This window comes from Nuphar pumila, unplaced genomic scaffold (genome assembly GCF_984573655.1).
Source record: "Nuphar pumila unplaced genomic scaffold, dmNupPumi1.hap1.1 HAP1_SCAFFOLD_157, whole genome shotgun sequence".
Taxonomy (NCBI): Eukaryota; Viridiplantae; Streptophyta; class Magnoliopsida; order Nymphaeales; family Nymphaeaceae; genus Nuphar; species Nuphar pumila.
The window spans coordinates 41,164-103,003 of NW_028323192.1; the positions used below are offsets into that span (position 1 = coordinate 41,164).

The 61,840-nt window shown below is 53.4% G+C and overlaps 4 protein-coding genes across 4 annotated transcripts; 2 read left to right on the top strand and 2 right to left on the bottom strand.

Moving 5' to 3' along the window:
• Positions 1–2,508: 2,508 nt before the first annotated feature.
• On the bottom strand, positions 2,509–9,570 carry LOC149810983 (arginine biosynthesis bifunctional protein ArgJ, chloroplastic-like). Its single transcript, XM_089994044.1, has 9 exons — positions 9,384–9,570; positions 8,521–8,630; positions 7,801–8,083; positions 6,658–6,821; positions 5,896–6,145; positions 5,128–5,324; positions 4,331–4,468; positions 3,296–3,488; positions 2,509–2,747 (listed from the first exon to the last, which is right to left on the bottom strand). The coding sequence occupies exons 1-9, from the start codon at positions 9,568–9,570 to the stop codon at positions 2,509–2,511; spliced, it is 1,761 nt and encodes a 586-aa protein (XP_089850170.1).
• Positions 9,571–14,971: 5,401 nt separating this feature from the next.
• On the top strand, positions 14,972–21,163 carry LOC149810984 (UDP-sulfoquinovose synthase, chloroplastic-like). The gene is made up of 9 exons (XM_089994045.1): positions 14,972–15,176; positions 15,667–15,748; positions 15,796–15,853; positions 15,965–16,088; positions 17,942–18,171; positions 18,544–18,822; positions 19,362–19,568; positions 20,073–20,291; positions 20,924–21,163. The coding sequence occupies exons 1-9, from the start codon at positions 14,972–14,974 to the stop codon at positions 21,161–21,163; spliced, it is 1,644 nt and encodes a 547-aa protein (XP_089850171.1).
• Positions 21,164–33,180: 12,017 nt separating this feature from the next.
• LOC149810985 (cleavage and polyadenylation specificity factor subunit 2-like) lies at positions 33,181–35,582 on the bottom strand. Its single transcript, XM_089994046.1, has 4 exons — positions 35,343–35,582; positions 34,893–35,145; positions 34,126–34,417; positions 33,181–33,556 (listed from the first exon to the last, which is right to left on the bottom strand). The coding sequence occupies exons 1-4, from the start codon at positions 35,580–35,582 to the stop codon at positions 33,181–33,183; spliced, it is 1,161 nt and encodes a 386-aa protein (XP_089850172.1).
• Positions 35,583–36,207: 625 nt separating this feature from the next.
• On the top strand, positions 36,208–41,651 carry LOC149810986 (uncharacterized). Its single transcript, XM_089994047.1, has 7 exons — positions 36,208–36,549; positions 36,908–37,173; positions 37,655–37,827; positions 38,783–39,084; positions 39,504–39,653; positions 40,379–40,591; positions 41,415–41,651. Exons 1-7 carry the CDS (start codon positions 36,208–36,210, stop codon positions 41,649–41,651), a joined length of 1,683 nt encoding a protein of 560 aa, XP_089850173.1.
• Positions 41,652–61,840: the final 20,189 nt, after the last annotated feature.

Here is a 61,840-nt window from a genome sequence, read left to right on the forward strand (position 1 = left end):
CGTCCTTGTCAAAGCGCAGAGACAGAGCGTCGTTGAGGAAGGAAAAACTCCCAGGCGGGAGGGAGTTTTGGCCTAAACCCTTTGAAAAAGTCGTGGGGTTGGTATCCGCGGTAAGCCTTACACCGATTGCTGAGCGATTCTGTCAAAGTTCAGGACTTTCGTTGGTCTCCTCAGATGGCGGGACAATAGCCACCCTCCAGCACTGCTGCCATCTGACGTCGAACCATCGATCCAAAGGGCTCGATGCGATGCGCGGCAAGCAAGCATACCATTGTCGCCTGCCATGTAAATATGTAGCTGTGAATGCGGTTCTGAGGCCACATAGCCAAGGTGGTTGTTGTTAGATTGACTTCATCCCTTTGCAAGATGCGCGTGTCATCTTCTTTGCCTCGATGCATTTCAGGTCGGCGGTGATGATAGTGTTGTTTTCCATGTATACTTTGAGTCGCCAATGTCTGTGTGATTCGGTTATGTTGTAAGAAGGTACATCGCCGTCATCAGATTCGTCTCTGCGAATGTGAGTGAGCATCATATGCTGTTCGTAGATGAGAGCGCAAGCGGCATGGCCTATGCCATGACTCGAACTACTGTCGTCCGGTGACTCAGGCATGAGTACCGCCGGCTCACTGCATTTGGCTCATCGCAACAGTCCAACGGATCGCACATTTGGAAAGCGCTTCACCAGACCGCGTTATTTATGGGACAAAATGCATGGATTTTAGGGATACTCTGGGGTCAAAACCCAATCTGGCGGAGCACTGCACGTGGGCGTGGCATGAGCTCTTTTCTGCTTTGGTTGGGAGTGTCCCTTGCACGAGGGCCATGAACAGTGATTGTGTGGTATTCAGGATAAGTTGCCGACGATTCGGAGCACGTACGAGCTCTCTGGTTGTGGAAGTCTTCAAGACGCCTTTGTTGACACACTCCGGTGACGGACATGACGAATGCGCTCACTGCTGCACTGAGACAAGCCAAATGCCATGCATATACAGCCATGTGCAAGAACTGGCAATTGCGTGATGGCTTCTCGGGTGAAATGAAAATTTTGCAAACCGGTTGGATGCTGGATCCCTTGCAGCGGGTAGCAAGCAGCGATGCTGACAAATGAGGCGACCATGCATCTCAGAGCTCATTTCAGACATTCTCAGACACATGCTGTGTCCATTGCCGTTCAGTGGCATGAATACGCAGTGGCAAAGAAACACCAAGAGCTCACAAACAAAGCGGTGCGCGTGCATCAAGGCAGTTGAATCTCGCTCAGCCATCGGTGGAATCTTAAACAATTCTCAGTGACGCCAAGTGTGACGTTATGCACAGTGCAACTTGACATCCGCAGCGGAGAGTCCGGTCTCAGGAAAGCTGTGCTTGTCCTCCACTAGATGCTAGGGCTCAGAAATGGGTGGCCTTTGTGAGGACCGACCAGGAAATTGCAGGGGGGGGTATCTTTGCAGTTCTATGGCATCTGACACGGCTGGTTCCAACGGCAGTGCATCGTTCCGCAAGTTTCTCAATGCACTGTGGCACGTTTGCTTTGTTACACATTGATGTACACATCAACAGCACTTGTCAGGAGGTGAAGTTCCAATGTCATCTGGCTGTTATTGCCAATGCTCCTGCGTATCTTTCTTGCATGACATGCGCATTGTGCTTAGTACAGCGTGACGGCAAAATACTGATACACACGAGCGGCACGATATCTGGCAGAGAGTCTGAAACAGGCATTAAAACAGGCATTAACACATCAGACCAACCCCGACAAGCACACCTGTAGGGCTACAGCGTGCTGCGGCACAGGCAGGTCCAGTCCGGACACAAGAAAAGCGGATCAACTCCGTACGCAGCTCAAATGTGTCCAAAATAGCCAAATCGCAATGTATTCATCGTCGTTTGCCTTGCACGCGCGTCCATCACAGGCAATCAGGAGTTAAAAGAGCCGTATGTGAGACGCACAAAGGAGCAGCAATGCATGTACAGTAGTCCGATAGTGTAAAGCAAATAAATGTCATGTGGAAGCAACCATGTAGCAACGTGTTGCTACCAGTGTCTGGTTTGACACCGTCGAGTGTAAACACCGCTCATGGCAATATCTTTCCCGTTATGGGAATCCCGTTATTGGCACGACTGTTATGCTGCTCTGTCGTGTAGGACAGAGAAGCACACCAGTCGTGCTAATAACGGGATCCCGTAACGGGAAAATTATTGCCGTGAGCGGTGGTGCGTACACTCGACGGTGTCGAACCAGACACCGGTGTTGTTGCCACAAGCGTTGTATGCACTGAAAAGGGTTATCAGAATGGATCATATGAGAACAGCGTGTAGCCATAAGCGTACGTCCCGCAGTTGACTCGTAGAGGTCTCAACGAGATCTGATACTATCGGCGATGGACAGGCTTGTACATGCGGGTCCGTGACTACGCACTCATGTGAGGCACGTTGTGGCACATGACCTATCTCGAGATACCTATCCAGGGACGTTTCAGAACTCTGCACAGTGGTGCGTCCGGCAGCTCAAGTGCTGTACTCAGCGTTAATCTTGACATAGTCATACGATAGGTCGCATCCCCATGCAACGCCGGAGGCTTGGCCCGCCCCAATGTCAACTTCGACCTCCACAGTCCCATGCACAGCACACGTATCTTTCAAGTACTTGGACGCAGCAGCCGCGTCAAATTCCAGGGGCTGCCCGTTCTTCATCAACACGTATGGGCCAAGCTTGACGCCCAAATTTTCTTGCTTGAATGCGGCCCCTGCACCACAAAATCATACGTTCGCACGTATCCCATGAATCGCTAAATAAACATGATACATATCTCATGAAACATGTAGTTCTGTGAGGGGTTCGCCTTGCTCGGATGCGTTGACTGCAGGAAAATCATTCAACAATTGTTCGGGCGCCACGTTTACACACGCAGATCAGAATGTTAACTCTGGTGGCCGGAACGCGACTTGGTGTTCTGCTGGGCGTTCAGAGGCTGAGGTAGAGCGATCCGCATGCAAGTTGCTGGATGTTTTCTGTCAGGTTTGTGACTGCTCTTTGCTGCTCACACAAATCATCGAGGATGTCTCGAAGCAACAGCAAGCACTGAACACAGCATCCTCCTCAGAGGCACGAGGACAAACGCCGTGATGGCTGTCACATGAAGCTATTTGGGATGGTGTGTGGATGTTATGGTATGAGGTTCATTGTCAGTCGCTCTCCGGGGAAGATGACCCCGTGCTCCTTGATAGGAGAAACCTTGCTCCGGTTGTTAGGAAACCAACTCTATCATTCATGAGGGCACGGACTAGAGCGCACCTGAGTATCCGGCAGCGCAGGCGATCCGGCCCCAGTTGGGGTCATGCCCGAAGAACGCCGCCTTGGCGAGTGACGATGCCGCCACTGACTTGGCAACGGTGCGGGCGTCCGCCTCGCTTGCCGCTCCCACGCACGTCACCTCCAACAGGCAGGTGGCACCTTCTCCGTCCCAAGCGATTGCCTTGGCCATGCCCTGCATATCACTGCCGCATACGTCAGTGCTTCGCCAGAATAGTTTTCGACCCGCATTTTGGTCCCAAATTTAACGCATTTTCGAGCTTCTGGATCCGGCAACCCAGGAGGGCCGGAAAAAACACTGGTGGAAGTGGCCTAAAGCAGGCCCAACCACGTACCTGCAGCATGAGTAATTGAGCCCCCCCCCCTCCATGAATACGACTTCGACATCGGACAACATCGTCTGACCTCGAGAACAGATAGATACGGTTGCCGCATGGTTCTTAGAGTCTGAGTCGCACAAGAGAATGGGACATGTTCAAGTGTGACTCTGAGTCTCAGAGACTGAGCCACACACGAGAAGGGGACATGTCCTAACGGAAAGACACTGACTCTTGGCCATGCCCTGTATGCACTTTTGCCAATTCTGCAACATCAAAGCACTTCATATAATAACCACAAGTAGTCCTTGGAGTTGCCAACGTCCATGTGGATGCAGAAGTTTTGCCAAAAAATATATACCATCATTACATCACATAGGTAATGGCAGGAAATGGTCAAGCAACAAAGACAGCACATTCAAAGCAATACAGCTCATTGAACGTCAGCGGTCGGAACAAGCAAGGCTGTCATAATTTTAAATGCGCGGCCGCTCGCACGAGCTAAAAACTTGAAGAGAACCCCGGTAGATAATAGCGTTGCCCCTACATAGGCCGATGCTGTGTTCCCGTAGCGCATTGGTGACAAATTTATCCTTGATAACATCGCAGCACCCAGCACTCGCGACTCAGATCTCATCATCATCATAATCTGTCTAGAAAGAGGACTTGCCAGGTGCAAATGAGATCGGCGTGAGCGTACCTGCAGCGTGGCAGTGAGGGCTGCCTCCAGCTTGAGAGCGGCAGGAGAAGCAGCATCGGTGATGAGCGCGTTTCCGGCAGCTCCGGAGGCCAGCGCCAGCACCGTGTCGTTCGTTGACGTGTCTCCATCAACAGTGATCTGCGCACGGCAACATTTGTTCATGTGTCGCCATCGATGGCGATCTGCACAGCATCAGAAACGACCTACCCATACAACAATGTCATTGCTGTCGCTACATGCTTTGTCTTTCCCTTTGGTGCCGTTCTGTGAGACAGAGGAGCATGCGTGGGTGTGCCTGATAGCTCTCAATGCTGGGCAACCCCTCGCACAATCCGCGTCGCATTCTGACATCACACGAGCACACAGGAAGCCTTGAAAGAAGCGCTGCTGGCGAATCTTCGCAGGTCGTAGGGTATACTAAACACTCGGTCTAAATTACATCGAAACCCAACCTTTGACGGTGGCACCGATCATGGTGGATGCCATACACCTACTAGAGTTTCTAGATCGGCATTTGCCACGATTTCCCATTTTCGGCAGACTAGTTACCACGGTTTGAGCAAACAGCTCTGGACGTGATGCACACAATGGTGCGATTCTCGCCACAAACCATCGCATCAGCCGTCGACAGGCATCTGACGGTGAGGTCTTGAGGGAAGTTGTAAGGGACCCGTAGGGGGCAGTTAAATGACGGTGATGGCGCGTGAGAGCATGGCGCGCAGAAGCCGCAACGGCAGAACTCAACGAGTCTAAAGCCAGCAGAACAGGGACGAAACAAGGGAGGAAAGAAAGCGCACGGCGTTGAAGGAGCGGTCAACGGCGCGCGAGAGCATGGCGGACCAGACGTCTTGCGCTACGGCAGCATCGCAGGTGAGCAGCGCGAGCATGGTGGCCATGTTGGGGTGAATCATGCCCGACCCCTTGCTGATGCCCCCCAGCGTCACCTTGGTGCCGTCCAGATCAAACTGCAGCGCGCAGCTCTTGGACACCAGATCTGCATGCATCACCGATACATCCTGTCACTCCGCATGTAAGTCAGCCCAGGCGGGGCGCGGGGCGGGGGCAGCATCGCTGCACATGTAAGTCAGCCCAGGCGGGGCAAGGGGGGGGGGGTCGCTGCACTACCCTACGACCTTGAAAGGTTCGCCAATCTTTCCATCTTTCAAGGCCTCTTGCGTGCTCATGTGATGTCAGAACGCGGCGCGGATTGTGCGACGGGGTGCCCAGCATCGAGAGCTATCAGGCACACCCGCTCATGCCCTCGTCTCACGCAAGCACGACACCGAAGGGCAAAACAAAGCTATCAGTGATGACGAAAACATACCGGTCGGATGGTATGATGTGTGTGAGCACATAATGGTGATATCACGCACATGACTGGGTCCAGTCCGGTGTGAATTGATCTGAATAGTCGACAGGCAACACAGACAACACATTCGATGTGATACAGCTCATTGAATGTCAGCGGTCGGAACAAGCAAGCCTGTCATTACATCATTACATCATTACATCATTACATCACATAGATCATCATCAACGGTGCCCGTCCGGGGGGGAGAGCGAACCGGTGGTGGTAATAGCAACGGCGGCACGATTTGCATCAGCGGTAGAAGTGCCAAGGCTGGAGATGAGAGCGGGGAGGGCGGCCTTGAGCGGTTCGAGCTTGATGCGGCGGCCGATGACTCCGGTGGACATGATGAGGATCTCAGAGGGGTCACAGCCCATGCTCTCGGCGAGCGCGGCGAGCGTTTCACGCGCGTCTTGCATGCCTACGTCCCCCGTTGCGGCGTTCGCTTGTCCCGCGTTTGTTAGCACCTGCGCTTTGCATCGGCGAGATCAATAAATAAATAAATAAGTAGATCAATCGGGGATCACGCGTTGCCCCCGTCTTGTGAGATGCCGTCGCAGTGAACTTCAGAGTGGCATTCGCCTTCTCAAGATGTCTGTTAAAACGGAATAAAAACTTTATGCTGTAGTTGTAGCATCTGAAATCTATCGTCAAATGACTCGAGGCACGGCGCCATGTGCGCGCTTGCATACCCACGTACCCTGTTGCGGCGTTCGCTAGCCCCGCGTGTGTTAGCACTGCGCTTTGAACCGTCTTGGATCTGGTCGTAATAGAACTGTAACTTGGCTGAGGAATCATGGAAGGATCGTTGGTTCCTGGTTTAGCTGGCTGATTTCCAAGTGGTTCTTGCAGTTGCCAATGTCCATGTGGATGCGGCAGTGTTTTAAAACATACATCATCATGCCAAGAAGCGGTAAAGAGGACAGAACATCAAAGAAAAAAGGAAAGAGTGTGTGTGCTCTTGGCGTTTGGAACACACAGCTTTGATCGGCTTTTTCCCTGCCAGCACCTCCTTGCACACCGTTACGGGAGCGGCACACATCACATTGAGGGTGAATGCCCCTGCGGCCGTTGCGCCCTTGTCGCATGCCACCAAGCATAGATCTGCCTTCTCACCCCTGGCTCGCAGTCCGGCGTACATGCCTGCATACGCTCAGCCCGCCTTGCAGAAGCTCGAACGCCTCACACAGTCGTTGCACGCATGGGTTTTGCTCCTTTCGCGAGGACGACATGGCTTTCGTCAGAATCAGAACCAATACAAAAGCTCGTTATTGACAAAACCAAGAAATATGCCTGTTTGCTATCAAAAACAGGCGACGAGGTTTGTTATCGGATTGTATGGGCGCTGATCCAACAGAATGGGCAGCTAGGGTAGCTTTGGTATAGCACTACCAAGGGAAGCTGGGTCCGCTGCTTGCCGATTTCAGAGCCCCCATTTCGAGACCCGAATACGCTGGCATGGCGTGGTGAGGTCCTCATCAACTTTCGCTTGTGCGCATGCAGTGTTTCGCCAGACAGAGGGATTCTTTGGTTCAGACGGCTGCTTATACATGAATCTGGGGGACAGAAAGGGGGGTCAAACCCCATTCTGGTGAACCACTGTGTGCATGTCATGCCAATGTTTGTGATGTGTGCGCAACCATCACACACATACGCATGGCTATGGAGAATGTTATGGAGAACGCAGAATGCGCTAGCGGACAGCGTTATGCCAGACCCTGTAATTTGCGGGTCATGATGCCTGACACAGTAGTGGCCTTTCCAATGGCGTCTCCGGGCGACGCTTGCGGTGGGTGTCTTGTTCTCTACAAAAGCTGTTGATGACGTTGACAGGACGGCAGTTGGTGTGGCAAGGGTTTCTCAAGGGCTGGCAAGAGATCGCGTGGGTCATGGGATCGTCGCTGTGTATAGATATCTGGACAGCCATGTAGATCATGACCTTATTGCGCCTCTCCTTCAGTCGCTAACAGTACTCACTCCAGTGCTTCGCCAGAATGGCCAACCCAACCCTCGTTTCTGCCCCATATAACCATGCATTTTCAGGGACACAGACCCAGAAAGCAAACAGCCTGGCGAAGCAGTGACCACTCAGCATGCAGCAGCGTGAATGGTTGAATCGCACCACCGGCTTTGAACCCCTTTGGTGCGCAGACACTCCCCTCCACTTCAACCCAGTCACCAGAGGGAATCAGCAACGGCGCGGCTCCAAGCTCAAAGCTGGCAGCGTCAAACCCTATGGCCTGCACCCTCGCAGGCACGCGCCCACGTCGTCCTGGACATACCCTCTGCGTTTTTCCTGCAAGCTTGCCCAGCAGATCGGCGTCAAGACAGCAAGGTAACAGCGGCTGTAACCACGGTTTAGTGGCTAGATTCGGCCGTGGAAGCGTCGCAAACACCACGTTGCTCTGTGTGTTACACACGGAGCAACGTGGTGTTTCAACGCCTGCAAGCGCACGGTTTATGGACGAGCTGCAGCACGTGTGGCATGAGCATGCGAAGACAGCAAAGTTATGCAATCAAACTCGAAGGGTAAACCTATTTGATATCGACGCTCTTCGTCCCACAAAAATGCGTGGCCCTGAAGGGGCCCTCACGTGGGTTGCTGTGTGCGCGACAAGGCGACACCGGCTCGTGTTGTCGCTGCGTGGGCCCGCGTCAGCGCCAAAGACGTCCTGTAGTGGCACCTTCGAATCCCTGGTGTGCATCCACACGAGAAAAGCACATCAGTCACCGAGTATTATTCCAGGAGACCAAAGTGCTTGCGAGCAACGACCGAAACCCTAGGAGGCCGAGGGAATGCATTCCCTGTGTACCACAAGGAAAAAAGGAAACGATCGCATACGATGTGGTTTTCATTCTGAATCTGGTCGACCCCATGCCCGTGCTGGGCTACTTGCACTCCAATGTGCTCGAGCCAGAGCGCGAACCCTACGCAGCCCTGCAGCATATTGCCTGGAAGCAGCAAGCACCACCGAAACGACAAAATAAGCGAGGTAGGACATTGATATATGCATGAAATATCCGTCCGACAAGCCAAGTGCTTGGATCATGAGTCTCCATGGCATCTTCGGACGTTCATGACGACATTGGCAATTCGTGAGCTGACGACCATAGGTCACATGCCAAAATATACGTGAGAGTTCCATGACGTTAATACATCTTCAAAATTCGGTGCTCTAGATCATAGGCGATTGATCTGGCGAGCAGGCAGTGAGCCAGGCGCAGACTACCAAACGATCACGTACCTTGCTGGCGGACTCCAGCGCTCGATGATGCAAAGGAAAACTGTGCTATCATATTGTTGGCGTGCAGGTAAACGCTAGAGGTTTTGAACAGTCAGAGCTCAGGGACGGCGTTTGGTTTCGACAGGGAAAACTTTTCATGAAGCGAACGAAACAGGAAATTAGCTGGACTGTTCACGCATGTAGTACGGTATTTCTATATGCGCCCATCCAGGTGTTAAGATTGGACATATTTACAAATTGTCGATGTTCATTCATTGTCGGTTGCCGGCCCTGTGTTGCCGGGAACTATCTACAGTTGCGGGCCTGCACGCAACCAACTCCATATCGTAACACCGCAAACCTGCGCGCGTGTGCGGACAAATCCTTAAATCCTTGCATGGACATGAATTTGATCGGGAATGCGTCTATCAAGTCAAAGATGCTACTGCACAAGCGGCCCCGAGATGCGTTCGGGAATTGCCTGTTTCGATTGTTGGCCCCACGATGGAGACGCAAAGGATGCCTGCAGCTGAGGGCTCGGCTGCGGCCAAAGGACTGCATGAGCACCCTGAGTGCTTCGGAGAATACGGTTCGATACCAAAATTCATGCATTTGCAGGTAACTGCACCAGCGAACTGCGCTGCCTGGCGATGTGCTGAGCCCCCCATGTTGGTCACTCTTCCGTCAATGAACAGATCTGTTCTATAAATGGTTTGCAGCCCACGCAAACTCTACACAGACCAGACAACCCACATGATCAAACTGTAATGTAACGTGGGATACTGCACTTCTGTAGTGCTCTATGGTGTATCACTGATGTGCATGTACTGCATCTTTTGAAAGCTTCACTTCTGTACTGGTACATTTCTACGCGAACACCGTGGCCTCTATGGGAATGGTGCAGTTGTACGACGTTGATGCTTGCAGCTGTGCAACTTCAAAGTTTGCGTGAACAAACATATCGATTACACGCCTACCTGTAACAATTCTGGCTCGCGCATCGTGCCCAATTGCAGGTGCAGGAACACCATGAAAGTGCTTGCAATCTAGGATTTCGACTGGCAGCCAACCTCTAGGCAAGACACATGCAGCTTGACTCCATGTGTGTTTAATTTTCACAGCACTATCCGACCTGCCGCGTAGCAAGCTACATCTGCGCAAGACGCCAAATTCACGCAGCACCAAAAGACATGCAAAAGGGCAATCACACAGAAGCAACCAGAAATCCTTAACAGGCAGGCGTGTCAATCTTAGCATGCCTAATCTGAACAGTGTGCCTGGTTCTGTAGACCTCTGACCAGCAGCAAAGCACTCACTTTCTGCCGAACAGCTTTGTATAACTTCGGTAATGGTTTGACATGCCAGTTGTGACCGTGAAACACGGTCGAGTGCACCAACGGCACACGTTATATGGGCGTGCAGCCCTCACCGTCTATGCTAAGTCATGTTGCGCACGCCATCTGTGACATCATCGGAGAGATGCTCCCTCTGCTGTGCCATGGCGCCCAGATAGCTGCCCGCCCACATACCCAATTGTACCTTTCATGGAGTTATCTTCACTGCATTGGGACATGCTCCCAGGCGCATGAGTCAGCAGCAATCGCTGCATCACACTATTTGACTCTGGTCATCTTCCCGGAAGCGCCTCGCACTGCAGCAGGGCCACACCGCACCAGATAATATTCACCAAGCCAAGTGAACAAAAGCGTATGCCTGGTACCAGAACTGATGACTTTCCTTTTCTAATCCTGTACATGCTGATCAATTATATGGACACATTTTTAGCCCTAGTAGTCATTCGATCGTACCGAATGCAACTTGCATCAATAACCACAATATGGTGGGCAGCTTGGAAAGGAAGGGCTTGCCAATAGAGCAAGCAGGGCATGCATAAATCGCTGCTGCCCGTGTTTCAAGTGTGGAGGTAGACAACAGTGATATGATTTGGCAACATGCGATGAGGGGAGTCCTCGGTGACAAGGCAGCAGAGGAAGTGCTCAGTGGGTACTCGAGGGCCGAGCCTAAATGTGCTTGATGAGGATCTTGGAATCCTCAACAGATATGAAAACGTGGCTTCTGCATATCGCAGGAGAGAGAGCGTACACGGCTGGGCTTCTGACTCACAAAAGACTTCAGCCAGCACACAACTTCTATCATCACGCAGGAGGGTCTTCGCTTCTGCCATCTTAACACTTCTGACGCGCGCAACACTTGCTACGACCGCAACACAACCATCAAGTAGATCCGCTCTCAAAAGCTTCTATCATCAAGACATCATTCATCACGATTGAATTCATCTCTGCTCCCATCGGCAAGCTTCTGCCCTGCACGCATAAGAGGCTGCACACGTTCGCAGTCATCACCCTTACCAATGTGCAAGCCACGTCACAGAGCACATGCCAGAAGCAGTTGCAACCCTTTCAAATTTGACCGGACACCGGATGCCAGATGCTCACTGGAGGCACGTCTTGCAAGCATGTGGGATTGGTATCCATCAGCCATGGTATCAGCAAAGGAACGCTGACAAAAACAGAACTGAAAACGCTTCGATGCGGTCTGGATGTGCATCAAACCACCTGAATCACCGGCTGATGGCTGGCGCAGGAGAAGACACCACATGCCCACGTGGTTGAATCGCTACACCCTGTGTGCACACATCAGCTATTGGCAACCAGGAGGGGAGCGTGTGGTCCAGTTGTTGGAGGATGCTGGGCGATCACGGCGAAACGATTCAATGCCCCCCCACATTTCCGAGCCGCAGTCAAAGTATAGTCTTTGAGAGGCCAGAGGAGCGCCCACAGCACTGCTGTTGTGACATCAATACTCATCATTGTAGGTGGGGGCGTCGCCCGCAGGTGAGTATTCACGCTTCAACGACACAGACTCGCGCTTTGGAGACACATCCCGCTTGTCGTGCAGGCGGTCCTCGTTGTCGCACTTGACATCACGGGGGGGTGAGTCATCGGCGCGGCGGTCGCGGCGAGGAGGCGGTGAGTCATCGCGTGGGGGAGTCCTGCACCATGTGCACATGCTGTGTGGACCCAGACAAGACAACGGGTTGAAGAGTGATAGCGTCGTGGCTATGCCAAACACTCAAACACCACTATCGCTGCAAACTGTTGGAAACCAGCTATCCTGAGATAGACGGTTTCATTGTGTGTGTGCCGAACCTTGTGTGCTTGGGGTCGTTAGTGACACATATATGTGGACAACTCAGGCTAGAAACAATCCCAGAGTCGATTTTAACGACTATCTTGCTAATCATGTCGCTAGCTCAATTAGTAAGCGCCAACACAACGGCAAGTCCCACAAACTCAAGCACATGACGTCAAGTGTCGCCTGCAGTCCTTGTGCAACGCAGGCCTCTGCTGGCCCTAACCGCTCCTACCAACTAGGCACCATCGGAAGCGAACAAAAAAAACCCAGCCATAATGCACTTGCGCCGCGAACAGCTACCCCATGCTGCATTGGACTTTGAGTCATCTAACTATGAGGCGACCGCTTTTGGACGAATGGAAATCGAACCGAGTGGGCAAGAGCAAACACTACTTGCGTCTGCGGTGTAGATAAAAGCAACGAGAAGAGACCTGCTTAGATGTCGTTTGCAATGCTGTGAAGGTATTGACGGGCGATTGTCACGCTTCCTTGCAGAGGTGGACCGGGTGGCAAGGACGCCATGTCGACTGGGCAGCGGCCTCTGCCGAGCAACGGGCCCGGCCATTGCTGGCTGTATTTCACCAGACCGTGTGATTGTTCGGGTTCAAATACTCGAAAGTACATGAATTGTCGGGACGAAATGGGGATCGAAACCCGTTCTAGCAAAGCACTGAATCTTGGGTCGAGCCAGGTCTCTACTCCATGTACGCCAATACACTGTCCCAACCACTTAGTACTTCACATTATGATTGGTCCCGATGTGTTCCAATACACGATCCCAGCCACTTGGAGGCTAGCACCATGGCGACTCAACACTCGCAGTGTGGCGATTCCCACCCTTGTTCATGCGGAAGGTCCAATGGCCATGGAGGTGATGTGTGTCGCTGAAGCCGGCTGCATGCCTGCCTGCATGCCTGTGGCACACGCACCTGTCGTCTTGCAGAGGGGAGCGGTACGGTGATGGGCTACGAGAGTAGCTACCGCTTGGGCTACGGGAGTAGCTGCGTCGGCGATCGTAGTCGCGATCATACGACCGGTCATACCCACGAGTGTTCTCACGGTCTGAATACCGGTCATAGGAGCGTCTGTAATCGCGGTCATACGAGCGATCATAGTCGCAATCATAGCGCCGATCATAGTCCCGGTCATAACACCGGTCATAATCGCGATCATAATAGCGCCCGTCATAACCATACCGGTCGTATCGACCCCTGCGTTCACCGTTACGGTCACTGGCACATGACTGCAAAGACTAAGACACCCTCCTTGAAGACCATTCAGTTCCAAGGCGTTTGCTGTTCTTGTTCGCAGATATCGCATGAATGAAGCCATCAACTATGCCAGTTATTCAGTGATCTCTTAGGTCTGCATGATACTTTGAGATGTGAAAAAAAAGCCTTGTTCAGCTTCAACAGCGCGACAATCGGCTGGCAGGCTCCGGTCGTCCTCTCCACCAAGACCATTGTGTCGGAGATAAATATACAAAAAACATCTGCGAATCCGTGCACCGATGCACAAAATATATTGTCAGATAGAATCTGACGGTCTGAGTAACAATATAAACAGCCATGTGTGCACGGGGGGTTGCGTAGCGAAAAAAAGGGGCTTGAAAAAGGCTGCCCTTGATTGAATGGGGGTTCCTTGTCAAATGGGGAGCTGGTGCAGGAAATTTGTTAGTTACCTCCAGAAGAGGGGACCTTGTAAATGCTGAAGTGTGAGACCAATCAGGACTGCAGAGCAACATGCGAAAAAGGCGTGGAAGTGAGAATCTGCGCAGCCAACAGCAACATGATGCATCAAGCCATCACTCTCCAAGCCTTGCGACAGCCCAAAGGACACAAAATGCACCAGCGATTCGCCATAGCAGACGCATGGCTCGTTCTGATTGCTCATGAGACAAAGTCAGCAGATTGTCAAGTACTCACCTGCCACGTGGAGATGCATCCCTGGGCGATGGGGAGCGGTGGACTGGGCTGCGCGAATAGCTACGGCGGTCGCGACGATCGCGATCATAGCCACCATAGCCACGATCGTCGCGGCGGTCGAAACCACCTCGGCGGTCATCACGGTAGTCATAGCCTCGGTCGTAGCCACGGCTGCCTCCGTCGCGGTCGTAGCCGCCGCGGTCGCGGTCGCGATGGCTATCTCTTCGGATCTCTTCCGCACGCTTCCTGTTCTCTTGAGCGATGTTCACAGAGATCTGCGCAGCCATAATCGTTACAATGCTAATCTACGTTGACCAGCAACAACATCGCGGTTGTGTCGAATCGTGACCCGGGACGCAGTCATGTTTCAGGTCGCAGAACGGCAGCTGCTCATAGCTTCCACGTTACACCTTGTTATATAAGAAAATCGCTTTTGTTCAAGGAACGGCACATTCGCATATGATCGCGTGACGTCGTTTGTATGAAAGACGCGTTTCACACCGTTACTCGGGTGACGACAATTCTGGCAATGGCACATACTGTGGTCTCAAGTTACGTTGCAGCTTGCATGTGCAAACATGAAATGCGCGAAATGAGGGGCTGATGCGATAACGCGCACTCCGCAGACTAGGTGCACTGCCACAGTCAGAACGCACCGGTCTTCCGCAGATCTCCAGCCCGTCCATGCCGTCGCAAGCATCCTCACAGTCCCGTGGATCGACAAACTCAACGAACGCAAGACCTCGTGGGCGTCCCGTGTGAAAATCCTTGATGATGTACACGTCTCGGACCTTGCCATATTTCTCTGCTTCATAGCGCAAGTCTCCCTCCCTGTATTGGCAGAGACACTGAATGATGATCAGGAAACTTCATTGCAGTGCAAGTCATGTACCATGTGGCCGCTTCAGATGGGCTGCAACCTTGACATGATGCGAAGCTTCGTGAAGCTCGACTCCAGAAAGCCACTCGCAAGGGCTGACATCGCTACATGCAAACGTACACTGAGCTGAGAGCCTACTTCAAAAAACATTTTGCACGCAGGCAAGTGCAGGTCGCGGACACTGCACCTGGCATAGGTGGACAGCTTGCGAACCATGAGGCTGCAGCCATCAGCACGGTCACGAGGCATGGTGCTCCAACCAACGAGAAACCCAGGGTGAAAAACGCAATTCTCTTACAAAGCGCGTGGTTCGGTAAGCATGCAGTATCACAACACGCGTGCAGCGATGCACCTGTGGAAACCTTGCTATCGGAAAGTGGTTCCCAGTGCAGAATGTGAATCTCTACAATGTGCAATTAGCCTTCATGATGGTTCATGAAGGAACCTGCAAGCGGGGCCTCTTCTCTCCTATCGCGAACCTTGCTGCCAATCAATATGACCGATATCTCCGACAAAACCAAGGGATTAGTAATTGCTTAATTGCACCCTGGTGGTTCGCACCCTGATGAATGTGTCATCAGCAAACAACAAGAAGGAAAGAGCTATACAGAATGATGAAAATATAATATCGCAGGACCGCATATATCTCAACTGCGTGCTTCTTTGGCCATCCTGTCAACATACCATCGTTGTCTGCCATTTTGCGACCAGCGACCATGCAGAGTGCGTGCGCTCTGGCAGTTTTGAATTTATGACGACGGATTATGCCTCGTGAGATTTAAATCAAGCTTGTGCGTCTGCAGGTACTCGCGTGAACGCAAATGTGGGTGTACTCCCGAAAGCCATCACGGGTAAGATCTACATCACGTTCACTGGTGGGGTGCAGTCAGTAGGTTTCAAGTAACAGGAATAATCCCTTCTCATGCTTGCAGGTGCCATCAGACCGTCGACATCCATCAAGGCGTGCGCACAGGTATGGCGAATGTCACGGTACTGGCTCAGTAGGTTTCTGTACTGCCTTTAGCTGTGGAAGCGACATCATTCGTGATGGCGCGCCGGTCAGACGATCAAAAGTATGTTCCGATATTGTCGTGTCTGCAGGTGTTCAAAGGAATCACGCGCAATGCACGCCTTAGCAACGTGGCAAGTGCCGCTGTGGCAGTGGATGCTCCCCCAAACTTGACCATGTCAGCAGCTGGCGGTGGAAAGCGCGTCATGATCGTAGGTGAGATACATGCATGAAGCTTGCCTGTACAAAAGATTCCTTTCTTCGAGGTGACAGCGTCCAGTCACCCACTCACACCCTAGGCCACAACATCGACAATGACGTTGACATCCTGCTAATTCACTTGATTTGGGGATTGTGCAACTCACAATGCGCATGATCATCATCATTATTTGCACGGGAGAGGCCGTAAAATGGGAGTATTGGGTCCACTACAAAGAATATTCTCTTTGACGCACCACTTTCCGCACACTGCAACTTAGGGGTGCGCTCGGGGGGGTACCAGTTGACTAAGGCAACGCCAGCGTCAATCATCATTCTGCGCTTACTATGGATGCGCTCATTCTTTTGTCATAGGGACGTACCAAGTAACGGATGCATGGAGCCGCAAGCGCGACGGAGTGCAACCCCTTGTTCATGTCTTCGCGAGCTGCAGCCGCGATCCCGACACTTCTCGTTTTGAGGAGAGGGGCTAGATTGTGGGGTTGTAGCGATGACTCCTCACGCCAATGAGTTCGCACACGACGCACGGGCGCTGTGCAGTGCACCATTAATCCTACTTAGCAAGAAAACAAACCGTGTCGCTCGATAATGAGGTCAGCTCGCACAAGAATTGAAGATGCTGGATGAGCAGCACTACTGACAGCGTTTCCCATCATCACTGATCAGCAGCAGTGAGAGCAGCTTGCAGACAGCATTCCCAGTGGACAGGGCATATGTTGGTGAGATGGCTCACACTCAGAGCCGAATTCGGGATTTCAGAGCAGAATTTGAGGAGCCACAGTTGGCATCAAGATATGAGGTGTCCACTGACCCTCAAGGCTAGGCTCTTGAAAGCAGATCCACACGACATCAGGGCTGTATGAAAGCGAAAGTATGCTGGCTGCACATTTTGGGCTCAGCACCTCGAGCACAATTACATACAGAAAGCTAGAATGATTGTACCAGACATATGCTTCATAGGCACGCGAATTGTGTTTCAGGGGGGCTTGGACAGTGCTTCGCCAGACCTTCTGCACCCGAGATCGCATGAATTTTGGGACTAACATGGCGGTCGAAACCCATTCTGGCGAAGCACTGGGCTTGGACAGCATTCTGTGCCGCCCACAGCGTTGCTGGGCGAGGTAGCAAACAAGGGAAGTCAGACAAGTTGTCAACCCAGCAACCGCACAATTACATCCCTGCATACCTGATTGGCCTGCATTTCCAATACATGTCAAAAGCGGCTTGTGTGGCCGCTGTGATGCCACCGCTTCGCCAGACCGCGTGAGTTGCGGGTCTAGATGCTCAAACATGCATGGATTTAAAGGACACAAATGGTGGTTGAAAGCCAATCTGGCGAAGCACTGTGTGACGCTCTGCACCTGCACGCATGGCCACGATCGTCCGTGCACAGGCGGGTTCCTACAGCTCTATGCACTTCTTAATCTCTATCGAGCAGCCGTGTGCACTTCAAATAGCCTATGGTCTCGAGACAAGTTTCCAGTAGAGATGGGACATGTGTTGCAAGGACATGGGCGCAGTTGGCACACGTACAACCATCACAAACTCACCCCCCCTTGCACGCCACTGCCTATAGGTCTATCTAGCAGGCGGATGCAATACAGACGAATCCAATATGTTGAGCATACAAAAGTTGCGATCATTGTTGCGCAGGCGGGGATGGATACTACGAGTGGTCTCCTTCACGCACAATGCAATTCAACTATCGCCAAGTTTCCCATCGCACAGTATTTTCACTTAGGAAAAAGGTACTTTGATTCACTTCTTTACTACCTTCTAGCCAGTTTCGGATGAATTATAGAGAAGCGACCATATGTCGAGCATACAACGTGACGATTGTCGGTACACAGGGGGGGATGGATACTGCGGGTGGGCTCAGGCACTGCATCTGAGTGCGCGAGGCTACGATGTGTGTATCGTAGACAACTTGGCGCGTCGGGGCTATGATGCGCAGCTAGGCATGGACACCCTCACGCCCATCGCATCAATTCATGACCGGGTGCGGAAATGGCAGGAGGTTTCCGGCAAGGTCCTCCGCCTCGAGATTGGCGACGTGTGCGACTGGGAGTTCTTGTCGCAAGTGCGCTCCCCTCACCCACGGTGCTCCTCCGGAATGGGTTGTGTTCCGGCCCTCCGTTTTTGTTCCCAGTATTCATGTATCTCGGGTTTATGGACCAAAAATCAGAGGGTCTGGGGAATAATTTGTCACCCAACGGCCCTGTTCTGAAACGAGCTACGTTCATTATTGCATGACATAGATGAGAGCAAGAAGCACGGCTCAGGCCGAAAGCAACCAGGTATCTACGTTGGAAAACATTACAGCAGACGACACCGCTCATGGTACATAGACAAGTGTGTGCGTTCAGGATTTCAAAGACTTTGAGCGAGAGGTGCTCGTGCACGTTGACTCGTCTCCATGACTCAGGCGTCACAAGCGCTGGTGTGAGTTCAGGTGTTTAAGGACTTTGAGCCAGAGGCGCTCGTACACTTTGGCGAGCAGCGGTCAGCTCCCTACTCAATGATTGACCGCCAGCGGTCTATCTACACACAGACAAACAACGTCATGGGCTCCATCAACTTGCTCTATGCAATTAAAGAGTTCGCCCCTGACTGCCACATGGTCAAGCTCGGCACAATGGGAGAATACGGCACCCCTAACATCGATATTGAAGAGGGTTACATCACCATCAACCACAATGGCCGCACGGACACGCTGCCGTACCCTAAGCAGGTGCGATCACCGACCACTCTTCACATAAAGCTGTCTAGGAAGGTACAAGTCGAAGGAGTCTGCCTCAGCGTTTTGCCAGAACGCGGTTCGACACCTAGTTTGCTTTCCATATGCATGCATATCTGGGCTCGTGAATTCAATGCAAACCATATTGCCTGGCTAAGTGCTGGTTTCCCGAGTTCATCGATTCCCTAGTAGAACTGGGAGTTGCCAATGTCCATGTGTATGCGGGAGTGATGCCAAAAGGTACATCATCATCAGTACAGCATTATGATGGCCCTATACCTGGCATGCTGCGGCAGTGTTAATTGATCACTGGGCATGGATAACCTGATGGCCGCCCGGAGTAGGAGGCAATCTGCTGAGCTGTGGTATCCAAGAGCTCACAAGATTCGACCTGTTGCGCTTTTCAATTGCGACCAAAGTCGTCAAAGGCTGTAGGAGTGCGTTCGCCCTGCCATGTGCACTGATTCTTAGCAATTTTGGTGCGTTCGCACTGCCATGTGCATTGATTCTTAGCAACTTTGGTTGCTGTGCAGGGTGGCTCGTTCTACCATCTAAGCAAGATCCATGACTCCACCAACATGCTCTTCTGCACCAAGGCGTGGAACATCGCGGCCACGGACTTGAATCAGGGAGTCGTGTACGGAGTCAAGACCGAGGAAACGATGGCGGACCCCATGCTCATCAACCGCTACGACTACGACGGTATCTTTGGAACCGCGCTCAACCGCTTCGTCGTGCAGGTGTGACTTTGCCACCCTTGCCGTGCACAATCAGTCGAATTGAGATCAGCTAGGTCCTCAGCTGTTGTCTGTTGCGTTTCAGCACCCATTGCGATGATGATGCTGATTTTTCTGGTGGGTTTGAAATCAAGGAGGGCATCGACATATATGCGCTTCGGGAACTTGGCATAGGCCTATGCAGCGCAATGCTGTGTTGTATCGGCGTGCTCTTGACGTTCATGGCTTGGCAAGCGGCAGCGCGTTCAAAGCAGGCTTGCCAGTTCCGACCGCTGGAGTCCAATTAGCTGTACCGTCTCGAACTTGAATGGTTGTTGCTTTTGGCCTGACTTGTTTCTTTTTAATGGGATGTAATGAGTAATGGGTTACAGCACGTCCAGACGGACATTGGCGTGTCCAAGGAGGGTGACAATCCTGGGTTGTATTTTATAACTCGATTCAATAAATGACAAACGGATCAAAACACTCTAGTTTATCAATGCACTAATACAAGATCTGCGCGTACAGGCGGCTGTTGGCCACCCCCTCACTATCTACGGAAAGGGCGGGCAGACGCGAGGATTCCTGGATATTCGCGACACTGTTCGCTGCATTCAGCTAGCCATCGACAACCCCGCCAAGAAGGGCGAGATGCGCGTTTTCAACCAGATTACCGAGATGTGGAGCGTCAACCAGCTCGCGGAGCTCGTGACCACAGAGGGGAACAAGCTGGGCCTCAACGTGCAGGTTCGCTGATGCCTAATTCACCCTGAATTTCACCATGTTGCTCCTAAATCCAAACCCACCGAGGGGAACAAGCTGCGCCTCAGCGTCGAGCTGCGCTGCTGCTCCTAGTGTCAGCGATTGCATACCGGCGTTTACGGCCTAACCCCAACGCACCGAGGGGAACAAACCCTCAGCGCTGCGACCTAATTCAACCTGAGTGTTCCCATGACTTGCCCCAATGTGCCGAGAGCAACAAGCTGGGCTCAATGTCCAGGCCGTTGCTGGTTGTGCTTTATAAACGTTTTCCAAATGTTACCAAGCTTGCTATGGTCTGCGAGGCCAGCTCGCCATCTGCAAGCTGCTCCACCAGTACACCAACTTGAACAGGTAGGCGCCGCTTTGATCCTAGACTCATAGCATAGCACTCATAGACTTATAGCACTTAAACACTGGACACACATTCCATGTAGCATTTGATAGCCGTCCGAAGAGCCCCTTGAGCAAGGGCGAAACCGCTCACGGTAGCTCAGTGTAGTCACACTCTTTCCCACCCTTTTACGTGGTCAGAGTGGGCTCTATGTTCCTATATCCCAACCTCCACACCATCTGAACGTAACCACTCTTAACTGGCTAATCTTTGCTGCGTGTTGCAGCTGATCAACGTTCCCAACCCTCGAGTGGAGCTTGAGGAGCATTATTACAACGTCAAGTGCTCCAAGTTGCAAGACCTCGGCCTCGAGCCACATCTGCTCGGCAACAGCATGGTAGACTCCCTCCTCACTTTTGCGATGCGCTACAAGGACCGGTGTCGCATGGAGCTCATCAAGCCCGCCGTCGACTGGAGGAAAGCAGGCTCGGCTGTAGCGACGAAGAATGCCGCTGTTGCGTTGTGATGCACAACACTTCAACACTACCGCATCCACATGCATTTAGATGTAAGCTTTTAGATCAGTGTGTCATGCTGGGTTCTGATTTGGGGTTTGAATATAGCGCTGATGCGTGCGAACTGGTCATTTGGATGGCCACGTACCTGTGGACATCGCTGTGTTATCCATTGAAGTGGTCTTGCAGTGATGTGTCGTTTTCCAACATTACCGCATCCATATGGACCTTGCAGTGGCTTAGAGGGCAGTGGAACAAGCTTGTTTCGCTTTCTTTGTCTTTTGTGTGACTGTCGATATCGTGCCCGAAGTTGGGGCATGTGGCCGCTGTATGGGAGGACATAAATGGACCTGCCACGCCATACAGAAGAAAGGAACAAGCATCTGAAAGCCATGCGGAAGAAAGCAACAACCCTCATATAACATGGCACAATTTCTGTGAACTTTTCCGCTAGCCACATGAACAATTCAGTCAAAGGAACGCATCGAAGGCGGAAGCTTCAGCATGGAGATGTGTATCGTTACGTTCGTCCCAGTGTTATCCCAGGCAGACTAATGTATGGGTTCAGACGCGTCTAATTACAAGAAGTTTGGGACAAAAGTGGGGGTCGGACCCCATTCTCGCGAAACACTGGCTAATCTATGCACATGACATGAATGTACACGGCGATAACTACAGACTCCGTAAGGTAGTCAAGTCCTTGGCATGACCTACAATTCACATAAACATAGTGCACTTGTCCATGGATGAAGCCGTGTTCGACCTGAGCGGTCTTCCACATCATGTCAACTCCGGTGCGACTGCTGGCGCCTTGCGCACGAGGTCGCTCACGTACTTTGTTATGATCGACCCGCAGCTAGCTCCCCCAGCCCGCACTCAATGAGCTGTACCCAAGGGAAATCAATTGCCGTCCGAAGAGCTCCTTGGGCAAGAGCGAAACTGCTCACGGGTGCCCGGTGCAAAGGCACTTTCCCACCCTCTTACCAGGCATCCAATCAAGCTATGCGCTGAGGTGCGTGCCAGGGTCTGGAGCACTCATGCGACCAATCGGTAGTGATCGTACACGATGTCTCTCACTTGGTAGTACAGCGGCGTGAGATTGCCTTCGATCACAAGCTGACTTCTAGCTTGGGCATCGGCCTGCCGTACTGTCACCTGCCCGCCCTCAACTAGAGCGCACATGTCCTGCGCAACAACAACACATCACACAACTTGTGCTGCAGTAGCCACGTGCAACGTGATTGACCCAGTCATCCGGTAGCACCGATTCCCAAGTAGTTTTTGAACTTGCCAATGTCCACGTGGATGCAGTAGCGTTGCAAAAAGTTACATCATCATCAGGTTGCTGCTCATTCCCACATTTCAGCAAACTTGACGTTCATCATTATCACATTACATAGATATTGGCAGGAAACAGTCAACAAGCAACAAAGACAGCACATTCAAAGTGATATGCCGTTCATCATTCTATCATGCGCTTCACAGTGATGTCTGTAAAAGTTGAAGTTGCACTGGAAGAAGTTTTACTGTGCAGACAGTAAAGCTCAGTGCGTGGAAGAAAAGAAAAGAAAAAAGAAAAAAAGAGATTTAACAAAAGAATAAAAAAGAGGCAAAGGTCCACAGCGGGAATGGCAAACCTAGGTGTCCCTCCTCTCGTGAGCAACGCCATCGTGCTTTTAGTGCTCGGCAGCCAACGATAGGTGGACTACGCATGTTGGGTGTGCCTCTTGGACAGGACCCTTGGCCTTTGCACGAGAAACCTTGCCTCTCCGAGAACACATTTTACACACTCACATTCTCAGAAGGGACACATTGCTCTGCAAGAAAACACTCTGCCCATGTCAGCGGCCCTTGCCGAGCGCTGCCGACAGTGTCCACGTTCGCCAGGCAGTTTATTTTGTAGGCCTGTAACCCTGACATTACATGATTATCTGTGACAGGAATGGGGGTCGAATCCTATGCTGGCAAAGCACTGGCTGCCAGTCGTGTGGTAGCTGTGCAAACGCACCTGCAACTTGACGTCAAGACCTGCAAGCCTGAGCTTGCGGGTCACATCACTGACCATCATTTCGCCGAGCAACACACCGGAGGGTGTGTGGAGGTCTGGATGGTCCGGGGGGGACACGTCGAGGACGGGAAAGTGTGAGAGCGGGTCAACGGAGGAAACCATGGAGTCAAACCACTGCAGTGTATAGCCGTTCTGCTCCCTCTTGGTACCCTCCTCGATCGCTCTGTTCAGCGCTGGCGACAGCTGCAAAAACACTTCTAGATAAAACTCAATCTAGTGAACCCGAATCCTGAGGAGCACACATTGTATTGTACAGAGACGAAGATAGTAAGTAGAAGAACACATGAAGGGCTTATTTAACCAAGCTAGTTGGCCAGTTCCCAAGTAGTACTTGGAGTTGCCAATGTCCAACTGAATGCGGTAGTGATGTGAAAGGCTACATCATCAACATAGCTTACAAGCTTATCAGCGCTACCATTGCGACCAGCTCCACATCCATCTACCGCTTCATAAACGCAAGTAGCAGTGCTTCGCCAGCAAGGCGTGTGCGACCCCATTACCTTCCCAAAAATTCGCGCATTTTTCAGGCATCTAGGCCCGCAGATCACACTGTCTGGCGAGGCAATGCCACGCAGAGCACCAGGGCAGTGTATGTAGCCGGGGATGGTGATGGTGTGTCCGACCCGCGTCCCTGTTCCCAAACTTCACACATTCTTCAGGCCCTTTCTGGACCTGCAGATCGCTCTCACTGGCAAGGCTTGCAACCACCCTTTCCAAAGATCTCAACATACCTCTGTTCCACCCTTGGCATGCATCGGCATCCAAGGTGCGCATGGCCGAAGCTCCAATGAGTATGGCTTAGTACCCGATAGGGCTCTTTACTTAGTTAAGGCGCTAGGCAGGGCACCAGTGCAGTGAAATCCTCCGTTGCCGGGAAGGTGGTGGTGTGTCCGACCTCGATTTCATCCCCCAAAACTCACGCACAGTTCAGGCATCTGGACCCTCAGATCGTGCTCTATCTGGCAATATCTATCTATGGGCAGCGCACCAAGGCAGTGTAGCACTCCGTCGCGGGGAGCGTGATGGCGTGCATCGTGGAAGGCTCGTGGACGTGCGTCTGCAACGAGGAGAGCACTTCTGAGATCTTTGGTAGCAGGGAGCCCTTGAGCATCGGGGGCCTCTGGATGAGGAGGAGGTTCCGGGGCGCCACAGCACGGACCATCGACACGAAGGAGCTCTCGCTGATGAGCCCCTCAAAATCAAAGATCTTGAGTTGCGCTTTCACCTGCAGGCAAGCACACGGCCTTTTCAAGAGCGCCTCAAAGTCTAAGATCGCGAACCACGCGTTCACCTCAGTGCTTCATCAGCCCCTCTGATTTTAGGGTCCAGATACCCAAAAATACATGAATTATTGGGACAGACATGGGGGTCAAAACCCATTCTGGCAAAGCACTGGTTCGCCTGCTGCGAGGACGCACGAAGGCCTCGAAACCGGGGCATTGGCAACTCCAAATGCTGCTTGGGAATCAGTGCTACCGTGACCATCACCTGAGGCAAGTGTGCCTGGACCAGCCTGACTTACCATAGCCTGACCTGACACGTCGCCTCAGGCTTTATATTTCGAGATACTGTTCAGCTCGCCAGAACAGAGCAACTCATGGAACGTCGACGGTTGGGGCAGGCCATCCTGCCATCATTACATCATACAGATAACAGCAAGAACTTGTTGGCACAGGCCAAAAGCAACCAAGTATACACATTCGAAACTGTACAGCTCCTTGACCTTCAGCGATGCGGACAAGCCATCTCTACATCACATAGATAAACAAGAATAGATCAGCACAGACCTGCCATCATTACATCACATAAAGAATGTATCACCATAACATCACATAGACAAGGAAAGGTGCAGAAAATTTCAGCGGACATTTGCCACGACCTGAATATCTCTGACATCTTCAAAGCCCCTACAAAACAGCAGGTCGCTAGGCGAATCTCCTCAAGATCTCAAGGGGGAGTGCGTGTAGTGAATGTGCCAGTGCTGGAAGCAGAGGCGATGCCTACTAATGAGGTTGATAGGCAACACCTCCTTGACAATATCTGGAGTTGGTACTCGATTCAAGGGGAAGCCAGATATGTTGCATCGCCGCATTCTGCGGTGCCATGGAAGTGGGCGTGCACCGGTGAACAACCACGCAGGCTTGCACCATATCTGTCAAGTTTGTCCTCTGTTCGGGCTCGTACTATCATGAGCGCTAGGAGTGGTAAGCTGTTTGCCCTACGAAGCCGACTTCAAAATCAGACTTACGAGTTTGTGGATCCCGTACAGTATCACTGCAAGGACTGCGATGAGCATTTGGGGGATGCTCACACAGGCTGTGTTCACTGTACCGTGGATTGTCCCATCTTGTGGCCAAAAATAGACCAATTTCTTGAAACGGTTGGAGGTCTTGGATTACAAGGTGGGAATTTGGCAACTAAATTGGAATCTCTGTTGGGAGTTGATCTCCTAACAAAGATTTTGAGTGTGGGTTGCGACGATCTCCCAAAGGAATTGACGGGTCGTTTTTGGTCAGCCGTGGCTGACCTCCTTTCTTGCAGGGTACAGGACGAAGAGGATGAAGACATGTCAGGTCAGGTTATGGTAAGTCAGGCTGGTCCAGGTACGCTTGCCTCAGGTGATGGTAATGATAACTCTGATTCCCAAGTAGTTCTTGGAGTTGCCAATGTCCATGTGGATGCGGTAGTGTTGTAAAAAGATACATCATCATCAGATAATGGCAGGAAATAGTCAACAAGCAACAAAGACAGCACATTCAAAGTGATACAGCTCATTGAACGTCAGCGGTCGGACCTGCCATCACGATCATCCGCATTGACATCAGCACAGCAAATGAACCCAATGCGTACCTCGAGCTTGACAGCATGGTAAACCACCTTGCTGGGAGCCTGCTGTGTAATGGCCACAACAGCGTCCGGGGCAGCAGCAGCATCAGCAGCCATGTCATCGTCGTCGTCGTAATGAGTGCGGCCAAACAGCTCGTGCAGATCGGCGACCATGCCAAACTCGTCCCACTTCTCGCCGTCAGCATCGTCATCGCACGCGAACATCGGCGCGACCGCAGCTTGCGGCACAACAAAGCCGTCCACGAGGACGCCCGCAAAAGCAGCACCCCTGTGCGCTGGCTCGTCCTCGTCCATGAGCGCGTGGACGATGCTGCTTCGCCCCTGTTGTGCAACGCTTGCCGTGTGGTTCCGGGTTGTGGCAAACCCTTCGTCAGCGGCTTCGCTGACCTCCGTCTCCACCCGCTCCGCCTTCTGCAGCGCGAGAACATGCTCAGTGTTTCGCCAGAACTTCTGCTTTTTGGGGTCCCGAGAACCGGTATTACATGAGTTGTTGGCACAAAAATGGCAGTCGAAAGCCATTCTGGTGAAGCACTGTACATACTGATGATGTGTCTCGATACAACGCTATCGCATCTACATGCACATTGGCAACCCCATTGGCGACTCCAAGTGCTACCTTGGTCCGGATAATTGGTCATTTGCCATGCTTTGCGCTGCATCGCATTCTCTAAAGATTCATCCAGGGAATGAATAGAAACAACCATAACGCTGGTACCTATACATCCCCTGAAAGCCGCGTTGCGTTAGGTCTGGCCAATCGTTGTCCAGACTACGGTACTTGGGAATCAAACACATCAGGGTCAAATTCACTAGAAGGCAGAGCTTGTTGACTCACAATCTTCCTGGCTGACCTCGGCATGCATCTGATCTACTCTCTGAAGTGCATGTTCAAAGACATCAAATTCGCTGCAAGCCTTCCTCTCAATGAAATTGACTTCTGTGTACATGCATTGCAGAAACAGATCACTGTCAATGGTCGAGTTGATGCAGCACAGCTTCTCAAGTTCGATTTCCAAGTGCAGGGCGTACCGGTTGCAGTGCACATCTTTCTGAAGTTGGCGTTGGCTTAGAGGGCGTACCGGTTGCAGTGCTCCAGCCTTGGCAGCAGCGGCTGCCTCCTCCTCCTCCTTCGCCTTGATTTCGGCGGGCGTTAGCGGGACGCGGCGGCCGATGCTGATGTTATCGATGGACAGAGGTATGGAAGAGCGGGAGCGGGCGTGGTGCTGCAGGGCGTACGCAAGCGAGGAGGGGGGGGCTGTGCGATTGAAGACGATGAGGTTCTCCGGCTTCGCGGCCCAGTGGAGGAGCAATTCCTGGGAGAGCCCGATGTCGAGGGTTGCTGACGATGCGAGTACGACCATGTTGTGCTGCTGCGGTAGGCGCATCAGGTCCTCAATCGAATTACACAGCTTGAGGTGCCTGCGGACGACGAGGTTTGGGCGTCGTGAGCGGGTAGGATGAAGATGGGGCGCTGCTGAGAGCGTGGGGCGTATGCGGCACAGCATTCAGTGCTACAGGGCGTGGGCTAAAGGTAGAAAGGCGATTCAGTGAGCTTTAAGGCTGAATTAAGCTTGGCTCCGCTCTCTTGACCATTTCTCTTGCACTCGGCGCTATCTCAAATGACGGCTATGCAGCCGGGACACGACCACTCATGAGCTCGGAAGCTGACTCGAGCTTGGCTCCACTTCATGGCCGTGCGAGGCGGCTGTACCAGCAACTGCTTTACCAGGTCTACGACGCAGGATCCCGTTGGTAGAAAAGAACTCAGAGTTGGAGGCCCAGGTGTGAAGGTCATGTATGATCTTCACACCAAAAGATTGCATACGATCTTCACACCTAGCCACCAACTCAGCGCTCGTTTCTACATGCGGGATCTTTTGGTTGTGCACCTCTGTCAACTCCTTTCTGCGCAAAGCAGCTGTTGGTACAGGCGCCTCTTTTTGCGAACAAGTGGAGCCAAGCTCGAGTCAGCTTCAGAGCTCATGAGTGTTCTGTTCTAACTGCAAAGCCGTTGTTCTAGATGGCACTGAGTGCAAGAGAAATGGCGTTGAAGTGCAGAGGACAGACACGGAATGGCAACACAATTCCGCATTGGCTCAAGCGTGAGTGGGAGGCACGTTCTTTCTTCGAGAGTGGTGGCAAAGCCGCAGAATGTCAGAGGGCTACGTGGTTGGCAGGCCCAGCTGCACAAAACACACGTGAACTTTGGGCACAAAATGGGGCCGCAAGCCAACTCTGCGCAGCACTAGGCGGCAACTCAAAACTCCTTTGTGCCAGTTGTTCTTACCAACTCTAGGTATGCACATAGCACACAGGGTTGGGCCATCTTTTTTGGCCGAGCGCCGCAGGCGAATGTTTTTTTTTAATATGGAGGCCCACAACGTTTTGTTACCAGCAGGCATTCACTCGAGCACCACGAACCAATCTTGGGACACAAGCAGCAAGGTACATTGCACACAACGCAGTGGCGGCGTGCGGTGCCTGTTGCGTTCTGTTTTGGTAACTAGCGCCACGTCGCGGCCGCGGTCCCTCCATGCCGTTCGTGTGTCCGGTCAGCGGGTGCGGCTGCACGCGGTCACAGAGGCAGGCCATCCTCCTCCACCTCCGCCAGCGCCACGTCAACACAGCCCTCACCGACGCCGAATTGCGCGATGGGCAAGTACGGTATTGCGCTGACTGCGGCCAGTTGCGATCCGCACTGTCGACCAAGCACACGTGCGTCCCAAGGCAACAGCGTGCACCTCCCATCGCACCCGCAGCAGCCCCGCCACCGCCACCGCCACCTCGCAGGTATCGGGCGCAAAGGCAACCTCAGCTGCCACCGCCATTGCAATCAGAGGACGAGCAGCCGGCCAACGGCCAGTTACCAGCGCCGCAGTCCCCACCCCCACCGCACCCACCACCAATGCCGCCCCCGCCGTTGCCAGCGGGATTGCCGCCACCACAGCCCACACCTCGTGCTGACCGAGTGCTGCGACCCAGGCCGCCGCCTCAACTGCCGCCGCCCCTTATGCCTCAGCCGCCACCTCCGCTGCCTCCCCTCCAGCAGCACGAGCATGCACTGCCACCACCTCTTCCCCCCCTGCCCCCCCCCGAGGCGGGTCACGTGCCACAGCCCCAGCGACTGCCTGCGCAGTATCCACAGCGTTACAAGCCCCTCCCCAACCGAACGGTGCCGTTTGATGCAAGGGAGCAATGGGGAAACACGGTCAGGCGCGCTCTCGAGGAAGTTTCAGCAGCAAGCGAGCGAGGTGGTGAAGACGGCGTCCGTCGAGCATTTTCAGCACTTCTACGGCTCCCGTCGCAAGTGCTTACAGACTCGGGCAGAGGACGAAGTCACCGCGCGCGCGCACGCCTGCAACGTGTTGACGACGGGTTGGAGGTGGACACCGACGAGCGCGCAGGCACCCGCCGCCTGAGACGCCAGCAGAACGCCGCGCACGCGGCTGCTGCACGGGCCCACCGCCAGCTCACGCTTGGTAGCATCACGCGTGCTGTCAAGTGCTTGGCAGCCACCCCAATCGCAGAGCCCACAGACGCCACTGTCGAGACGCTTCGCACTCTACACCCCACTGCCCCACCACCAGCAGTCCCAGCGTCCCCACAACGGCAGCAGTGACGGTGACGCTTGACATCCTCTCCGACGTGCTGCAAGCACTGCCGAAAGGATCGGCGCCGGGTCCAAGCGGTTGGACGTACGAGCACATTAAAGCGGCGACGCAGGCAGGCAACTGCTGCGCACTGCTGGGAGTGATCAACGTCATGATCCGCGGCGACCTTCCGCACGTGCCGGAACTGCTCGACAGCAGGCTCATTGGCTTGGAGAAGCCTGGCGGCCGGGGCCTGCGGCCAATCGCCATTGGCAAAGTTTTCTTCCGTTTGGCAGGGCTGTGCGCCATGGCTGCGAGGCCGGGCGCTGGTCGCGCACTCGCACCGCTACAGCTGGGCGTCGGCGTCAAAGGCGGCAGTCAAATCATCGGTCACGCTCTCAGTTCTGGCATCGCAGCCGACCCCGACTGCGTGACGCTGCAGCTGGACTTCCGCAATGCGTTCAACAGCCTCTCGCGCGACGCCATGCTTGCCGCCGTCGCAAAGCGCCAGCCAGCCCTGCTGCCGTCTGCCGCGTGGGCGTATCGACAGCCCAGCCGCCTCATCATGACTGGAGAGCCGGAGCACGCAGCGCCGATTACGTCTGAGTGCGGCGTACGCCAAGGCGATCCATGTGGCGGCCTGTTCTTCTCGCTCACCATACAGGATCAGCTCGAGACGATCGGCCTCACGCACCCAGACGCTGCCCCCCTAGCGTACATGGACGACACGTTCCTCCAAGGCAGCGCGGCAGCCGTCACCGCTGCTTTCCCAGCCCTTTGCCGTCTCAGTGCTGCGGTAGGCTTGGACGTGCGGCACGACAAGTGCGGAGTCTACTTGCCCAACGTTCAAGCTGCTCGGGACACAGCGGCGGCTCTCGGCATCCCGCATTGCGTTGACGGCCTCACGGCGGCGGGGACACCGGTAGGCACGGACGCCTTCATCACAGCGCACGCGGCGTCCTCGGCCGAGTCCATCTGCAAAAGCATCGACGATCTGCTGGACAGCCCGCTGCCGACGCAAGACAAGTTCCTCATCTTGCGCTCGTCGGCTCAGATGCGCCTCGCACACCTCCCACGCACTGCTCCATGGCACCTCATCAGCGAGGCTGTGAAGCAAGTCGAAGACAAGGCTGTCAAAGCCATGTTCAGCATCTTGCAACGCCCAGAGCAAGATGACGTGCGCTCTGGCCAGCTGACGCTGCCGCTCCGCTTCGGGGGCATGGGCATCCGCACCACCAGCATGTTGGAGGCGCAAGCTGCCTACTTGTCAGCTGCCGCCATGACAGAGACGGCCATGCGTGAGGGTCGACAGCAATATCGACCCTTCGCCAGCCCCAACGCCGCGTTCCTTAAACTCGACTGGCAAGCCCTCCACGAGGCAGGCGCGGAGAAGGTATTGTGGCCGCCCGAGTCCCTGGCGATAGGCGTGCAGTGCATCGATGAGGTGTTGCCAGGAGCTCAGCGCGCCTTCTCGCACTTCGTGGCCCAGCGCAGATTTGACGACCTGCTCGCGTCGTTCGACACCAACACCGAAGCTGGCGCGCGTGACCTGGCGCGCATGCACAGCTGCGCCTGCCGCCCAGCCTCGATTTGGCTAGACACGCTTCCGACGTCACCGTTTCTGCAGCTATCGAACGGAGACTTCGTGGCCGCGATGCGCCACCGACTCGGTATGACGCACCTGCCCGCCAACGCACCCGGTGTACGGTGTTCCTGCGGACGTTTCATGCAGCCGAACGACACCGACCACGCCATGACATGCAAGTCCCTTTGCGGAGAGATGACGATGCGCCACAACATGATCGCAAGATCTTGGCGCCGCATCATAAGCCGCTCGGGAACCGCATCGTCATTGGAACCAGCGATCCGCGCGCTGCCTGGCGCGAGAGGAGCTGCCGTGTCAGCGAGGCACACAGACTCGCGTGGTGACATCCTGCTCATCCTACCGGACGGGCTCACTGTCGTCGACATCTCGGTGGTGCACCCGTGTGCGTCGACCTACGTGCGCGCGGCGCGTGTGGCAGGCGGAGCAGCATTGGTGCGGGACGACGCGATGCGGGCAAAGTATGAGACGGCAGACCCTACTGGCTACGCATTCGTCCCGCTATCCCACGAGCCTTTCGGACGAATGGGCACGCCGGCGATGGAGCTGTTGAACTCCCTGGCGGTGTTGGCGAACGCTGGTGGCCGTGTGGTGAAGGCTGGCTTCGTCGGCAACGCGCTGAAAGAGCTGAGCATCAGCTTGTGCCGCGGCAACGCGCTCATGTACCGTCGCGGCCTCGGCGCTTTGGCGCGCGCGACGGGCAGTTGTTTCACAGCAGGCTTGACTGTTCCAACTGCTGACGTTCAATGAGCGCAGCTCTCGTTTGAGTGTGTTGTGTTTGTTGTTTGCGGCTTGTGCTGTCGTTGTTCTGTCTCTCGATGTAATTACACACAGGGTTGATGATTAATCATTGCATTAACATCTGTGTTCATAAGGTCTTTCGGACGGCTACAGTCCGTCTGACTACCTATGGCCAAGTGCTTAATCCTGTACACCTTGGAATCGAGGGGTCATGTGTTCGATTATAGGTTCGACACAAGCGGGTTTCCCAAGTCACCGAATGATTAGGGGAATCGCTGTTGAACAAAATCCTGCCATAGATTACGCCGGACAAATGCAGCTGTGTTCAAGTTTTTATTCCACGACCCTGGCCAGAATGAACAGCCCTACCCGCGAGGGCAGCTAGACGACGAAGGCCCCAACTTGTGGAACGGCGGAGTTCGCGGGAACAGAGGCTGATAAGAGTCTTTGCAAGAAAGACTCAAAGAGCCTTTCTTGTCATGAGTGGAATACTTGGATCGGACTGTACGCGATCTGATCCAGAAGGAAACCTGCGCATGGTCTCCATCCACCCCTATGTAGTTGATTGAGATTGGTGCAAGTTTGGGCGTCTTGTACAGTGTCCCCGGTGATATCCATTTTGAAAGTGTTGCTCTTCCAAACAACAGAAACTGATAAGTGAACAGCAAAATTGTTCACTTATCAGTTTCTAAAATCGCTCACACAGCCGGTCGAGTACATGCCTGAAAAATGTCCATAGCATCCAACTGGAGTTGCTGTACAGCACTAGAGCTAGGAACTCCAGGGCTCGGTATTGCCATGGTCCTTCAGAGACCTTCAAGGTGCTCTAGCACCATGCACGGGTCGCAAAAGGTGACTCCCTCCCTGAGGCACTCAGGAAACGGATGTGCTGCGCTCAGCCTGTACTCCCTCAGGACAGCCCTGAAAGCTGATCTAACGACCACATACAGGTCGAAAGAGGCCCTTTCCACAGCCAAAAGGAGAGCCTCTGAACCAGTCAATCGTTCAATCATCTCTACGGGCAGCTCTTGAAGCAGCCCTAAGAGCCTCAAAGACAGCGGCAGGCAAAAGGAAGGGGGGGCAGGCGGGCGCCGAAGAAAAGCCTAGCTGCTAGAGAAACTCAAAAGCCAGAAGCTGTGCTTCTGGTAACAAGCTAATGCTTTTGCACTTTTGCCTGTACTAGCTAAGGTTAGCTAGTACATGAGCACTGTCGCGATGCAAGTATAGTGTTGACAGGCCAAGCTTTTGTTCCAAGTAAAATACGAGGACAGGCGCACTCCCAGGCATTCCTAGCCCGAGGAATGACGGAGCGGGGAGGTGATCGCACTTGGTGTTGAAGGGGTTGTCGCTAGTGCCGGCCGTGAAGGCCTTCTGAAGCGACTCGGAGAGGAACTCAAGCTGGGACTTGGCAAAGTCGAGCACGGTGGTGGACGTCCGAGATAGGAACACCAGAGGGTAGGAGAGTCGACGCTTCGCCCAGTGGCTCTCTAGAAGGAAGATCAGCTCAAAGACCCGGCCCGCGGTGTCCACAGGAATCAGCACATTGCCCTGACCGCTGCACGTTCATCGCTGAAATTCATTGGATCGGTGAAGCTTGACAAGTGCTGATATAGCACAAGTCGGGTTGTCTAGTGCGGCGACGTGCTCAACGTCGCCGTCGTCATGCATACATGCTGCAACAGCACCAATGTTGCCGATGTCCATGTGGATGCGGTTGTGTAAGAAACAGACACGTCATCGTTACATCACATGGATTATGGCAGGAAAAAGTCAACAAGCAACCAAGACAGCACATTCACAGTGATGCAGCTCATTGAACGTCAGCTGACGTAACAAGCAAGCCTGTCATACACGCGCGCAAAGAGCGTGTTACTACTACCTGAAAGAGTGACACCAGCAAGTGGGAAAGCACCCTTACAATCCGCAATGCAGTCAAAAAAAATAAAAATCTGACATTTAAAAACAATCATTTTGATGTTGAAACACGAGCTCACTGGCCATACTCCAATAAAAACAAACAAAGCTGCACTGCGAGAGCAGTGAGAGCGCCTTGTTTCGGCTGGGCGTCAAGGACGGCAATTGACGCCATTGGTTGTGAGACAAGGACAGCGGGCTCGAGCGCACCCTCGCAGCGTGTCCACGATGCAGTCGAGGAAGGTGCGGTTCTGATAGCCGGGGGGGTCGGCGCGTCCGGCGCAGGAGGCGTCGGTGATGAGGAGGGCCGGCCGGTGGAAGAGCGACTGGATGGTGCAGGCTTCGAGGTGGCTGTCGCTCTTGAGGTTCATGGACACCGCGTACACAAAGTCCTGCTGCTGCGCACAAATGTGCCAGACCGCTCCTCCTAGCGAGTGCCCCGCTGGATGCGCTGTGATGCGAACGTCTCTGGCGCGTCCGGGCACGCTAGCGCTCTTGGACTCTGCACGGTGTGATAAGAAGTAAGTGAATAAATCGGAAGAAATAAGTAAGTGAATAAAAAGGGAGCCGGTTAGCTTGCCATACCTCCCCCATCGTTGGCGAGGGGAGCGTACCCAAGGGGCTTCGGCCTCGTGCCCAGGGGTAACCTGGGGGACAGGTGGCAAGTGCCGCTCAGGCGAATCCCAAACTGATGGCTGTCACGATTGCTTGCCAAAAGGCAAAACGGCTGCTTGGCATAACGTACGCCCGGTCGTACGGTATGTTTTCGTTGTCTCTAAATGCCTCGTTTCTCCCTATCCGGCCGGTTCAGTGCGACAGAGGGGCATGGGCGGGTTTGCCTGATAGCTCTCATGCTGGGCACCCCGTCGCACAATCCGCGCCACATTCTGGCATCACATGCGCACAAGAGGCCGTGAAAGACAGGGCTGTCGGCGAGATGTTAAAGGTCGTAGGGTAGCCAACAAAGGCTTGCTCACCTTCATTCGCAGACAGGACGATTTGCTGGCTGTAGCGCACGCCGATGATTCGCTCAAATGCAGCGTCCACATCATCCAGATCAAATGCGTTGAACTCCGACACCTCCTCCTTTGAGACCAGCAGGTCGTAGATGTACATCTGGCCCATCTTCTGCACTGGCAGCGTGGCATAGATGGGCGCTGTCAGGCCCAGCTTGGCCACAGCATACGGCAATGCCCCGAGATGCTTGATGTCCGCATGGCTGAGAAGCACCTGGACGTCCGAACAGCATTGAGCAGGACACATAGGCATATGAGGTTGAGCTCTTCACCAGCGCCCAGTTGAATGATGCTCCTGATTGTCGTTCAGAGATGTCGGAACATGGATTGCTCTTGCAACATGTCAAGCTGCCCAGGCGACAGATTGAAAGGTCAAGCGACGAGGAGAAGTTGGCGTTATCAAGAACGTACCACGTCTACATGCGGGGCTATCACTGCCAGTGGCTTGATGAGGGACAAGTCGCAGGATTCGCTCCATCCGCAATCCAGCAGGCAAGTGAGGCCTTCCACCCTCAGCACGAAGCACAGAGGCTCAGACTGTGCCTCACCATACAGAGGTAAGAACAGGACAGCTTTTGGCGACGCTGACAGCACGCGCTGAATGGATTGGTCGTTTTCGAACTCGTTGTCAGGGTGGGATATAGCAGGCATGGTGCCTCGGGCCTGAACCAGGCACCTCTCTATCTTCAAAACATTTCAGTCACATCAAAAGGCTACTGCGACGGTGGGTGTACCATCATGGCCATAGCATGCAAGAATATGTCAAACGGCGAGCTAGGCAGCTCACCAACAGGAGCGCTCACTAATCCGCACAAACAAGAAAGCAGCATTTACGGCACATGCATCTGCCACAAAATCTGACGAGAAAATCACGTAATCAGAGCCTGCAAATCGACAGGGTGATCAGTAGTCTAGGAACCCCCAGCCAGCACCAGCCAACTGGCAAACGGCACTAGAATAGAGTTACTTTTACTGATACACATTCAAAGGAAATTGATGAGGACATCGTTGCTTCGTCGTGGCTCGTTTTCCCGCAGGTCCATGTACGTGCCATGGGGAGAGTCACGATGGCGGGAAACAATAGCGCACGAGTTGTACGTAACGATCGCAGTCTCCGTGGGTGTTCTGGCGCAAGGACAACAACATTGTCCAGAAGGCATTATGAATTTGTTTGCGCGAGCTATCCTTTCACAAGAACAGCACCTCTCCTCTGTGCCGACGGTACAAGCGGGCACCAATTTGTGATCTGGGCGGTGATTGCTGGATCTTTCGCATCATGAGCTCCGAGGACGTGCCCATGGACAAGTTAGCTGTTGCTGATGGGCCCGTGGAGGCATCAGCCAGCCAAAACGGAGGTGCCAAAGAGACTGCTGAAGAGAAACAAGCCAGGAAAGAAGCCGAAAAGCTGAGGAAACAAGAAGAAAAGGCTAAGAAAGAGACCGAGAAGGCTGCGCGTGCAGCACAACGTGGTCAGAAGGCGGTTGTGCTTACCGCTCCTGAGGAAGGTGATCCTCTAGGCGAGCACTACGGCGACAGTGTATTAGTGCAAAGTCAAGAGCAGACTGGCGCAACGTGGACTAGGGTGGAAGATATAAATGGCAGCATGGCAGGCCAAAGTGTACGCTCCATGATGTCGGTCGTTTGTGGTTCCCTTGTCGTACATTGCCATCAACTGCATGCAGCACTGCACGCTGGAAGGTGCAACGCTTGGAGCGCTTGCTTTCAATACAACTATTATAACAACAACGGGACCCGCCAGGACACCCATTATGGTTGGTGCCACTCAGCAGAGGAACCGTCGTGAATCATTTCTCACCCTGACGGCAAGCGTTCATCCATGAAACCCGTTTCCATGGCAGGGTGAGAGACATCTAATGACTAACCTGTTCCGAATTTTATTTATTGCATTTACGAATGGCGTGCCTTTCACCCCTTGCATGCCTGGAATATGTATCGAAGCGCGATTGTGCTTGCAGGTGCGCATTCGCGGACGACTACACACCAGTCGAGGCAAAGGGAAGTCTTGCTTCCTGGTTATCCGCCACAGGATATTCACTATACAGTGCACCATGTTCTCCAACGACGTGACCGTCTCCAAGGGAATGGCAAAGTATGCACAGATGATCCCCAAGGAGTCCATCGTGGATGTCATTGGAGAAGTCACAAAGGTTTCAGAGCCCGTGGAATCGTGCACGCAAGCAGATGTCGAGGTGCATGTCACAGACATTCACGTCATCTCACGGTACTCTTTCACACTGGATGCAAACGGTGGTGTGGGGGCCCTTTCATGCCTACAGGGTCTCTGCAATCAAATTCAAACATCATGTGCCCCTACAGCAGATGACTCAGGACTTGGGGACTCACCTGGATGACCTAAGTCATCTGCGCACAAGCAAACACCTGAAATCTCTGAGCTGGCTACTAGATCAGTGAGGCAAACATGAGGGGTCTAACAACGACCGAAAATATCATAGCAACTTGGTCACTTTGCGGGTGGATGGGGGGGTTCCTACCGACAACACCGACAGCGTTTGGTGACCGGTAGAAACCAGACAAGATGCGGGGAGCAGCGATTCTGCGAGTCATGCGAAGGTTACATGAGCATAACGCACAGACTCAGTCATCCCATACGACCGGCAGAAGCTGACGTCAACGCCTAGTCACTGCTGGGCACATACGATGTATTCAAACACACTCATCAAATGCTATAACGCCTGTTGCAGAGCTGCCCCTCTCCCATTCGAAGTGGCTGACGCCTCTCGGAGCGTCACCGAAGTGGAGGAGGCTGCAGCCCGCGGTGAAATTGCTGCAACGGTGTCACAGGACACGCGACTAAACATCCGCCACCTCGACCTCCGCACTCCGGCCAACCAGGCTATCTTCCGGATTCAGTCATGTGCGTGAGCTTGTACACAAGCTTATATCTGTTGACGTATCCTTTCACAACACTACCGCATCCACAACTCAAGAACTACTTGAGAGCATGTCTGGTACTAGAGATGCTGATTGTCATGATCTGATTGTCTCAGTGCTGATCCATCAAATGGGCAGCTAAGTACGCGTTTGTACAGCCCTGCATGTGCGTCCTATTTGCTGCTCTGCACCTCTTGGCAGTCACTCAAGAGGCCTCACTGCCTCTCTGCAGCATTGTTCGCAGCTCTGTCGGCAGCTACTTTCCACCTCGTTTACGCTGCAACAATGTGTAACCCCTTGGTGCTGCAGCAATGTCTCACTCTTCCGCTGCAGCGGTGTCTCACCTCTTTTGCCCTGCAGCGGCGTGTGAACCCGTCATGTGGCGGCTGTCTCTCACATCTGCCTCAGTGTCTCACCTTTGCAGAACTGCCCCACCTCTGTTGCCGTGCAGGGGTGTGTGACCCCGTTGTGGGGCGGCTGTATCTCTGCTTTGCATCAGTGTTTCGCCTCTGCAGTAGTGTTTGCAGTAGTGTTCCACAGTAGTGTTCCAGCTCAGCAGTAGTGCCTCACCTCTGTTACGCTGCATCAATGTGTGACCCTGCTATGCCTTGGCTGTCTCCCATTTCTGTAGCGCTTCAGTGTCTCACCTCTGTAGCGCTGCAGCGGTGTGCCACTGCTTTTGGGAGTCTACCAGCTCTGCACGCTGCAGCAGTATCTCACCTCTGTTACGCGGCATCAATGCGTGACCTCTATGTTGCGGCTGCCTCACACCTCTACACGCTGCATCAATGTCTGACGCCGCTATGCCGCGGCTGTCTCCCACCTCTGCACGCTGCAGCAGTGGCTCACCTCTGTTATGCTGCATCAATGTGCCACATCTGTCAGGAGCCACCCAGCTCTACACGCTGCAGCAGTGTCTCACCTGGGTTGCGCTGCAGCGGTGTGCCACTTCTTCCGGGAGTCGCTCCAGTCGCAAGGCTTCCAAGAGATCCATTCCCCCAAGGTCATCGGGGGCTCGTCCGAGGGCGGCTCAGAGGTGTTCACCCTGGAGTACTTCGGCCTGCCTGCCTGCCTCGCACAGTCCCCTCAGCTCTACAAGCAGATGGCCATCTGCGCGGACTTTGAGCGCGTCTACGAGATCGGTCCCGTATTCCGCGCGGAGCAGTCGTACACGTACCGCCATCTCTGCGAATTCACCGGCATGGACTTTGAAATGGAGATCAAGGAGCACTACAACGAGGTGCGCTGTGTCGCCTTGAGAGATGGTGTGTCTGTTTGCCGCATTACTGTAACCACATGGGCTTTGAAATGGAGATCGAGGAGCACGGTGAACGGGTGAAAAATTTTCTTGTTACATCCGGCAGCCGTTGCCGGCTTTGCTCTTGCCTTCCGCATGGCAGAAAAAGTGAAACGTGTTGCAGAAGGGGCCACCAACCCCATTTCCATACCAATCCTGAAGTTTCAGGCATCTGAATCCGCAAATCGCACTGACTGGCGACACCCCAATCCTGTCGAGACGCTAATTCTGTGTGCGAATGACGGTGTTTTGCCAGAGTGGATCTAAATGACCTCCATTTTTGTCCCAACAATTCATGTGCTTTCGGGTATGTAGACCCAATGATCCAGAGGGCCTGGCGAAACACTCGCAAATGAGTTCAGGTGATGGACGTGATCGAGGCGATGTTCACGCACATGTTCAAGGGCCTGGAGACGACGTGTGCGAAAGAGTTGAAAGAGATTGCGACGCAGTTTCCCTTTGAGCCCTTCGTCATGAAGCCCATGCGCTTCACGTACGCTGAGGGCGTTAAGGTGCGTCACCGTTTGGGCCGTGGCGTGATTCTCAATGCACTTTTATTGTGGGTTGCGCCTCCCTGCAATTCCTGCCCAATTGAACAGTAATAGGTTGATCTGGGGCGTAAAGTCAGCCATAACCGAACAATGACAGGCTCGATTGCCGGAAAAAATCGAATGCGCCAACAGTCAAGGGTTTTGAGGGATTGGAACCAAATGCTGATGATTTGTCTTTTTGCAACACTACTGCATCCACACAGACATCGGCAACTCCAAGCACTGCTTGGGAATACATTACCTGCCTACGTTTCCTGCTTAGCTGCTCGGATGCCACAGCTGTTTCGACGTTTGACAGTTGTTCGCCGTTGTTTCTTGCTATGCGGCTGTTCAGTGCTTGAGTGCCTGAATGGGGTTCAACACCCTTTTCTGCCCAAGGTAATCATGCATTATCAGGGACACAGACCAAATAGGCAAACTGCCTGCAGACATAACGCTGCTGTGATTATGATGTGTGTGCTTACAAATGTGGATGAAAGCATGCTGCACCTGTCGAATATGACGGCACTGGTTCGGTCAGTTATGGTTCAACACTCATGCTGTGCGTGCTTTCAGTCGTTATGGTCAATTCTCAAACAGTAGATCCCTAAGTAGTTCTTGGAGTTGTCAACGTCCATGTGATGCTGTAGCATTTTGAAAAGACCTATAAACGTATGGTTCAACACTCATGCTGTGCGTGCCTTCAGATCCTGCAAGAGAACGGCTATCCAGACATGAGCCCCTTGGAGGACATCGGCACGGAGCAGGAGAAGGCTCTCGGAAAGATCATCAAGGCAAAGCACGGCACCGACTTCTACATTCTCACCCGATACCCTCTCTGCGTTCGTCCGTTCTATACGATGCCCTGCCCAGATGATCCCGCCCTATCCAACTCGTTCGACGTGTTCATGCGAGGCGAGGTGTGTTGTTGCTCTGTTCCGTGTTCATACCGAGGGCTCTGCTGACGTGGCCATGCGGCCACTTCCTGTGCCATATCGAGTCAGCTAAAGTCTGATGTGCAGTGTTTGGGGTATCTTGAGTCGGTGAGTGATGGCTTGCAGCTCATGTAGTTCAGTGGCATGGTTGAATACAGTGGTGGGGCGGGTAAACGGTGTGCTGGAGTTGAGACCTGACTAGCATCGAAATTCTGCATGTGTCTCTGCCATTTGATGAAGTACTTGGCGCCAATCACGAGTGGCTGGTTTGCAGACTGCAGCGCTGTCAACTACTTTTACCCTATAGCCTGAACTGCCATTTCGATGTGATGCAAGAACACATAGTTCGCATGTTTGTTCATAAACAGTGTAGCGTTCAAGTTCGCAAGTGATACTTGGAGTTGCCAATGCCATGTCTGTAAAAAGACATGGTATTGCATACACAGTACAAACGGTCGGTCACGGTCACGCTGGGGACTCGCCGCCAAGTGTACATCGAGGAAATGAGTTAGACTTTCAGGTACCGTAACAATACCAACCAACGGGCGGTCACGGTCACGTTTTTGGACTCGCCGCCAAGTTTACATAGAGAAAATAGGCTGAATTTTCGGGTATGTTCATAGTAAAAATACCCAAAAATGATGTCACGCTCCCAAAAAGTTCGCCCGTTTGTTGGTATTGTTACAGTATGTACATAAGAAACGACCCAAAAATGATGTCACTCTCCCAAAACGCTCGACCGTTTGTTATTATTGATATTGTTACGGGTACGTCATCTTCTAGTTCTTTACTTGTGAATGTGCTGCAGGAGATCATCTCGGGTGCGCAGCGTATCCACATGGCCGACTTGCTAGAGGAGCGAGCAGTGGTGTGGGGCATTCCCCCAGAGACCATCCGGACTTACATCGACTCGTTCAAGTTGGGCGCCCCTCCTCACGGCGGCTGCGGTGTGGGCATGGAGCGCGTTGTCATGTTGTATTGCGGTCTGCCAAACATCCGCAAGACATCCATGTTCCCACGTGACCCGAAGCGTTTGGCACCATGATTCCTGCGCTGCCTGTTCTGAGTGCTGATGCTTCGGAAACGCGCCCCCGACTGATCTATCGCGGAATGTGCAGGGCGTTCTTTGTAATGCACTCTTGCGTTGGGTGTCTGGGTGTGTCAGCCAGTGTGGGGTGACCTCTCAGTGTATGTATGGTGCTCTGCGTTTGCTGGTTATGGGTTGATACACGCACTTCACTGTCTGTGGCTTGGTCATCGTCTGTGTTCCTCACCACATGGCTCTCGAGCCGCCATGGGGCAACTCTGGATGGACCCATGGCTGCTCGACGGTAGTGATGCAGGATCCAACGCACATCTGGAAAAGGCTTTTGCGCCTGTTCTAAATGAATTTGTCATTCTTGAGGGTGGATGTTTAGAAGCACTTCCCAACGCCCATACAAGCAACGGCAGACGCTGCAGCTGGTGGATTTAGGCACCCCTGACAGCGCATTGCAGAGTTGTGCCATCCGTGTGTGGGCATTGGCGTGACCGTCGTGTACAAAAGTGCTGATGACATCCAGTCGCAACGAATGTCTCGAGGTTGAACAGAAGCCACAACTGTCACCAATAAGAATGGATGACACCACCTTCCCACTTGGCGTGCGTTGATCTGCACGAAGGCTCGGCGTAACCTTACAAACCTGGTCATGTGTGCAATACATGCCGACAAGCAGTCACGGAAGGATATACTTTGCATGCACCTTGATATCGAAAAGACGGCAGGCCTCCCCATGTTATTCGTATGCGTATTTCTTCATGACTTTCGTGGACAAAAGATTTCCAGAAACCCAAATCTCGAAATATTTCTGCAAACATGGCAGTCACTGGTAGGGAAGTTCTGCTTATCATAGCTGCTTTTCTTCTCCCTCCACTTGCAGTTGGTCTCGAAAGAGGATGCCACGCTGATTTGATCATCAATATCGCTCTGACCCTGCTTGGTTGGATTCCCGGCACGGTGCATGCGCTGTACATCTTGTTGAAGAAGTAACTTCAGGCGCATGAAAAGGACAGGTGCGCACTATTTTATGAAATGTGTCATCATAGAGCGCGAGAGTACCACGCATGGTTCAAACGTTTGGTTGTCGCGCACCCCCGCTCAAAACCCTATGCGCACATTCTGAAAACCTAACTCGTACAGACGATTTGGTGTGTTAGGGAACAACACTCAGATCGGTACGGGCACACATGCAAAAACTATATTTCGTTTTGCTTCCTGCCCATACCGCGTGTTCCAATCACCGCATGGCCTGTTAATTAACCCTGAGTCCGTGTTTTATCTTGGGATAGGGATAGATCAGCAGTGGCAGCAGCATGATTGATGATGAGGAGGGACGTTGGTGTGCCATGAACCTTGGCAATTGACTGAAAAATGTTGCAGTGAGGACCATATACCACGCCTTACGTGGACTATGCTTGTTTTTGTTTGCTTGCCCACGCCGTTCCAAGTGATGGAGGGTACTGAATGCTCTCCTTCTCAATGCAGATGAGCTCACGTCCAGTGCTCCAGGACATGTGATGAAGGGTATTGAGTGCTCTCCTGCTCAATGCAGCTGACCTCACATCCAGTGCTCCTGGGACAAACTGCTACAGATGATGAGACATCTTCGGTGGAAAAGGCCGGAGGTCAGGCCACGGCATTTCCCATTGAAGCATTGCCATGAGAGTCTGATGCTTGCCAGGACCACCGCTTGGCTTCTGAGCCCATGATTGGAGAGTGGAATTGCTGAGTCAAAAATGTAATTGTACTTCCTACGCTGCCAGTTGCTACTGTAGTACACAGTGTATGCCCCTGAGAAAGCACAGAGCATGTGAAATGCAACCAATAGGCAACCTGCATCGCATTCATCCATGACGTTGGCGATTAAATGCGATTAAAGTTTCAGCTACCTATTGTTTCCAGTCCTACTTGAAACAGAGACCATCGTTTGGGGCCCAAGTACATCTCCTTTCTACGATTGACAAGGCCAGGCATTCTTCAAGGTTACCATCCCAGCTTTGTCCACTGGAATGCAGTCATTGGGAACGAGTACTTGAAACATGTACTTGCTGGTTAAATCAATATCATCAATGACAGATTCCACAAAATTGGGCCTGAGTAGAATGTGTTTGGTATGGGCCCATCAACCAGGGCTCGGGCTCTCCACATCACTACCGATGCATGCCGCTCATACATGTACACGCACCCCCTTGACAAATATCTCATCACAACATTTACAACTCACTTTGCACAACAACTGCCACTGATGTAGACTCCTCAGTCAGAAGCCCGATGGCATTCGCCGCTAGCTGCAACATGGTTTCATGCTGTCCAGGGCGGATAATAACTTTCATTGCAGTAATACCCTTGGAGACATCAGTACTATTATTTGATTTCCTGACCTTGATTTTGATTTCATGTCAATATGCAGCCCCGGCCGTTTGCTCTGGCAGGGCGTAGTTCTGTGTGGTGTCCCAACTCCAAACAAACACAGCGTGATTTGGCGTCATGTTTCTCGCTGACACACAACGTTTTAAGTGAATGTGAATGTTATATATGGAGAGTTTAAGCACCTTGACCGTCTTGTTCACTGATGGTCTGGATCCCGACAACACATGGGGACACGTCTAAACATCAAGCTTCGCCATGCCGCCATGGAACCTCTATCTGCGGTATGCAATATCCAGTAGGGGAGGCACACAGGAAAGAGCGGTGCAGCAATGTGCACCCACAGGAAAGAGCGGTGCAGCAATGTGCACCCAAGGCTGTGCAACCAATACGAACACTTGCTGTCAGAGAACGGGCAATCGCCCCATTGTTCTGGACGATGCCTTACACATTGGCTCGCATTGGCTCGCATGTAGCCTCGTTTCTGAAGGCGCAATCTGTGTCGACCGAGCCTCGAGCTGGTGTAAGACAACCTGCGCCAGGTCCTGGCGCCCAACAGCAAGTGGCGGGAGTACAGCGATTGGATAGGCCGTCAAGGCGTGCACTCCCAAGTCTGGGGCCCTGACGTATACAGTTGAGTCCAGGGCAAGAAAATCGGCGCTCAGTGCAATTAGATCGTCACGCAGTGTCGTCACATACTCTCTTTAAAAGCGAGATCTTGAGTGTGCATTGCTCGACCGGTTCCGACCTATTGCGTCCCAGACAAGACAAAACAGACAAGGTGCGTGCGCAATCCTCATCGCCAGACAGGTCACCACTCGTGTACCCTGGTGCTTGCAGCTTCTGTGTCATAGCGTGGTGATCCGACGTGATGCGAGCGAAGTGGTCGACTTTGGTATACACGTCTCAGACACGGCAAGGATTGCGCAAGCAGCGTGGCATTACAAGAGCGTGCTATGATGGGTTGAGAGCTTGGAAACAGAAGCGACGTCATGAAGTTGAGCATCTTTTCATGCCATGGGTCCAGCTCGCGACCGGGTTGCATCCAGGTCCGGCTTTTTCGCAGTAGGATACGTGCTTGGGTCCATCGAGCGCGTGCAAACTGGTTCGCGGTTGCCACGACCAAACATGACAACCGTGCCGTCTCCAGCAGCACCATGCACGTTTAGGATGTTGCTTCGTCCTCTTGAACCCCAATCACCGTGTAGCGCTTGCAGGTGCGAGCACACCCCAACGAAAGAGTGATGCTTGACTGGTCAATTTCACATGAATTCTCTATGTATGACAACATACATCGTTCTTACGTTCTTCTTGAGTCGAAGGTTGACGCCGAGGTGTCTTTACAGGCCCCTCACTAACCAGTCCACGGGCACTTATCCGTCGTCATGATAGACGTGAGCAATGGAGAAGGCCCATTTACGTGATCGGACGTGCCACCAAAGCCTCAAATGACAACGCACAAGTCGCCACTAGAGCAGAATGAGCGGCATGGCCATGTGCCGGTGGTGGAAACCTGGGACGGACTCGGGTTCAGGCACAGCACTTCCATGGATGAGCGTAGGCCTCGTCCAAGAGCAAAACGACGTGCCACAATCGGTGTCAACAAAGCCGAATGCGCCTCGACGCCACTGCCTACAGAATGGACGGAGAATGCAGAAAACCGGCATCACCGTTTTGATGCCGACATCAGTGGCATCGTCATCGCATCTTCACCGCTGGTAGCTCGAAGTCATTCCAACTCGCACCTCCGGCCTCAAGGCAGTGTGTGTGCATCCGAGTCAGGACCCTCATCTGGAACTCAAAACAAAGGGATTACAAACAGCTCTGAAGTCACAAATTCTGGTTACGCATTCTACGTGCAAGGATGCCCGCTGGTATGTGCATACACCACACATCTGCAGTCATGCATGTTTTCTGGCCTCTGTCGGGCGAGGTTGAGACTTTGGAGTCTGCTGTCCCCTTTGCAAACAGCATTGCCAACACATGGCATTACCGCTAATTCCAACAAAGACCTTCCGAGCACACTCCTCCGGGAACTGCGAGTAATTCAGCATTCAATCCCCATACATACAGTATGGCAGGCCTAACAGATTTAGTTACTGACTTATTCAGGCGCTCGAGGTCGATGTCTTCAGTTGTGCTGGGCTAAAGGGTTGCTGTGCTAGGCCAACAGTCTCGGTTGGAAATCCCACCAATATGTGCATGTGGATGCGGTAGTGTGTAACAAGGTGCAGAGTGTGCTTTAATCTTCCGCATCAAGCACTAAGATTTTTTTCTAATTCACAAGCTGTGAGATGTTCAAGTACTGAAGTGCTTAGAGTGCTTCGCAGGGAGCAGATAGGGGCCGGGTTCTATCTAAACGGAATGACCCCTTGTATGTCCTCAACAAGGTCCTTTTGTCCATGAGAGGCGGCATGCTCAGCTGGGACCTCAAGCCTTCCAAGGTGATATACTTTCTCCTCCACTTCAACATCCTAGTTCATTTTATGCTAACAGCAGAAGACAGTGAAGAAGGGGAATCACCTGGCAGTGACTTATGTGTGAGTCAATAAGCTGACGATTCTTGACTGAACCACTGAAATCTGACTGCACATGTCGAGGCTGGACAGAACCTAGTCAGGGTCTAAAGGGGCCCAAGCATGGGCAACTCCAAGCATGCACACCGAGGGAAATAGGGCGGGACGAATCAGCAAGCGATTCTACGTCGTGAGCAACAATTGTTTTGCTGATCGGTCGACCAGACAAGATTCGTACCGAATCGAAGTTTGCCGCTGTGCTTAAGTACTTAAGAATTTGAGTGAGCTGTGAAAACGAAAGAGCAAGCTCGATGTTCAGTCGCATGCAGGCAGTCAGTGATTTGTGACTCATCGCTGACTCATGCGTCTAGTCCTCCTTCTCCTTCCGCTGTCTCCTGCCATGCTTAACGGCCATTATGCTCACATAATTGCAACCTGTTTTCGATGTATTCCAATGATGGTCATGATGTCGAAGCTGTAGATCCTATTCTGGATGTGATGTAGTGATGAAGCATCTGTTTACAACACTACCGCATCACATGGACATGAGGATATCAACACTACTGCATCACATGGACATGAGGATGTGTCAATCAACCACGAGCCATGCTCAGACAGAAGAAATCAAATCCTTACAATCTTGCTCACATTCTTTCTATTCCCGGAAAATTCTGCTGCAAAGTTCACACTGCGTTGCTCATGCTTCTTTGAGATGATATGCTGCGTTACTTGTCGTCATCTGTGTACAGGCCAGGCGAATACTCCGGACACTTGGCATCCTCGCCCCCTCGTCCAACAACAGCTGCTCTGTCTACATGGCCGCGAGCACAGTGCATTTGCGGCAACGCTCCCAGCACGACCTCCCAGGTGACTCACCGCAGCTGCTCTTGCATAGCTTGTGCCTGCTTTGGTTTGATTGTTGGCTTAGCTTCTGGAAATGGTAATTGGAAGGTGGGAGTAGCACAGAGGGATCTCTTAGGCTGCCTGCCAGGACCTGCCTGCCAATGTTCGCCACGCACGGTAATCATTGGGTTCAGCCGCCTGCAAACAAACGGATTCTTGGGGACAGAAACAACAACACACTCAGGTTCGTCCGCCACCACCATCATCATTACATGGAATAGAGAAGGGCGAGAACAAGCCGGCACAGGCATATCATCATTCAATACTAGCCGGCACAGGCTGTAGCCACGAATTTGAAGCACGCATGGCCGAAACAGGATAGACCGCTACCATCACAATGCTCGGAACAAGTCACCCATCGTGACTCTGCAGGGCTTCAAGTTCACGTTCCAGGTACCGACAGCTTTGAGGTGCACTCGTTCCACTTCCGCACAAGAGCACTTCGAGATGAATGGCTTCAGCTGCTGCAGCGCTCAACCCTCGCGTTCTGGGAAAGCACGGACCACATCTCCGCCGCCCGAATCAACAGCCTGGAAACTACCTTTGGAGAGCTGCAAGAGAAGCGATACTTCCAGGTGCATGCTGCTCTCTCGTGTATGGCTGTCGAAGCGCGAACAAATGAATTGAAACACTGAACAGATGGATGACACAGCTTTACGCAGGGTCTGCCCGTCGGAAGGGAGGCAGCTGCGGCTAGGAATCATGCAATGAAGTTGCTGGAATGCTGACTCATGTATCTATCTATAGTTATGTCAGGTGTCTGTGTACACATCCACACATAACATATACCACGGACGCCTCCGTGGACGGGGAGTCGAATCTGCAACCAAGACAGCACATTCAGAGTGATACAGCTCATTGAACATCAGCGGTCAGAACAAGCAAGCCTGTCATAAACGCGCAGCCGCTCGCACGAGCTAAACTTGAAGAGAGCGCGGGTACATGATAGCATTGCCCCTACGTAGGCAATCCTGTCATACATCCTCATTAATCACATAGATGATGGCAGGAAATAGTCAACGAGCAACAAAATCAGCACATCCGAAGTGATACAGCTCATTGAACGTCAGCGGTCGGGGCAAGCAAGCCTGAAGGTCATCATCATCATCACACATATCCGAACCGTGTTGTAGTTCACGTTTCGGTGTATGCATATGTAGGCGCAGAAGTCAAAGCAGGTACACATCCAGATGCAGCAGGCCATTAAGAGCAAAGAGGCCCTGCAACTCATAGAGCGGGAGCGGGACCAGTGCAACCGCGCCCTCCTATTACAGGAAGCTGCCAACAGAGACCTCGTTGCCCAGGTGCAGCACCTGAAGGAAAACAGCCAGGTAAGATGGCTGTATCATTTCAACGGGATCTGCCAGAGCCTCTGGCCATGCAATAACATGGCGCGATTCCCAATTGGATTACTTATGTGTTTATTGCGTTGTCAGAGCCTCTGGCAAAGCAATACATTAGTCAGTAAACCAGTCGGGGATCACGCCATGTCCCTTGAGACGTGAAACACGGCAAGAGAGGCGTTCCAATGGTGCCAAGCCTGTCACATTGCCATGCAAGGGCTCGAAGAGCTCGCAAGTGCAGGCAGGAGAGCCAATCATGCGCAAGAGAGTCTGACAAATGCAGGCAGCACCGGAGGAGATACCATGTCCTCAGATCGGCTTCCGACCCCCATTTTCCCCCAAACATCTATCTATTTGTGAGCTGCTGGACCAGCGTAACACGCAGTCTGGCGAAACGCGGAGAAGGTATCTGGGTGTGAGAGTTTGACAGGTGCAGGTAGCGCTGAAGGAAGCCATGCAAGGGTGCGAGAGAACTGTCGAGGCGATGCTGGAAGCATGGGAGGAGAAGATCGCACTTCGAGAGCGTGACCTCCACTATCAGCTGGACTCCCTCGTGAAGCAGCTGGATGTGGCGGCTGCTGATGCTGCACAAGCTCGGCAGCAGGTGTGTCCGCACTTGAATGGATGCATTTCCACAGTGCGAATGCTGCAGTTCATGTACTGATTACCACTTAGGTCTGTGATCGAGTACACTGTACAAGTTTGCTTTGCCTTCACGAGCATGCCATGTATTTGGCTCATGCGAGCGGCAGCGTGTTCAGAGCAGGCCTGCCTGTCCTGACCTCTGAAGCTCAGTGAGTTGTACTGTTTCGCATGTGAATGCTTGTGGCTTTCGGCCTGAGCTGACTAGTTCCTGCTTATCTATGTGATGTAATGCTGCCGTATCTTGTTGTTTAACGCAGCGTTCTTTGAGCTGGCGTGTCTAATTCAATCCTGCACAGGTGACACATTTGAAGCAGCAGCTGAGGCTCTCAGAGGAGCACAATGCTATCACAGAGGAGCGATGCCGTCAACTTCACGCGGCCATCCGCCAGCAAAACGACCTCTCCGACCGCACATCCCACCCAAAGCCATCCTCGGTATGGCATTCTCTTTTTTCCTTCTCCGCGTGTGCCATGGCCATGTAGGGTAATGTAACGGCAGACTTTGCAGTGCGACTTCGATCATGTCGATGACACTTGTCGAAAAGTGCTGCAGGCAGCAGCGTTGTGGAAAGGTACAGCATCATCACGTTTTGCCAAATGCAGCTAAATTACGCCACACGAGGCAGGATCACTCTCATCCTGAATTTTGTAGCTACAATGGCTAGAAAAGAATGATTTTTGTGGTCGATAAGCAAGGATAACTGGCAGTATGTGGGAACTGCTCAGACCCACGCTGCCTGACACCAGAGGGTAAGAGCGGCCTTCCTGAAACCATGGATGTGGGTGCGGCAGTGTTGTAACAAGGCATCTCATCCTTACATCACATAGATAACAGCAGGAAGGAGTTCACCAAGCAATCAAGAAATCAGGTTCAAAATATTCAGCTCGTTGAACGTCAGCGGTCGGGACAGGCGAGCCTGTCATAAATGCACGGCCGCTCGCACGAGCCAAAACTGGAAGAGAGCGCGTTAAATCACAGCCTTGCCCAGAATGATGATCTATTCTCATTACATCACATCATAATGGCAAGAAAAAGTCAACAAGCAACCAATACAGCACATTCGAAGTGATGTAGCTCATTGAACATCAGCGACCGGCACAAGCAAGCCTGTCATAAAATTGCAGCCTTTCGCACTCATCACTACATCATCATGATTATGCGGTATACCATGTCAATTATGACTCAGGCAACCAGTGCATGCAGTCCCTTGCGCAAAAAGCGAGCCCACAAGGGCCCTCGACCACGTCCCCAGATGACTCATCTGACAAGATGTCGGCGACATCGCCGAACACTCAGCCCCCCCGCACTCCCAATCCAACAACGATCGACAAGCTGCATGCAACCCTACCACGCAGCGCCTATGGCAGCCACCTTGTGAGCCTGCCATTACCGCTTGACTCAGCACCATCGCCTCAGAGCTCCAGCCACCGTTGCCGATCGCCTGCGGCCAGGGGCACAGTGAGCGGCGTTGAAACGCCGACGACGATGCGCCGCATTCACCAGGGTTCCGCTGACTCTCTGCGCTCCACCCGCACGGCTGCAGCTGAGGCGCTCAACCGCACCAGTTCCGTTCGAAGGTTGTCTGCAGATAGGGATGTAGTGGCATACGCTTACATGGGTAGTTCTGTGCCCTCTCCAAGCAGGCACACAATCTCATCGGCTTTGAAGCTGTCGATGGATGACCTCGCTCATGCCCCCCCCCTTCATGTGCCTCTACGACGGCGACGCAACTCCTCAGCTGAGGCTCTGGCCAGCTCTCGAGCACTCCCACCTACTGCAGCACCATTTGAGACCCTGGGCATGGGTATTCCTGCCCCCAAGGATGTACGGTTGCCCTGCGCTCTTGTTTCATGACTGGTGCATGACCCGTGCTGAGACCTGCCTAACCCAGCCTTGGTCTGCTTGGGATGGCACCTCACCCTCTCGGCAAAGTCACCTGGTCACTGCTCCTCACGAGATCATCATCATGAATGGTTTACTGAGTTACACACCACTTGGATCACTAAGCCTTCCTAGTCTGAGTGAAAGGCTGAGTAATTAATTCCACATACAAGAACACGAGCAATAGAGACCATTTTTATGGGCACAGAAGACACGTCAAAAGCACTCTTGACCTAAATAACTTGACATTGCGGCTTCTAACATGACTCGGAGTTGTGACTGTGATGGCGCATGCGTTGGCTTGAAGGGTGCAGGTTTGAAGCCTGTCCTTGATCGGCGGCTCAGTACGGCGTTGGGCACTATGGAGCTTGTTCCGTGCACTGTACGCAGCGCTGTAGAGTGTGGCGTCACAAGCCGTGCAAGGCCGGTCAGACTTGAGGGCGGCGTCCAATCGCAGGAAGAGCTCGATAGTGCCCAACTTTGTACCCAGCCGCCGATCAGCACTGGCTTCAGGCCTGCACCCGTCAAGCCAACGCATATGACAACACAGCAGCATCTGAGTTACAAATCTGAGCCATGCACAAAGACGCACCGGAAAACACGCTTAAACAAGTCAATCAATCAGTAATCACGCCATGGGCCCCTCGGCCGTGAATCACTGTGAGAGAGACATGCCCAGGGGGTTTCGGCCTCAGGCCAGGCTGGTTGGCCCGTGCACGTACACTACATTGACAGGCTGTACCCTACAACCTTTGGAAAGTCACCAACAGCCCTGTCTTTCAAGGCCTCCTGTGTGCTCATGTGATGTCAGAATGCGACGCGGATTGTGCGCAGGGTTACCCAGCATTGATTGCTATCAGGCAAACCAGCTCATGCTCCTCTGTTTCACAGAACCGGCACCACCAAAGGTACAAGCAACATATTCAGCGACGTGAAGAAAACACCGGTCATGTGGTATTCAGAACAGCAGTGCAAGAACACAGTATCTGCAATCGTGGCAATTGCATGGTGGGCCGGGTTTCGCTGACTTGGGACGGCCTGGCAGCAGACATGCATTCATAACGATGGCCGTTTCAGAAACCAGTGCTTTGCCAGAATGGTTTTCGGCCGCCATTTCCGTCCCTCCAAATCCACGAATTTCCAGGCACCTGGTGCAGCAAATGACACAGTCTGGTGAAAGCTGCACAACACCACCGCATCCGCATACACTCATGATGACAATGGACATGTTGTGCAGGATCACTGCATTCACATGGACACTAATGTTAACATTTCGACAAGCTGACATTATCTGACATCTAATCTGTCCATGCAGGGCCTCAAGGGCTTGAAAATGCAGGACCACACCAGGTCCATCGTCTCCAACACCCCGAACACACCCCTGGCCTGCTCCGCGCATGCACCTACATCGCTATCTGCAGACAATCTTCGAGCCGAACTGGTGCGGTTGAGCGCAGAAACAAACGCAACACAACCCCCCTCCACTAGCTCCTCGGCGGAGGCACACAGTCACGCCGATGCCAGCCAGGACAACGCCGAACGAGCCATCGCCGCTCCGCCCAGTTTACTTGCTGTGAATGCGAACAACAGCATGCCAATACAGCAGTCCCAGGAGGGCCGCATTTCAATCTCCCTGCTAGCGACATTGACAGACGCCCAGAGAGTGGCAACTGACTTCGAAGGCCGCTCGGGCGAGCCAGAGTCCAAGAGGAGGAGACCTAAGCATGCTATACCAAGCAAGATGCAGCGAGACTCCCACGGGCTTGCTCAAGGGCAGTCTCTGGAGAAGCATACCTCCAAGGCTGTCCCCTGGCCTGACTGTGCCTGCGCAAGCCTGATGGCCCCCAAGGGAAAGCTCTTGTTGCGGTCCGTCAGCAGGACATCTCCGGTCCGGCTTGCAACTCGTGTGGCGCCACCAGAAGGTGTGAACCCTGATACTACGCTGCTCAAAAGCCCCAGTCCTTCATACCGCAGGCGCTCCCAAGCTGATCTGGGAAAGCACCGAGACAGCTCGGAAGTGCAATTCCACAAAAGAGGCACCAGCCAACGGGCCCCCCAACCCTCACATGGCATCTCCGTACAGCAGGGTGAACAGATCTTTCCGCTTCGCGAGCTCATCAAAATTGATTGTGCTTTGGCGAACCCCCCTCACACTGGGCCCACTTCTGCGACGCTACATCCCTGCACCCCGACCAACTCGCTCATGTCTGCGTCGTCAACGATAGCTCGTCATTGCGCAGAGCACCACGCTCCATTACCGGTCACCCTCGGCACAAATGCTCACTCTTTCATCTCCACTGGCGCCTCTGCGCCCCCACACCCTGCAAAGCGCCATCAAGCACCTATCGCATCACCACCCTGTGCGCCACCGCCTTCCGCACCCGCGCTCACGGCACCAGAGCAGTCAAAACACAGTTTTGGCCAATGCAATGAAGCCCCCCCGCTTTTGAATTGTATCGGCGCATCATTGGACGCACCGATGCTTCCCCCCCCGAATCAGACACCTCCGAGCATGCCATGTGAGTCAGCTGCGTTGTCAGCAACCCTGCCACGGGCTCCTGCCTGTACACCCTGCAGTACAGACTTGTCGTCGCCAGAAGTCTCACCAGTGCCAGCGCCCTCAGTGGCAGTCAACGGCCTCGACCACAGGGGTCGCCACCCTCCAGCCAGCCAAAGGAAGCTCCCACCCTGGCGAGCTCGTCGCGCATGCACAGTCCCTGCGCCCCCGGGTAGCTGCATCCCCGATAGCCATGCTGATACGCCTCGGAGGGGTGAGTCAGCGAGACGTGCGATGAGCGCTGAGTCGCTTGAGCAGGCACTCAGCAGCGCGTTTCAGCAGCAAACGCCGTCGGCCGAGGCCTTCCCACCTCGCCCCCCGCTGCATATCCGAAAGGAGCGTTGCGCAGAGGTGCTATGGCACGCAGAATTTTCAGAGCTGCTGGCTGTCGGGTCCAAGCGCAGCATCAATTCGCGCAAAGACTCTGACTGCTTTGGATCTGCCGATTCCGCAGCAAATGCTGCACCTTTCCAGCGGCAGCGAGCCACGAGCCTTGGTCCGTTGACTGCACTCAAGGGTCGGTTTCAGCATACGCCCCCCCGCAGCGAGACCGATGTGAGCATGAAGACGGCCGACAGCTGCTCCCTTCGATGCATTACGAGTTCCACATCGTTCCACTCTTTTTTGAGCTCCCCCGTGTCCCCGGAGAGCACTGTCTTCTACTCCCCATACAATGCTGCGCTGTACATTCCCGTTACCATCACACCTCCCACCTTCCTGGATGGGTCCGAGAGCTTTCTCAGCAGCTTTGCGAGCGACGCTGCTGAGTCACCCTACCAAATCGCGCACGCTGGATTTGACTTTCGGGGCGCTCGCAAGCTAGACGCATGTGAGATTGACGCGAAGACCGACGACGAGGTGGGCTGCATCTCTGACTCATCTCTGAGTAGGCACTTGGAGCGGGCCAGACGACAGTTTCGTGAGTGCTGGGGCCTGCCAATCGCAACAACAACAAAGCCTCACTCGCCACCCTCACCGCACCCAAAGCCCCCAAACGCGCTTCCAACGCATACTCACCCACGCGCAAACACCCCCCTGGAGGAGACTGCATTCAAGGAGACCAGGTACCTGCCACCAGCTGTTCACGCTGACTTGGACCATGCACAAACCGAAGCAGCAACAGGCCAGCCGAAGGCCTGCGTGCTTTCAAGCCTGCCTACTGCGTCGCCTGCAGGTTTGATGGTAATCGGCAGCAACCTCCCTGGTGAGAACACCCCACCCCTTCCAGCATGCCCCACCCCCCACAGCATGCTCCCCGCAACACAATTCCTCTCCACCCCAGGGGGGCCTCCCCCCACGCCGCCTTGCACCCCGGAATCAACGGACTGGCTTTTCCCCTCCAGTGCTCATCTCCTTCAGCTCGCTTCCCCCATATCTCCAGGAAGCACCGAAATCGCACCCGCTGCCTCAGCCGCTGCCATTTGGCACACTCCCGTCGGTGCTGACCTACACAAAGCTGTTCAGGACTTCAAGCCCGGTCACGGGAGCCCAGCCCAAGTCACAACACAAAGCGCGCCAGCCTCACCACAACACCCCCAAAAATGCAAGGTCACAGGCGAGGATGACGAACAAGGATGCCACACAGACGCGTGTCCTAACTTCACTACCCCACCAAAGCCAGGAGACGCACTTCCGCAGCGTGCTGCATCACGCCTGCTCATATTTGACACCGAATCCATCCTCAACAAGCCCAGCGAGGCCAACCTCTCCGCAAACAAGTCCTGGCAGTCCCTTGTGAGCTGCACCTCCCTCGGCAGCCGATCATTCCTGCGACTGGCGCCCCCCCTTGTGCCGTACGCCTCCGTGACGGAGTCAGCATCTCCCCCCGCGTCCGGGGCGTCTTCGGAGACGGTTGCATCAGTCGCGTGCTCTCTGAGGACCGCCTTTGAATCCCCCCTGGGGCATGCAAGCCCTCCCTGCGCCGATCCCGAAGCAATGGCCATTTCTGATGGTATTGACGACCAAACCGCTCTGTCCGAGAAGCTCTGCAGCCTTGCTAGTGCTCTCCACCGTCAGGAAGGGAGCCTCACCGGGGACAGCAGCGAACACGATGAGCGCAGCAACGCTGTTACGGCTCTCTTTGCAACGAGTAATGAGCACCGCCTGTGCACCCTTGAAGTTGCTCGAGGTGTACCGGTGCCCGAGATGCCCCCCCCAGGTTCCAGCACTCTCGACGCCCCAGTCACGCCTTCCCCAGCGCTACACCACCCTGCGCCGTCAACAAACGCGCGCAGGGCTTTGCCGCACCATAATACACCCGTGGCTCCGCACACCCTGCGTACGCCGACTGCGCTACCGGTGACGTGCCCCACCACAGTATCTTTCAACACGGCGAACACACCCCCTTTCATAGTACCCGATCACTCCCTTGACGACCTACTACGGAGCTTGCTCAAGCACGAACAAGCTGTACACACACCACTGCCACTACTGACGACATCGCAGCCAGGCGGAATCCCCCCCGGCCGAGGCTTCGCGCCAGCAGAGGGTACTTGTGAAGCAGTCGGGATGGTTTCTCTCGGCGAGTGGAAGGAGCGTCAGCGGAGGCCAAACCACAGGACGATGTCCACACCCGGCCCTCGAGCGCCCCCTGCCCGAGGCGAGGATAGCTCGCAGCAGGGCGCTACAGATCTGGTGGCGTCTCACCACGAGCTGACATGGCGCACGCCCTCGAGTGGGTTCGTCAAGAGCGCGACTCGCCAGAAGCAGCTCCTGTCGGACCCGTTCGGTGACGAGGCTTTTCTCGACTCAAATTGGCTTCCGAACCCTCGTGGACCGCCTGGTCGAGTCCGGCGACGCCTCACCCATGCGCTTGGCGCAGAGGCCTCCGTCCCCCGCAGCAGCGCATTCCTCTCGAAGGTACGTGTGTTATTGCGACGATGAAGCGCTCATTCCTGATTAGTTATTTCGGTAGCGAACGGATACATCATCATGGAGCGGTACTAGGTAACAATTAGTCAGCTTCCCTGCGTTGCGTTGCGTGGGGTCACGTTCTCTATCTAAATTTCGTTTCCCCCCGGAAACTATATTGAACAAATCATGATTTTGGTACCTACAGGTACCCTCGGAGCTGCGTTGCATAACGCTTCTCACTTGCTGTCTAGACTGCCGTACTTGCAAAGTGTCGGTTTGCTTCTTCAGCTCTTGAGGAGCTTTCTTGATTTCTCAATGCGGTGATGGCAACGAAAAGCGAAGAATCGATCAACGCATCTTCATCTCGCCGTGCACCGCACATCAGCGTTTGGTCAGAACCTGTATTTGCGGATCGCGGTGCCTGAAAATGCCTGACGCTTGGGGGCAAAAACAGGGGGTCGCGCCCCACTCTGGCGCATTCCTGACGCACGTTTCCATGCGGTGCAGGCTCACATTCAAGGACCCAGCCTTGCTGATTCCCGCTCAGTTGAGCTCTCGGTGACGGAATGGCTGAGCAAGACAGAGGAATCCTGCTGCTTGCCTGCTCTACAGACACAGTCACACCAGCACCGTCCTCCTCCCCCCCCCATCACCTCTGCCCCATCGCTAAACCCTGCCACAGATGCAGATGGTCTGGGAACATCGACAGAGTATGCCACCCTCCCCCAATCTCCCCCGCCCTCCCAGTACTTATGACTAAGAGAAAACGGCATCGAAGGCAGGCGGAGCTGAGCGAGGATCACAGTTGCAAGCCTCCCTGTACGCCTCGGGACGTTGCTGTGATAGTTGCGTATTCAACTGATCCGCTGGCGTCACGCTTTGCAACAGCCAGCTCTCTAACCGACGGACGCTGGCTCCAGTAAAATAACGGGAAAATAAACAGAACTTACCATAAATTGCGCCAATTGCACAGGGGCGCGTCGGCAATGAGGTATTTCCAGTTGGCTCCGCTCGAGGATCGAGAGCGCCCTCGCTGTGTGTTGCCAGGCAGAGCGAGTTAAGGTTCAGGCGCCTGCAATCTCATGAATGTTGGGGACGGAAATGGTGCTCGAATGCTATTTTGGCAAACCACTGCAGCTTCGCCCCACTGCATCACTGCAGGCCTTTTAAAAACCCTCAACAGGGCAGAGACACCCTCCGATCCATCGACGATCGGAGAATCATGTGCCGATGGTGTACAGCTGCCATGTACATTGGGGGAGAGCGAGCGGCATTTGCCATGAATCAGACCGAACATCGATAGCACCATCTCTGCCCCCCCCCCCTGCCTGCTGCGCCGTCTGTGCGCACGTGTCATGGCTGGCTGGGATTTCCGTCGCAGCTCGCGTGGCGCAATCGTGTGTGACACCACATACGTGCGTGATACCAAGTGTGTGTGACACGATATCGCGTGTGTCGTGTGCGGTAGAGCATGCACTGGTATCGCTGTTCTGGTTGGGCAGTTGCCTGACTTTGAGCTCAGTGCTTCGCCAGAATGGGCTTCGACCCCCATTTTTGTCCCGACAATTCATGTAGTTCCGGGCATCTAGATCCAACAATCAGAGGCTCTGGCGAAGCACTGTTTGAGCTGTCTGACCGCCGCAGCGACGATGGAATGTGTCCACGCTTCGACGGCACTCGCGCAATCTTGAAACAGGTCATGGCCTCATTCAGAGGCCTTTTTGGCACACTCCGACGGCGCAACCGTGCACTCTTGGAATAATAGAATGGCCTCTTTCAAAGACAATTTCCCGGCCCGGCCTGTCTGTACGAACCCGGACAGAGACAGGTTCCCGCCAGCACCACAAAGAGTACCTCGTGCTGCCTGGGCCCGAATAAAAGTCCATTTGGTGTTGATAAGGAAGGTTGATGTGTAAAGGCATTGATGGTGCATATGATCACCTGGGAGTCCCTGGACGTCGTCCACATGGAAGTACAGACAACAATGAGAAGCACCCGAGATGTCACAGGAGTGGTGCCATGTGTGGAAGCGCTGGAAAAAGACGTCAGGATTTTGATCTCGTTAACTTTGAGCAAACAGTAATATGTATCCCTGTTTTGAGTGATGAGCGTGAGTTTTCTGGCACAGTGTCAAGAAATAAGTAGCTATGCCATCTCCTCATATTGTCCGTGTTGTTCGCCTACTGACCATAAGCCTGTGGGGCCAGTGCCTTGTTGGTTGCTCTATGCTGACATAAACAGCAGCTGGAACTGAATAATCACCCTGCATGCATGTGTACACATCAGACGTAGATGCGTGCATGAATAATGAGCAATGGTCCGCAGCCTGCTGATGTGCTGCAAGACAGGCAATTGAAGCTGTTGCCCATGCTTGTCACTTATGTTTCAGGCCTGCCTCGTAGCCTTGCTGATTTGGTGCTGTGCAATGTATCTAGAAAACGTTGACATGTGTAGTCCCATATTCTGCACACCCATATTGTGCACACATTTATCTGGCATTGTGATGGATGGCGCCCACGACAGGACAGTAATGGCTCTCCCGCCGTACCCTGCAGGGTTTGCTCCGTGTTGGCATTTCATCACTCAATCGTGAAGCACACGCATTGAGGGATGCACTTGGCGGTTCAGCTGAAGGAATGCTGGTCACGTCGCTGGTCACCATGACCTCGAAGGGGCTTTCGAACAAGCTGTTTGCAGAAAGCATAAGCTGATGGCAAAGACTCTGAGATTTTTTTAACCACATGCGTAGGTGATTTCCCCAGGAGGCTCGCATCATGCTCGCGAGTCGCATGTCAGGCTGTCGTTGCCTTGTCGAAATCCCGACATCGAAAGCCAAACAGGAGCAAAACCGTGGGTTGGACGGCGTACGATTGTGGGAACATGTGAAATGCCAATGTACTGTATGTCACAATGCAGATTATATACAATTCTACCTCGCACAGTGTTGGCGCGATGCTATCCCTTGGATAGCTGTGGGCATCATAGTTTCAGATTGCAACAACCGTCCAGCACGTCTAAGCATCCGAGTGCACCCAAGCGAACGAAGGACCTGCAGTCATTACATGCGTGCTACATCGTAATCATACGATACATCGAGCTGAACAGCATGGGGTAGATCACGACTGAGGCTGCACTGTCGCTATTCACCATATCCACAACGATGCATCGCGACAGCTTGCGCAGTGGGGTCGGTGACTTCCGCAGATCTTGCAATTTTTGATGAGTCGTAGCGTATGTGGGCATCTATTCATGCCACCAGCACAAGTCTTGTGACGTTGCTGCATCCCTGCGGCGTGTGTGTGCACGGTCGCTTTGCACACCACCCGCTGCACGTCTTGCTTTTTCAGACACTGTAGCATGACATAGATTGTGTCAGCTGATTCGATATCTTCGTTCTTGCAACATGGGCGTCTGGGAGCAAAACGCCTACCAAGGCGGGGAGTATTATGAAGTTTTCACAGCCAAGGTACGACAGACCTGCATTCTTCAGAGCTAGATTTACCTGTCATATGCTCATCACATATCTGGGACGTGAAAATGCAGTAGGAACCGCTCGTGCTTGGGGGCTGTCGCTGGAATTCATGGGTCGAATCAGAACACGCCATGGGTGCCTGCATCGCCAACAGGCAAGAACGCCATGTAGTCCAACCTGCGCTTTCTGAAACCACCTGAAGTTTTCTACATTGAAAACTTATTTCCGAACTTGTCGAATGGTAAGCCTTGCACTGTTGTACCTGCGGTTGTGTTTCGGAGATGGGCGCGATGTCGTGAAAAAACATGTCGGTGAACAACGCCCCATGCGATAGTGATTGGCATTTTCACCTGCGATTCTACCATCTGTGAGAACATAAACCAAATAAAGGATCACCTTTTGGTTGCTTGAACCCATAAGCAGGCTGTCTGCCATTGGACCAGCATACACGCAAAACACTTTGCGCCACGGTCGCGCTACCACTTTGCATGCCGCCTCGCACTCGAGTCATTCAATGTTTCACTGCAGTATGAAGTGTTTGTGACCTTCTAGTCCTTTTGTTCCACGCACACAAGCTCCGTGACAGTTTGGTATAGTAACGGACGGGTTCCCTTCAGGGTAGTGCCCACTTCAACAACGTCCAATCCATTCACCGTTTCTCAGCTTGACCGCTTCAGCACAATGTAACATCAGCTCTTTAATCGCGCTATAATTCAGGATGCGAGGAGACGCGTGCGTTGTACTAAAGGTGGGAATCTCAGGCAGCGGAACAAAGAGACCATACGGAGTTCGTCTTCGATGTAGGGGTGACGCATGCAGAAACGAGCATAACTTGCATCGTGGATAATTCAGTGCGATCCATTGCAACTGTGGGCGCACTGGCTCGGGTACAACTCTGCGTTGTGTGGCAGAGTATTCTGCAAGATGCTCTGGCAATGGCCCGCGTTATGCACGCAATCTGATGCTGACACGTGCAGATATCAAAACGAAGAGCGCTTTCGCGTCTGTGTGCAGGGCCCCAACCCTCTCTCGGCTTGGAAAGTCACCCCTGCAAACGCCCTCCATCGTGACGTCAGACAGGTGTGGCCTTCAGTCGCTCCTGCATCATGAGCGTGTAGCATGTGCTGCTTCTTTCATGCATGCTCAGCATGCACGTTGTGTTGTGACGTACAACATGCCGTCCTCTTCACATACACGGGGGCTCGTTTCAGGACTGGATGCAGGAGTTCCCACGTGACGTTCAGCACACCAAATGCCGCTCGCTGGCAGTATGTCTTGACAGAGGCGCATACCAGCGCGATGAACCCAGTCAAACCTTCATTAAACCCCAAGGTCGAACACCACGTGCGCTAGACGGTACCAACGCACCACGACGGCAGGCCCTCATGAAATTTTTCCATGGCAAGCCATGTCACAGAACTCATGCCGAGAAACAATCAATGGCTGTCACAAACTGTATTAGCCATGAGATCTTCCCAAGTTGCAGGTCTTTTGCACCCCAAAAAACACTCTCAACACCAGGGTGTAGGGAGCTCTATCTCAGGAGTACACATAGATCTACATCCTCTGGGGCCTGCTGGATAGAGCAAGCGAAGAAAATCAAAAGATCCACCCAGCCTAGTAAGCGACAAACAAAAACTTAAGCAAAAGCAGGTGGC

What these genes read in the sequence shown, in the direction of transcription:
- LOC149810983 (XM_089994044.1), bottom strand. Translation starts at nt 9,570, where the DNA reads ATGGGGGGCTCAGCACATCGCCAGGCAGCGCAGTTCGCTGGTGCAGTT. An exon ending in CGTTGCTATTACCACCACCG is followed by an intron (nt 5,325 to 5,895) that starts GTTCGCTCTCCC and finishes TGATGCATGCAG; the next exon opens with ATCTGGTGTCCAAGAGCTGC. An exon ending in CCCTCACTGCCACGCTGCAG is followed by an intron (nt 3,489 to 4,330) that starts GTACGCTCACGC and finishes AGTGATATGCAG; the next exon opens with GGCATGGCCAAGGCAATCGC.
- LOC149810984 (XM_089994045.1), top strand. Translation starts at nt 14,972, where the DNA reads ATGCAAACGTACACTGAGCTGAGAGCCTACTTCAAAAAACATTTTGCA. An exon ending in CGCTGCCGTACCCTAAGCAG is followed by an intron (nt 18,823 to 19,361) that starts GTGCGATCACCG and finishes GTTGCTGTGCAG; the next exon opens with GGTGGCTCGTTCTACCATCT. An exon ending in TCAACCGCTTCGTCGTGCAG is followed by an intron (nt 19,569 to 20,072) that starts GTGTGACTTTGC and finishes CTGCGCGTACAG; the next exon opens with GCGGCTGTTGGCCACCCCCT.
- LOC149810985 (XM_089994046.1), bottom strand. Translation starts at nt 35,582, where the DNA reads ATGCCTGCTATATCCCACCCTGACAACGAGTTCGAAAACGACCAATCC. An exon ending in CGTCCTGTCTGCGAATGAAG is followed by an intron (nt 34,418 to 34,892) that starts GTGAGCAAGCCT and finishes CACACCGTGCAG; the next exon opens with AGTCCAAGAGCGCTAGCGTG. An exon ending in ATCGTGGACACGCTGCGAGG is followed by an intron (nt 33,557 to 34,125) that starts GTGCGCTCGAGC and finishes ATGAACGTGCAG; the next exon opens with CGGTCAGGGCAATGTGCTGA.
- LOC149810986 (XM_089994047.1), top strand. Translation starts at nt 36,208, where the DNA reads ATGAGCTCCGAGGACGTGCCCATGGACAAGTTAGCTGTTGCTGATGGG. An exon ending in TCAAGGAGCACTACAACGAG is followed by an intron (nt 39,085 to 39,503) that starts GTGCGCTGTGTC and finishes AAATGAGTTCAG; the next exon opens with GTGATGGACGTGATCGAGGC. An exon ending in CGTACGCTGAGGGCGTTAAG is followed by an intron (nt 39,654 to 40,378) that starts GTGCGTCACCGT and finishes GCGTGCCTTCAG; the next exon opens with ATCCTGCAAGAGAACGGCTA.